The sequence below is a fragment of the Euwallacea similis genome, chromosome 29, assembly GCF_039881205.1.
Source record: "Euwallacea similis isolate ESF13 chromosome 29, ESF131.1, whole genome shotgun sequence".
NCBI classification, from domain to species: domain Eukaryota; kingdom Metazoa; phylum Arthropoda; class Insecta; order Coleoptera; family Curculionidae; genus Euwallacea; species Euwallacea similis.
The window spans coordinates 2,172,104-2,244,192 of record NC_089637.1 but is presented as its reverse complement, the minus strand read 5'-3'; the positions used below and the strand labels follow the sequence as shown (position 1 = coordinate 2,244,192).

The window sequence follows — 72,089 nt, the reverse complement described above, 5'->3', positions numbered from 1 at the left end:
TTTGATTTTCAACACAAACGGACACTTCACTCAGCCTCAAACAGTACACAACTATCCACGAGTTTATAGCACTGATAATAAAGACCCTTTTGTGACGGCTCATTTGACGACACAGTTTTTAGTTTTCACGCTAACGAGCCGCACGACACTGTCCTTCTCTGGATGGACGGTAACGATTCAACCTAATGACCAACACAGCGGCGGTACGTGATCCCCCTTTAATAGTACCAGTGAGCCAACATGTGGGTTAGGGCTAGTGAATTGCCACTTGTTTCTTTGCTGGAAATGATGGAGATACTTCTTTTGTCAACGGGATCCAAAGTTTTCTTTCATAAGTTGCACGTGGTGATAACGCTTTACGAAGTTGATCTTATCGTTGGTCAGATCATACTCGGGAATGGCCGTGAGCTCTTGCGCAATCAGGAAATGTGCCGGTGTGAAAGCGTTAAGGTCATTAAGATCGGAACTCATAGGAATCAACGGTCTTGAGTTCAAAATCTCCTCGATTTGCGTAGCAAAGGTATAGAATTCTTCATAATGAAGATGAGTGCCGTTGAAAACTCACCTTAAATGGTATTTGCACGACTTTACAGCTGCTTCATGAAGCCCTCCACAATGAGGGGATCTGGCCGGCATAAATTGCCATCGTACATTAGAATGTAGTACGTAGGTTTAGAATTGATTGGATTTAATCAAATTTTGTATTGAGATGAGCTCATTGTTAAAGCCCACAATGTTCGTAGCATAGCTACTATAAATGTAAAACTATTAAAAACAAAAACCTCGTCTTGAAACAAATCTCTTCAACGTCCTTAAAAATCCGTCACTGGTTAAGTCCGTGATAACCTCGATATGAACAGCCTTGGTTGCGAGGCAAACGAAGATCCCTTTATTATTTTTCTGAAGCGAGTTTTACAGTCTTTTAATTCGAATGATTCCATGTAATCAACAGCTACGCATAAGAAAGGACGCGAGGAGGTAATGCGGAATTTAGGCAGCTCGCCCCCATCTTCAGGATAATATTTATATTGGGATTGAGTCTGAACCATGTCACCTATTTCCGATGTGTGCCCTCACAATTTGCTTGCCATTAATAGGCCATTATTTTTGTCTTATGTAAGACAAGGTACCCTGGATACCAGAATGAAGCGTATGCTTATGCTCACAGTCCTCGACAAGCCTTGTGAAGGGACGTTTAGCTGGTAGGACAATTGGGTGTTTACTGTCATGCGGACAATTTGAGTGAGTTAGTCTCCCGCCAAGCCTTACGATATCATCCTGGTCAACAAAAAGCGATAAAGGCCTTAATTTGCTTCTCGTTGAAATGCGATTTTTTCATTTTAAGTCGTGAATTTCTGGGAAAAAGGATTGCAACTACACTAACTTTATCATGAGCAGTTCACCCCGCTGAGTCTCGCAAGAACTTAAGCGGCCCGTGTTTCTTTTAGCTTTGACCAATCTTAAATTTTCAACGAATCTCAAACAATACGTTACTACTCATATTAGTTTATTCAAGTTTGAATTTTTTTCAAATACCTCGTAATTTTGATTTTAAACGTTCAGGGACAATTTCGATACCTCCTTTAATTCGAAGATTTTTGTAGTTGTACTCGTGAAATTCGAAATATTTGAATTTCCAAGGCATGCATCAGAGTTGACAAAAAAGTTAAGACCGTGTACCCATAATCGAGAATTAACTAAGTTTTTTATATTCACACCGCGGGATATAATGTCTGCCGAGTTATTTTCTGATTGGATATAATAGCAGTCTTCAATATACGATAGCAGTTGAATGTTTGCGACTCTATTAGCGGTGAACGTCTTCCACATTTTGGGTTCGTTCGCAATCCAACATAGAACGATTGTGGAATCAGTCCGTAAAACCGTTTTGTTTATGTTGAGCTTTAGCGCTTCTTTGAATTTTTCTATTAATCCTGCCAATAATAGTGCTCCCAGGAATTCTAGACGCGTTAATGAGAGAGACTTCAAAGAACTAATTCGATACTTAGCACATAACAAGTGACTTTCGATTTTGTCATTTGCATATATCAAGCGTATGTATACAGGGAGATTCACAACTTTTCTATAAAATTTTAAGAGTAGACATGTCATGAAAAACTAAATCGATTTTGGAAAATCCGTAAAATATTTTTGGAAAAAATGGTTAAAGTTTAACCATTATATAACTAAACGACTGTAATATTTTAGATTAATGTACGCCATGGAATTTTGTTGGATATCCTCTCAATCTTACGTATAATTTATAGTTGGGTCTACCACATGTCAATAGTTGATAGCTGAAGACATGGATGATCCGACTTAAGGGTACTTTTGATTCATCCGAAATAAAAGAAGAGAGCTTACATGTGTAAGCAATTTTGGCATCATAAATTGTTACTTAACTATTGTCATATACTGATCCTGTCTTTTGCAAAGACAATGTGTTTAACATCAAAAACAATATCCTCTTTTGGCTCTTAAATTATTGCACTGGAATCCAAATTTCATGGAAACCTATTTAGGGCGTGTTCCGATTTGTCAAACAGAAGAAAAAAGGTTAATGCAAGAAACATGTAGATTCCCAGCGGAAGTTGTGGAAAACAGTGCTATTTCAGCAGTCATAAAATAAACACCTACAGCTTCCCAACAAACATAAACTCAACCTAGTTGATGTAAATACAGATTTTGTTGTTAAAAGTTTTATTTGTGTTAAAAATGACTTATGTTTATAGTCATTCAGAGTTGGTGGATATTGTGCTAATTTATGGCGAAGCAAAACAAAATTCTTTTGCAGCTTCACTTTTATACAAAAAACGATTTCCCGATAGGCACGTGCCAAGTGCAAATACTTTTATCGCGATAGTACAACGTGGGCGAGATACAGGAAATTTGCAACCGAGTCGTGGAAGAGGTGGAGGGCGAATAAACCCACAACGCGTAGCAACAGCTGAAGAAGAAATCCTAAACATGGTAGAAGAAAATCCCCGAATAAGTACCAGGCAAATCACACAGCAGTTAGAAGTGTCCCAATCAACGGTGTAGCGCATTTTCCCTGAAGCCCAATTGTACCCTTATCATATTCAGCGTGTCCAAGCTTACACGTACTGTAAGGGGTAAAACCAACACCACAGAGCGAGGTAGCGCGTTAACCAAGGCGGAAATAGCCAATGCCGAACTTCGCTTAATAAAGATTGTCCAAGAGCAATCGTTTCATGAAGATATCCCTAATCTCAAGGCAAGCAATGAGCTCAGCCATAAGAGTAGGATTTTGGGACTTAGGCCCTTTTTGGCGGAACACTCAATATTACGAGTAGGTGGTAGACTGGCGGAGTCAAATTATTCCTATGAGAAAAGGCATCCTATATTGTTAGACGCTAAACATAAGCTTATCAAACTCATTTTTCATTACGAACATCATCAGCTATTGCATGCCGGACCTCAGCAGTTGCACTTTTCCATACGGGAAAAATTCTGGGTGATTGGGGGAAGAAATCTGGCGAAATTAACTTACAGAAAATGCGTCCGTTGCTTTAAATATAATCCAAAGAGTGAAATACCACTGATGGGTAATTTACCCAAGGAACGCCTACTGGCAGAATTCCCATTCAAGGTATGTGAAGTGGATTACGCAGGACCGTACTTAGTGAAGGATCGAAAGGGTCGTGGAGCAAAGACGTCCAAATGTTGGATGGCATTATTCATCTGCTTTGCGTCCCGAGCCATACATTTAGAACTTGTGTCAGACTTGAGCAAAGATTCCTTTATTTTGGCATTAAGAAGGTTCATATCCCGCCGTGGCAAACCGACATTAATTTATTCAGACAATGGCACTAACTTCAAGGCAGCTCAGTCTGAGTTGTCAAACTTCGGTACCTTTTTACAAAAAATACAAGGCGATGTAGTAGATGCCATGACAAGTGAGAATATCGAATGGCGTTTTATTCCCCCTAGCTCGCCCCATTTTGGCGGTCTTTGGGAGGCGGGTGTTAAATCTAGCAAGTATCATTTAAAACGGGTCTTGGGTGCTCATGTACTGACTTTTGAGGAATTGTATTCTCTGTTTACCCAGGTAGAGGCAGTATTAAACTCTCGACCAATGAGCCCTCTTTCAACCGATCCCATAGATTTGAATCCTTTAACCCCGGCTCACCTGTTAATTGGACGACCATTAGTCGCCCTTCCAGAACCCGATTTGAGGACGATCACTACTAATCGGCTAAATCGATTCCAACTGATCGAACAAATGCGTCAGCATTTTTGGGATAGATGGCATAAGGAGGTGGTATCTGAGCTGCAACAGCGAGTTCGTTGGAAAAGGAACCAGCATCAATTGAAAATCGGCACCTTGGTTATCATCAAAGAAGACAACACACCAGTGATGAATTGGAGACTTGGACGGATCCTAAGTGTCCACCCCGGTAAGGATAGAGTGGCCACTATAAAGACTGTTCGCGGTGAAGTAAGGCGAAGTTTTGCGAAGATATGTCCGCTCCCATGTAATAATATGACTGATAGTGACTAAGTGTTATTGAAAGTGGACGTTTTCAAGGTGGGGGGCATGTTCAGGACTGAGTTAAGGTTGTACATAGTGGTTAGATAAGCACTTTAGCATAAGTCGAATTAGTACTGCTGGTTGCATCGCAACCTAGTAGCTTTAATTTAGGGTATCATATTTGATCGCGCACCCAGAGGCGACGCCTATGAACGTTAAGAAATTGACACCATTTCAGAAGGCCCAGATGTGGGGAATCTTTTGTCCTAATAATGATGGTTCCTCGAACGGGACAACCTTCTCTCAAGTAGCTTTGTTTTGCCATAGCACCACGTTTCTAACGGCGGCAATTAAGAGAACCCTCTTTGTCTACAAGGGTTCTCCTGGAGTACGCCTATGGGTGCCGATCCCTGAAGGTAGTATTTAAGGTTCCAACGGGAGTTTTTTCGGGTCTCTCTCTCTACGATTTGACCACACGGCAACTATCCCTGAATCACGAATACTTATTGTTCAAAAGTGTACCCAATATATCATCCTGAAGTGCAAAGAGAAACGTTTTTTTTCTACAGTCCTTCGATCCTACATGCAAGGTTTCTCTGAAGTTAAACAATGTCCTAAGATACAAGTAAAGTATATACAATTCTAAAATCCTACTTTCAATGATAACCGGTTATGGAAGACAGTAGATGGAATGTGCCACCCTGTATTTATAATGTAATTAAAATATTTTTTGCTTTTTAGCCGAACCACTATTTATAGTGATTGAGAAAAATTTTCGGACACTTATGTATAAGCATAGCGTATATGTGTCTATATCGTGTTAAGAAACAAGATAATAGATTTTTTTATAGTACTCTTTGTAATGATATGTATATTATTAACAATAACGTAAATGTAGGATATTGTGATGACTATCCTCATATCATCTCGAATCACTCAGTGGTAAATAGGGGTTCGTGAATGACGTACGCGTGAGGAATTAACTGCTTAGTTGTGATGGATTTTAAAGTATTTATTTTAACAAGTAACGAAGATAACAACTAAGACAGTGACAACAAAAATTCCAGAAGGATATCAAGTGCGCCCGTTTCGATCACTTGCCAAGGGTGTTCTGTCGTCTTGTTGTATATCACCATTGCCTGTCTCCCTGGTCCTTGGTCAGCTGCACCCCATGTGCAGCACACATGTTTCCTAGCTGTTGTCCACTTGTAAACGGTACAAGTGGACCCATGTGTCTTCTTTCCAACAAAGGGTATTCTTTCCCTTGGCCGTGATTTACAACGGGAGATGGGCAATGATTTACAACATGCAAGAAGTCCGAACAGTAAAAATATTAATAAATTATGTCAATAGTTCAGAATATTTAAGAAGAATGCAACAAACTATACAGGGTTATTCAAATGTTCCACATAAAATTTACATCTTTTTTCTGAATGATTTTTTCGAAAAACGCTGAAATACGTAACTTCATTGAAATTGCTGTTAAACTTTTGGTGATAACAATCATCCTTTATTTGCAACTCCTTCATCCCCAACTAACCCAGCTTTTTTTTCAAATGGCAACCTAGGTCATATGGGAGCTCTATGAAAAGTTTTCAAAAACTGTATTCGGTGACACTAAAAAAATCTGAATCTGCTCATTCCGTTTTGATAAAACAAGGGCTAATTATTTTTTAAGGACAATACTCTTTTTTTTATAAAATAAGTTATTCTAAATAGATAATTACCATTTACCTAATTTGATTTAATGTAGTTAATGTTGAAAATGACCTCCACCTTTCACCTGACATGCATCAAGTCTAAGATAGATAATACATATCTACTGTACTACGAATATTTTCAGCTGGAACATTACTTATTTCCATCCTTATCCTATGTTTAAGGTCCTCAATGTTTTCGGATCTATTTTAATACACTTTTTCCTTTAAATACCCCCATAGAAATAAATCGAGTGTTGTAAGATCCGGTGACCTTGGTGGCTATTCAATAGGACTACGTCGACCTATCCACTGAATTGGATTGGAAAAATTTAGTTCAAGTATCTCCAAACATTTAAACCGTAATGTAACGGAGCACCATCTTGTTGGAACTATATTCTTTTATGGGGAATATCTGGATCATTTTCATTCGAAAAAATGACTACTAACTCAGATATTAATTCCAACGAGAGGAAATCAAAGTATCGCTAAGCAGTAAGATTTTCGTCGAAGAAATATGGTCCTAAAATTCTGTTATTAATTATGCCAGCCTACACATTGGCTTTTTGGGGATATTGTGTGTATCCTTCATATATTCTGTGTGGATTTTCAGCGGTCCAAAATCGATAATTCTGTCTGTTAACAGTCCCATTTAAATAAAACGTAGTTTCATCAGAGAAGATAATATTATGCGAGAAATTGTTATCATCACATCTCACCATCATTTCTTCATAGAACTGTAATTTTTTATCGTAATTATCTTTAAAAAGTTCTTGAGCAACATACACTTTATAGGGGCGACAACCCTCGTTTTTTTAACAATCTCTGTACGGAACTCTGACTAGTATCGTAATTAAGAACTATGCTATTACTTGACGAATGTGGATTTTACACTGCTAGACACTGCTAGAAGTATATTAAGTTTTTTAGTTTTACTTTAAAAAAAATTATCTAAAACTGTGGTCTGCCAATTTTAGAAAAATCCCATACGGTTCCATGTTCTTCAAATTTATGAAATATTCTAGTGATCGTTCATTGCACAATAGGATTATCAAGATACTTTACATTAAATAAGACACAAACTTCTTTTTGACTCCGTACTTCATCTTCGCAACCCAACAACATTAACATTTCAATTTTCTGTCTTTCTGAGAGCACCATAATTATTGAGAAACACTTTTATTAAGATACACAGACACGTTTCTTGCGTCAAACTTCGAAAAATACTCATATGTTGTGACAATCAATAGTGATAAGAACCAAAAATTGGTACAAAAAGAATTTATTTTTAACTTAATTCATAAAAAACATAATTTTTTACTTATACTGTGGTAAATTATTGTAAATTGCTTAGCTTTCCGATAAATCATAGCAAGTATTTAGGAAAAATGTAACTATGCAAATTTTATCAAAACGGAATGAGCAGATTCATATTTTTTTAGTACCACTGAATATAGTTTTTGAAGAGTTTTTCATAGAGTTCCCATATGATCTAGGTTGCCATTTGAAAAAAAAGTTGGGGTAGCTGGGAATGAAGGGGTTGCAAATAAGAGATGAATGTTATCACTAAAAGTTGAACAATAATTTTAGTGAAGTTACGTGTTTCAGCATTTTTCGAAAAAATCATTCATAAAAAAGATATGAATTTTACGCGGGACATTTGAATAATTCTGTATATGTATTTTGGGCACCACAAAAATATTCGGACATTCAGTCTTAAAATTATTTATTACATCAAAAAAGTAACTAATACTTAATATGACCTGTGTTAAATTGGAATTAGATTAGAAGAATATTTGAGCCTTTATTTAAGCTCATATCTAATCGCTATTTGGCGTGATTTATTTTTTGTTATTCCTCGCTGATTCTGCTTAGAGTCAATTTTCTTAAGCGACAAATAATATTAGAATCAGCATCGCCGATTGCTTTTCTTAATCGTCAGATATATTAGTGTTAGTTAGTTCATTTTTGCCGCTTGTTATAGCCAGAAGTTCAATATACAGGGTGTCCTGAAAATCGATGTCAAAAATGGTATTACGAGATTATTTGGGTCAAAACATTAAGATTTAGGTCAAAAGTTATTTGAAGAAAGTTTCTCGTTTAGATGCTATTGGCGGTCAAAGTTCTTGAAAAAAAACATACTTTTTGATATATCTCGAGAGTGCTTCAATGGATTCTAATGAATCCCATTGTGCATTTATTCATTAGTACAGGGATTATTTTCATGTAACATTCATGTCTTTTCGCAATGTGAAAGTGGTAAATTCTTAGCCATCTTCGTACAAAAATTATCAGAACTTTTCATTGGGTAGCTGCATCGTGTCGTTTTTTTTTCTGATGATAGATTAGCTCTTCCTCTAACTTTTCTATCTCTTGGAAATTTCTCGTATGGTTAATATTTCACGTGGAAAAAAATTATTTTCTTTTCTTATACAGAACAACTTGTCATTCCTTCGATAATTATCGACGTTTGTCGATGTGAACGCTGACGTCACTTATCGAAAATGTCATAAAAATTAATCCAAATTTTTTGACGTTTCTTTTGGGTCACTATGAACATCTGCTATGATTTTTTTAATTATTGAATTTTTCAAATTTATCGTTTTTTATAGTTCATTTAAATTGTTTTTTTATTAAACATTTTTTTTTATGAATTCAGTCTTTTGATTAATTTTTATGACATTTTCCATAAGTGACGTCAGCGTTCACATTGACAAGTGTCGATAATTATCGAAGGAATGGCAAGTTGGTGTTCTGCATCAGAAGAGAAAATAATTTTTTTCGACGTGAAATGTTAACCGTATGAGAAATTTCCAAGAGATAGAAAAGTTGTAGAAAGGGCTAATGTATCATCAGAAAAAAAAACCGATGCGATACAGCTGTCCAACAAAAAGTTCTGATAATTTTTGTACGAAGATGGCTAAGAATTTACCATTTTCACATTGCGAAAAGACATGAATGTTACATGAAAATAATCTCTGTACTAATAAATAAATGCACAATGGGATTCATTAGAATCCATTGAAGTATTCTCGAGATATAGCAAAAAGTATGTTTTTTTCCAAGAACTTTGACCGCCAATAGCATCTAAACGAGAAATTTTCTTCAAATAACTTTTTACTTAAATTTTAATGTTTTGACCCAAATAATCTCGTGATACCATTTTTGACATTGATTTTCAGGACACCCTGTATACAGGGTTATTCACGTCATGCTACACGGAATATTGTGGCTAAAGTATTCAATATTTCGAATTTTTCTTTTTTGCGATGTGTAGAATTCATATAGAGATACACTCTCAAATTATTTTACTTTTATAGAGGGGGTTGTAAATAAGTGAAAAATATCAAAGTTATGTTTTTTTAAATGGAACACTCAATATATTAGTACCGTTTTAGGTTCCTTGAGAAAAATAAATGTAAGTTTGATTAAGGTTTACCTACCCTCAACCTTAAGGATTTTGAAATAATTGAAATTATGTAAAAATGTAATGCAAATTTGAAAACTTTGCTTTAAAGAAAGTTTAAACTGGAGTAAGTCGAAATTCACATCAAGCCTCAGACATGAGGCATATTTCATGCCATAGTCATGAAAATTTAGATATCTTATATAGTGTGTGCAAAAAATAAATTGGAAAATGTATTTACTTTCAAAGGTATTAACTTGCTTAATTTAAATGGAACACCCTATATTTTATTACTCCAAGTTTCAGATTGAAATATTACCGATCGAAAACTATTATACTTTCCTATACCTAAATGTACAAGTTTTCCTTGAAAATTAAGAGTTTTAAAGAAAGTGGAAAATCCTATTACTTTCTGGATCAGTTGCCACGGTGACATCTAAAATGTCAATATAAAGAGTCATATTTGTGCATTCTTTTTTCGGATAATTCTTTATTTATGATATTTTCAATATTATTTGGGTAACTTACAAGACAACTTTCATATTTAATCAAATCTAATAATAAATAAAAAAAATGGCAAAAATTTAATTTTGTGAAGAAAGAACGACTTAAATAAATTTACAGATGTTGTTCGAAATAATGACCATTCATTTCTATACACAATTGGACTCTCTTTTGGAATGAGTTGTCAACTTTCCTTAACATATTTGAAGATATACTTTTAAACGCTTCCCTGATTCTATTTTTCATATCCTTTGGTGTTGTGGGTGGAGTATTGTAAACGATTCCTTTTATGTAACCTCATAAGAAGAAATCTGGCGAAGTTAAGTCCGGTGATCTTGCTGGCCAGTTTTGAGGTCCGCCTCTTCCAATCCATCTATTAGGGAAATTAATGTTGAGAAATTCTTGGACTTCATGATGGAAATGTGAAGGGGCACCGTCCATTTGAAACCACATAGATCTCCTTATATTTAATGGAATGGCTTCTAATAAAATTGGTAAATTATTGGTTAAAAACTGATAAAATGATCTTCCATTTAAATGGTGTTCAAAAAAGTAAGGATCAATAACATTTCTTCCCATAATTCCACCCCAAACATTTACAGACCACCTCTGTTGCTTATTTATTATTCTAATTTGATAAGGATTGTTGTCCGAATAATAATGAAAATTATGTCTATTCACTAAACCACTGTTATGAAATGTGCATTCATCGCTGATTAGTACTGAATCAAAAAAATGTTCATTCTCCGCTACTCGATCGATTACCCACATACAAAATTCAATTCTTTTTTGAAAATCAGTCCCATAAAGTTCTTGGCATAGATGTATTTTATATGGATGGTACTTATGTTTTCGAAGTATTCTTGATGCACTCGACTGGCTTATGTTGGTATTTTTAGAAATCTGGGTTTGGCTAACATGGGGATTTTCGACAACAGCACTAAGCACATTAAATTCATTTTCTTCTGCGTCTGTTACAGGTTTGTTTCTAACAGCTTTCTTATAAGCCACACTTCCAGTTTCTTTGAATTGATTTAACAGTAGCTTGAAAGTCAAACTCTGTGGATGGTTTCGGTCAGGAAATTTTTGAGCATATACTCGTGATGCGAGTAAAGCATTTTGGTGGCATTCCCCAAGTATAAAAATCATGTCGATTCGATCTGCTTTTGAATAACGCTGCATTGTAACAAAATTAGTTAAATTGAAATGAAAGTAATGTTATAAGAAAAACTTTTCTTACACTAATGGATCAATACAATACAATAAAAACGCTTGACGTTTTAAACGTAACTATGGCAACTAAAACAAAAAATAGAAAGATGATGACTTCATTTAATTTCCTAACCGAAAACGTAAGACAGACGAGAGTATTGAGAATACTTTGAAATGATGATCAGATGTCACCGTGGCAACTGATCCAGAAAGTAATAGAATTTTCCACTTTCTTTAAAAATCTTAATTTTCAAGGAAAACTTGTACATTTAGGTATAGGAAAGTATAATAGTTTTCGATCGGTAATATTTCAATCTGAAACTTGGAGTAATAAAATATAGGGTGTTCCATTTAAATTAAGCAAGTTAATACCTTTGAAAGTAAATTCATTTTCCAATTTATTTTTTGCACACACTATATAAGATATCTAAATTTTCATGACTATGGCATGAAATATGCCACATGTCTGAGGCTTGATGTGAATTTCGACTTACTCCAGTTTAAACTTTCTTTAAAGCAAAGTTTTCAAATTTGCATTACATTTTTACAAAATTTCAATTATTTCAAAATCCTTAAGGTTGAGGGTAGGTAAACCTTAATCAAACTTACATTTATTTTTCTCAAGGAACCTAAAACGGTACTAATATATTGAGTGTTCCATTTAAAAAAACATAACTTTGATATTTTTCACTTATTTACAACCCCCTGTATAAAAGTAAAATAATTTGAGAGTGTACCTCTATATGAGTTCTACACATCGCAAAAAAGAAAAATTTGAAATATTGAATACTTTAGTCACAATATTCCGTGTAGCATGACGTGAATAACCCTGTATAATAAACTCTTTTCGTATCGACTGGTGTTTAAATTAACAACCTACTTTTTGATCTATTACACATTGAAAACGTCTAGGCATGGATAATATGAGATTTTTTATCCAATTTATATCAATTTTTTTTCACTCTTCAAATAAAATTCGTTTTAATTTATTTTTGTTTGAAATATGATGTTGTCTTATCTTTTTGTCTAAATAATGCTATACGTTTTCAATGGGATTAAAATCTGGGGATTGGGCAGGATTTTTAATTACTTTTGGACAATGATGCAACATCCATTCTTGCACAATTTTAGCAGTGTACTTTAGATCATTGTCCCGATAAAACTTAGAAGTTCTCTTTTTGCTCATGTCACTTGCATTTTTTAATAAATTAGTTTTTAAAATATTTAAGTACATTGTTTTATCCATGATATCTTCATCAATGAAAACCAATTCACCAACTCCCTGAGACGAAACGCAGCCCTCTATCCCATCATTGAACCGCTGTCGTATTTTACAGTAGCGCGTAAGTTTCCTGATTTTGGCTCCTCGTTTGGCTTTCGCCACAACATTTGACGTCATTCCAAAAGCGATCTTCCTTTAAAATAAATTTAGAAGCAAACGTGAATCTGAAGTTCTTATTTTTGTTGTTGAGCCAGGCTTTTCTCTAACTACCTTTCCATTATATCCATTTCTGCGTATGCAGCATCAAATAGTTTCAGCAGATACTTTTTTACCCGTTTGTTGTTCTAGATTTACTTGTAGTCTAGCGGCCCTAAGTTTGGGATTTTTCTTGACTTAGTTCTTAATAAACTTTTCTTCTCGTTCGTTTAAAGCATGTGGACATCAGGTTTGTTTTAGGGAAGAAATGTAATCTTCAATCTTATAACGTTGAATAGTCATTAACTGAAGTTTTTGATAAATTTAGATTTTTAGTGATTTTGCGATAGAAAAGGTTGTTTTCATAGTTGAATATCACTAATTGTCTTAAATAAAAACTAAGAGTGGTTTATATTTAATTCAACCTATTTTGTTCCTTTAAATTCACGAATAACATTGACTTCAAATTGCCAAATTAAATTATGTGTTAAAGTAAACATTAGCATATTGAAGAATTAACAAATATCCGAATATTGATGTCCGAATTTGATATCCAAAATCGATACAGGATTAAAGTTTTATCCATTTTTTTATATTAATAAGAAGATATTTACATATTTTTGCAATTTTGTTAATAATGAACAATTACAAAATTATATTAAAAAGAAAAACGAACACCCTTTAATTTTTAAGCAAATATTGTTCAAAAGCATAGGTGCCCGAATATTTTTCTGATCTACCGTAGTTAGTAGATAAAATTATGTCGAATATGGCAAAAATAAATAGAGATGTTGCTGTAATTATGGAGAGTCAGCAGGAGTATAGCACTATGATTTATTATTGCTTTGTTGATATATTAAAAGCAGTAGAAAGTTGACACACGCATAATATCCACATACAAAACATCAGAAATGTTATCGACGAAAAGAAAGACTTAAATCTCGGACTAAATTTATTAATTTCACTTAGAAAAAAAGATTGCCAGAGTTAAAGATATAACGTCCCCTTTAACCGCCGGGACCAGATTGCCCTCCATCCCGGGTTCCAACCCTCTCCTTTACCCAACACCGCCCCGCAACCCCAACGTAAGTGGGTACATCTGTTTATTTTCTTCATGGTTTTGCTTGAACCTTACATGTTGATAACAGAAAGGCTCTTCAATTTTGCTTGGTCTGCACAAGAAAAAGGCTTTAAAATGATTATAACTGGTGCTGGGGGAGTAACTCATTTACCTGGTATGGTTACATCGCTAACTTGTATTATTTCCCAGTTATTCATGTTCCTATTTGTAGTGAAGCTATGAATAGGCTATATTAGGGAAAATGTTAGATGTGTAAATGTTAGGAATTGTATAGTCAATTATAAATGTAATGTGCCGGGTTGGAAAAACTATACACGAGTCAAAAATATAACACTTTATTAACTTCTCGATGATACAAGAGCAGAAGCGAGGCGTAAAGACCCTTTTATGTAAATGTCTGTGAAGATGAGTCGTGAAGGTTTCTGCTGGACTTGAGCTTGACTGCTTGACTGACTGACTTCCTGTGTAGACGTACCCTATTTATATATATGATATCTACATGGACTTTACCAAAGTACATTAATAAGGGTAATTTGAACCCTGAACAGTACTGAGACTTCGAGTCTCAGCTAATTACAATTTGATTGGTTAGTTATATCAGACAAAGGAATTTGTGTTTCTACGTAAACATACATTCTAATTAAGTTCTAATATTGTCCATAGGTTTCCATGAGAAAATAATATAAGTGACAATGTAAGAGGTCAATACATATACAGGATGTCCCAGATCAAAGTGCAAATATTTTAACCATAGATTCTACTAATGAAATTAACAAATACGTATTTTTTGTTTTTGTCCAAAAGTCTGTCGTTTCAGCTCGAAGGTTCTTTGAATATGGGGCCTTATTTGGATAAAATAATTTATTTTGGAAATACCCTTTAACGGATTATTATGAAATTTGGTGTACCAACATTTTTTGATCGTGCTAATTCAAAAATAAAAAAATAAAAATTACAGCTTTGGCATAACATAGGTATAAGGGCCGGAGTATGAATATAGGGGCCCCTATTTATTTAACAGTTAAATGTTTTAATCAAGCGGATACATTACTTGGTTTTACCTTTCATTTAGAACCTTTTTTGTCTCTTGGTGATTTTTCGTAGAATGTGTCGCTTTCTCGTAGTAGTTACTTTAATGTATTTATTACATATCTTACTCGAGTTACATTGTGTCTGTCTAAAGTTATTTATTTTCATTATTTAAAACAAAATACCATAGAAACGAAGAATGAAATTGTACACTATAAAAATTGTTCAAAGTGACCACCCTGTTGTTCAATACATTGATGAAGACGTATCTCCAAGTGATTAACAGCTGCACGTAAAACATGGGGTAAAGTTTTTAACTCTTGTGCAGTTATAAATATTCTTTCTCGGAGTTCCTCCGCTGAATTCATTGATGTTGCATACACTTAATAACACTTAACAACTTAACCTACTTAATAACAACAAATTCTTGTAATAAAAAGTCATAAAATTTGGAATCGCTACTACGAGAAAGCGATGCATTCTACGAAAAATCACCAAGAGACAAAAAAGGTTCTAAATGAAAGGTAAAACCAAGTAATGTATCCGCTTGATTAAAACATTTAACTGTTAAATAAATAGGGGCCCCTATATTCATACTCCGGCCCTTATACCTATGTTATGCCAAAGCTGTAATTTTCATTTTTTTATTTTTGAATTAGTACGATCAAAAAATGTTGGTACACCAAATTTCATAATAATCCGTTAAAGGGTATTTCCAAAATAAATTATTTTATCCAAATAAGGCCCCATATTCAAAGAGCCTTCGAGCTGAAACGACAGACTTTTGGACAAAAACAAAAAATACGTATTTGTTAATTTCATTAGTAGAATCTATGGTTAAAATATTTGCACTTTGATCTGGGACACCCTGTACAATACAATAATACATATGCGTAACCTGGGGTGCTTTACATAAAATATTTACATAAATTATTAGGTCGTGTAGTATGAAATGAGTAGAATTGAATTGAAACTTTAGTCATTTTTTTTTCATATGAAATGTTTTTATTGTCAATCGAAATATGCACCACCATTATCAATACACTACTGCCATTTAACGGGAAGTTCATTGATTCCCCTGCTGTAAAAGCCTGCAGGCCGGGAGACGATAAACTCTTGGAAGGCAGCTTTGACAGCCTCGTCGGAGTTGAATGTTTTCCCTACCAAGAAGTTATCCAAATTTTGAAAGAAGTGGTAATCAGTGGGTGCTAAGTCGGGTGAATACGGTGGATGACGAAGAGTTTCCAATTCCAACTCCTGTAGCTTGGCCAAGATGACTTGTGCGGTGTGTGGCCGAGCGTTGTCGTGCAACAATAGCGGTGCGCTTCGATTGACTAATCTTGGCTGCTTAACCGTCAGTTACCTCATCATTTCGGTCAGTTGTCGGCAGTAGACATCAGCCGTAATCGATTCACCAGGTTTCATGAAGCTGTGATGGATGACACCTGCGTTAGACCACCAAACGGACACCATAAGCTTCTTTTGATGAAGATTTTTTTTCGCACAATGTTTTGGTGGTTCATCTTGATCCAACCACTGCGATGAACGTCTGGTATTGTCATATAGGATCCATTTCTCATCACAAGTAACAATCCGATTGAAAAATGGATCGTTATTATACCGGCACAACAAAGAAACACAAGCTTCGAGACGTCGTTCTTTCTGTATGTCGCTCAACTCATGCGGTACCCACTTGTCCAGCTTTTTCACCACATGTCCACCAATTTCAGCCAAATGAGTCAATATTGTTTTTTTGGTTACACTGAATATTAACGATAATTCGCTTGCACTTTGACGTGGATTCGCTTCCACCACGGCTTTCAGATAATCGTTATCCACTTGAGTTTCAGGTCGTCCACGTGGTTCATTTGTTCAGGTTAGTTCAGGTCAAAATTGCCAGAACGAAATTTCATGAACCAACGAGATACTATTTGCTGTGAAGTGACTTCAGTACCAAACACATCATTAATATTGCGAGCCGTCTGAGCTGTTGTGGTTCCACGGTGGAACCCATATTTCATTAACACACGAATTTCACTATTTTGCATGGCTGCACAAAAATTTTTATAAAAATAAAAGTTTTCAATAATTTTTAACACTTTAAACTCTGATCGAAAGAGGAAGAATGTGCCTTTTCCACATAAAAAAGTCAAGTCCAAATATAGATTTAGAGTGAAGTTATTCGCAGTTGAATGTGGCATTTCGAGAATCTACTCATTTCATACTACACGACCTAATATAACTCTCTAAAAGTTCCTGCTATGATTATTGTTTGCATTATAGTGATTTTTTAACTGTGTTTTCGTCTTTTATACGCATGCGAAATAACAATTGTCCCGGAGTTCCACTAAATTCTATTATCGTAAATGCATAAAAAGCTAATTCCAATATGAATGTTATTATTTATGTAGTTATTGCTTTGCCTAAAATTATTTCAATTGCTTTTTGTGTTAAAGAGCGTAACGTAGATCCAATGGTAAATCCAATAAAGAACGTTATTGCCTGTAATAAAATATTATCAAATACAATCGCAAACATGCGTTTTTTAGATTCTATGTAATTTACTTTAATGTATATTTCGTTATTCGCAACCTTGCTTTGTATTTTGTATAAAAATACGTTATTAAGAAACCGTAAATATATCAACTTGTACAGTACTAGCTACTTGTGTCACTTTATTAATTAGATTAACATTAAATTATACAGCTTAAAAAGTATTGCTACACGTTTATGACTTTCAGAAACCCTATATTTTAAAAAATGGCTAAACACGTATAATGTTATTTTAAAAAAGGCATTTAATGCATTATTTTGGATTTTCAAATTTTTCATTCCTATCCAGCTACCCCTATTAAGTTTTTATTTTCAAATGGAAAGGTACCAGTGTAGCATATCAAATAAAAGGTAATTCAATAAGGGATACAATGGTATGGTGAGAACTAAAATAGGATCCACATTTCCTTGAAAAAAGGAACAAAGTCCATATCCTAGAAAGATTAAAAGTTTTAAGTGAAAAAGTGACAATAAAGGTGCAGTGTCAATCAGGCGGCTGAAATGATTAAAGCCGCGCGACTATAAACTCGCGATTACTGCTATGCACTGCCTTCGATTACAATACTTCAACTCATTGTCAATCAGGCGATTAAGACAGTGCGTCTCGTGCGGCTCAAGCGACTATTACAACGCGACAGCAAAAATATCAATGCAAACCACAATCGGTAATTTGTCGCCAATTGGTGTCTCCTTAAAATACGAACAATAAGTAAATTATGGACGGTTCCAAACTTTGTGAACTTGTTAGGCAACATTCGAGCTTATATGATTCAAAAAATAAATTTTAAAAGGAACAAAATTTAAAAGATAATGCGTGGATTGAAATTGCCAACATTTCAAATCAAACAGATAAGCAAAACTAAAAGTAAAATAGAACAATTTTAATTTTAAAAAAAACACATATTTGCTAACACATAGTCATTAGTTTTGGAGTTTCTTAATAATTATAAGTAAATACTTTTAAAACGCTGAAAAGGTCTTTAATTTTGTATATTATAATTCATCAATATCTCGTTGATTCACTTTTTTATTCTGCCACGAAACTACACCTTTTTGACTACTAAAATAGGTCGTAAAGTTCTCCCTAACTCCAAAACCTTCTATATTTCCAAATACACCTGTTGTTCCTATTGGAATGAAATTTTTGGTTAGCACGTCATGTAAATTTGTTTCTTGAGTTGATTGGAATTGATTAGTTTCAAAAAATGAATCTCGAAGCATATTATGTAAACAACAAACTATCATAACTAAAAAATTTGTAACTTCTGATTTAACCGCTATTGGTAGGTAAAAAAATTCGAAAAACCTAACTTAATAGGGCAAAAGCATTTTCCGCTACTCTCCTCGCTCTAGAGAGTCTATACTTAAAAATAAATTTATTAACATCTATTAAAGCAGCACTTCTTGTATATGGTTTCATTACGTATTTGGATAGTCGAAAAGCCCCATCTCCAACAATTACAAAAGGTACAGTAATAACTGAATTAGGAAGATTGGTTGGTTGGTGGAGGGTAAAATGTTTCGTTGGTAATTAATTTCTTATGTTAGATTTATTTATAATGCCACTATCATCTTTCTTTCCATATGAACTCACATCAATCGTTAGAAATTTATAATTTATATCAACGAAAGCAAGCAGAACGATGGAAAAGAAATCTTTATAATTGAAATACAATAATCCGCTCCGTCCGAGACAAAATATTCTAATATGTTTTCCGTCTGCTGTTGCAATACATTTTGGAATATTCCATTTCTTGTAGAACTCATCTTCCATTTTTCTCGAGTCCTCATGCGTTGGTACAGATAAAAAATGGGTGGTAGTACTTTTCTTAACCCTTTAAGCGCTATGGATGCATAATATGCGTCTGGCAAAAGTTATCGGCGTGGACTAAGAACACATACAGTGGCCAGCAAAAGTATTAATACACCTGCAACGCTGTTAAATAAAATGAAATAACAATATGACTAATACATTGTAACATTATTTAATTAATTTTGTATTAAACGGTAACATGTAAACAACTAATCTATAATAATTTTCTTTACTAAATCATATTGTTTATAAGTATTGTAGCAAAATGTTTACAAACATGTCATAAAATTAGACCGCAAAAGTATTCATACATTTGTGTCGGCACACAAAAACAGGTCTAAACCTGCAAGGAAGTCGATCGTATCTACGGATATTCATTTCTAAATTATACCAGCTAGTAATAGCAAGTGAATGTGAGTAGTAAATCAGAAATTAAACTAAAAAACAATTGTTTCAAGACGTAATGGGTCGAAAATTGGGAGAAACGACAATTGCTGAGAGAGAAACAATAATCAGGTTACATAAACAAAATAAACCATATCGAGAAATAGGGAAAATAGTTAATAGGAGTTTTGCAACTATTCAAAGCATTGTCAAAAAGTTTAAAAATGAAAACTCCGTTGTTAATCGAAAACGAACCGGACGACCAAGGAAGATGACTGTTAGAGAAGAGAGGAAAATTGTAAGAGAAGTCCAACAGAATCCAAGAATAAGTGCTACACATTTAGCTGCAAGGGTTGAAGAAATGTTTACAAAAAAAGTAAGCCCCGATACTGTACGAAGGATAATAAAATAAGGTGGATACTGTTCAAGAGTGGCTAGAAAGAAACCTTTTATTAATGAAAAAAATAAACAGAAACGTTTATAGTTGGCAAAACAATATATAAATAGCCCACTAGATTTTTGGAATAGTGTCTTATTTTGTGATAAAAGCAAATTCAATATATTTGGTTCAGATGGTCGACAGTTGGTGTGGCGAAAAAGAGGAGAAGCTTTAAACCCCAAGAATCTGCGAGCATCAGTAAAGCATGGAGGTGGTTCCTGCATGGTATTGGGCTGTATGTCAGCCAATGGAGTAGGAAACTTAGTGATCATTCCACGGATTATGGATAAAATGATTTATTTGAATGTTTAAAAAAACAATCTGAAACAAAGTGCTGAAAAACTAAACATGCCTCGAATTTATTCATTCTACCAAGACAATGATCCTAAACACTCGGCGAAAATTGTTCAGGAATGGTTAGTATACAACATACCAAAAATTATTAAGCTTCCACCCCAATCGCCAGATATCAATCCCATAGAAAATTTATGGTATGTATTAGAGAAACGAATTAGAAAACGTGAAATAAGCAACAAAAGTGCCTTAGAAAAAAGTTTGCGAAAAGAATGGTTAAAGATTGATCCTTCTGTAACACGAAACTTGGTCGAATCGATTCCCCGACGCTTAGCAGCTATTATTGAATCTAAAGGCCATGTTACAAAATATTAATATTATATATCCTAATATTATTTCTAATTAATTACATTATGTATGAATACTTTTGCGGTCTAATTTTATGACATGTTTGTAAACATTTTGCTGCAGTACTTATAAACAATATGATTTAGTAAAGAAAATTATTATAGATTAGTTGTTTACATGTTACCGTTTAATACAAAATTAATTAAATAATGTTACAATGTATTAGTTATATTGTTATTTCATTTTGTTTAACAGCGTTACAGGTGTATGAATACTTTTGCTGGCCACTGTATATGAGTTTAATCTAAGTTGACGGTATGGACGGAAGGCGCATGCATGAGTTTGTTGATTGTTTCGATCACCTAGGCTACCATAGAATTATTATAATTACTTTTGTATGAGATGAGTACAAGTGTATTTTTTAGTAATGGTAGTAAATAAATAAAATAATCTCTCGTTATAACAGTTGTCTACCTGTTTCGCGGAGAGTCGCAAATCTTGTTACTCGTAAAAGTTGTGGTCGTAATAGTAGTACAACATATTAGAATAGTACTGTATATAATTTATTTGAGTATCTTTTATTTGTGACACTCTACAAAATGGCAAATAACATTGAAGAATATTTTACAAGGGACGACAGTGAAAGAGAAGATTATGATTCAAGCGATACAATGAATGACGTATACCAGTTTGATCTATCATCATCAGATAGTGAAGAATCAATCGATCAAAAAAGAATAAATAAAAAACGGCCCAGAACATTAAGTACATCTTCAAAAGAGGAAAATTCAGAAGTAGCTGAAAATATCGAGACTTCTCACCAAACGGGAATATTGTGGTCAGAAAAGAATTTAACGCCTGCATTACATACCTTTGACGAACAAAATTCAGGAGTAAAAAGAAGTCTGAATTCAGAATCAAGACCTGTAAACGCCTTTGAAATAATCTTTTCGGAGGAATTAGTCTTTCAAATTACCGAGCAGACAAACGATTATTTCAAATGCGTACAACAGTGTACAGCATATAATAAGAATTCCCGTTTGAAGAATTGGAAAGATGTTTCGGTCTCTGAAATGTACGGGTATTTATGCATTTCCATGCTAATGCCGCATTCGAAGAAATTGTCTTTGAAAGAATATTGGTCTACGGACGAACTCTTGGAAACCAACATATTCCGCAAAATAATGGCACGAGATCGATACATGATATTATTACAACTGTTGCACTTTAACAATAATAATATAGCAAGTGACGATTCTTTAGTAAAAATACGACCAGTAATCGATAATATGAAAATTTCCTTTTCGCAGTCATTTGCGCCGTACGAAAAGGCCGTGTAAGGTTAAGGGGTCAATTCGGCCCCCACGGGCGATTGATCTGAAATTTTTACCAATTGTCCCTATCACTCAAAGGACTTACCACATAAAATTTCAACTTCCTAAGTCTCACCATTCAAGGGTAGGACGGGGTTGAGGGTGAAAATTTTAAAACGCCATATCTCGGGAACTATTCATCGTACAGCGTGGGGCAAAATGGTGCGTCCTTCAGTAACCACCTTCTTATTTTCATATACTTATAGATTTATCGGTTGATGCCAAAGGGCCGAAATCTCAAAAAAAAAAAAAAACTTAGGTGATTTTAGAGGAGTTCGCACTTTGGTACACTAACCATTTTTGCACACTGTGTAGAGGGCCTCTCGAAGTATCTACCCACGTTGAATCAGATTTGTACAAAATTCAGTATTTGAGATATAGCGATTCAAAGTATAGGTATACAGGGTTATTCGACCAACCCGTTCATTAGAAATTTACTAGGATGTAAAAGTGATACGAATTTGAAAATTTGGAGTTAAGTTAAGTTCGACATATATATATTTTTTTAATATTTTCAACTTGCTGTCACTTCCGGTTTAACCGGAAATAGCTGTAACTTGCTTATTTCAAGTGGAACCCCAAGTATATTATTTTATTTTTAGATTCTACATAATATTTTAGGTACATTTTCTGTATAATGTTCTATACTTAGTTCTTACCGTTTTTGAGATATTTGACCTTGAATTAAAAACATGCCTCTGTAATGACCAATTTTAAAATTGCATATCTCTGTAGCTATTAAAGACATAATATCCATATTTTTCAGAATGCCAATACATAGTCTTAGGTTCACTCTTTCACTATTTACATGGCTTAGTATTTTACAGGGTGTCCAAAATTCAGCTCCTGTCATTTACATTTTTGAAGTTGCAAAAGTCAGTTTTTTTAAAAATGGGACACCCTATAACTTTAAGCAGTACCAAGTAGAAAATGTAATTCTCCATTGAACTGTATTAGGGTTACCTATACCTATTCCAAACCTTTTTCGAAATAATTAAGTGTATGTGAAATTAATAGTAGATATTCATTCTGGTAAATTTTTATTATTTGCGTAGTTGGCCGTGGAAAAGAAATAATGACAGTTATTTGTTAATAATGACAGTTATTGTACGTTTTTGTTTTTCGGTGGCTGTTAGTAGCAAAATTAAAGTGAAACTTTGAATCATCACATGACATGACACACAACATGAATTGAGAATATCAGCGTTTGTGTATTCTTGCATCAAAATTGAAAATATCAGCATTGATGTATTCTTCCATTTTGATTTGAATTTTGGACACCCTGTAAAATACTAAGCCATGTAAATAGTGAAAGAGTGAACCTAAGACTATGTATTGGCATTCTGAAAAATATGGATATTATGTCTTTAATAGCTACATAGATATGCAATTTTAAAATTGGTCATTACAGAGGCATGTTTTTAATTCAAGGTCAAATATCTCAAAAACGGTAAGAACTAAGTATAGAACATTATACAGAAAATGTACCTAAAATATTAAGTAGAATCTAAAAATAAAATAATATACTTGGGGTTCCACTTGAAATAAGCAAGTTACAGCTATTTCCGGTTAAACCGGAAGTGACAGCAAGTTGAAAATATTAAAAAAAAATATATATGTCGAACTTAACTTAACTCCAAATTTTCAAATTCGTATCACTTTTACATCCTAGTAAATTTCTAATGAACGGGTTGGGTGAATAACCCTGTATACCTATACTTTGAATCGCTATATCTCAAATACTGAATTTTGTACAAATCTGATTCAACGTGGGTAGATACTTCGAGAGGCCCTCTACACAGTGTGCAAAAATGGTTAGTGTACCAAAGTGCGAACTCCTCTAAAATCACCTAAGTTTTTTCTTTTTTTTGAGATTTCGGCCCTTTGGCATCAACCGATAAATCTATAAGTATATGAAAATAAGAAGGTGGTTACTGAAGGACGCACCATTTTGCCCCACGCTGTACGATGAATAGTTCCCGAGATATGGCGTTTTAAAATTTTCACCCTCAACCCCGTCCTACCCTTGAATGGTGAGACTTAGGAAGTTGAAATTTTATGTGGTAAGTCCTTTGAGTGATAGGGACAATTGGTAAAAATTTCAGATCAATCGCCCGTGGGGGCCGAATTGACCCCTTAACCTTACACGGACTTTATGTATCGACGAAAGTCTTTTACTGTACAAGGGCAGATGTTATTTCAAACAGTTTATACCATCCAAGAGAAGTAGGTTTGGCATTAAATCATTTCATCTTTGTGACTGTAAAACTAATTATATATTGGACTTCATAATTTATACCGGACAAAAAACAAACATTAATAAAAGCAACAAAGCCATTGGAATCTTTGGAGATGTTGTGATGACGTTGCTTCAACCATATCTCGGAAAAGGCCATACACTAATTACGGATAATTGGTACACGAGTCCACGTTTATATACCTTATTACACGAAAACAAAACCAATGTATTTGGAACAGTTCGTAAAAATAGAAGAGAAATGCCCCGCACGGAAGAAAATTTGAAGAGAGGAGATATTTGCTACCGATCAACTGATATTTTATTGGCAATGAAATAGCATGATAAAAAAGAGGTTTGGATGTTGTCTTCTGCACACGCAGCTACATTGATTGAAACTAAGAAGAGTAATTATCGTACAGGGATAAATAAGAAGAAACCATCGTGTATTGTAGATTATAATTCTAACATGGGTGTTGTAGATAGAATTGATATGATTTTGAGTACACTTAATTCCGTAAGGAAAACGGTAAAATGGTATAAAAAGTTATTTTTCCACTTGTTATATAATATATATACATATACAGGGTGTCCCAGATAAGGATGAACAGCATGGGGATCTCGGAAACGGTAATAGATACAAAATGGTTTAAATTGGGAAAAAGTTAGGCAATTTAAAGCAAATTAATAATCTGTTTTTATATCGACGAAATTCCGAATGGTTACGAAGATATCCGGAAAAAAACGAATTTGGCGGTTTTCGTTTTTTGCAAATAACTCTTATACGGTTATAGTTAGAGGAATAAAAGTTTTACATTATTAAAGCACTTTTTTGAGAACTGTTTAGCAGTGTTGCCAGTTTTCTTGTTACATCCTTACTTTCAGAGAAAAATGAGTAAACTTTTGATTTTCATATGGGCGTGATATCAATTATTTATATTTTCAAAATCATCATAAAATTCCGTTTTCAGCCATGCATTACATTTAATGTGTAAGAGAAGCATTCAATACAATTACCCCAGAAATGTTAAACAGAGTTTTAGATTCGACTGTGAAAAGAGCATACCTATGCCTGGAAAATAATGGTGGTTTATTTGAACATTTGTTATAATTTGAGATTTTGATTCGATCCAAGTTTAGCCGCATTGTTGTTATTAAATACATAATTTGAAACAATTATTTTTTTAATTTTAGGGTGATACCAGTAATATATTTATACTTTTAAATAATGTTGACGTTTCCACAGCATTCATTTATTTAATGTGCACCATTACTATAAGTCAAAATCATGGCCTACTTATCAAAAAATGCTTTAATGGCTATAACTCATAGAGTTTCTGAGAAAAATATTAAATGTAATGCATGGCTGAAAAGGGAATTTTATGACGATTTTGAAAATATAAATAATTGATATCACGCCCATATGAAAATCAAAAGTTTACTCATTTTTCTCCGAAAGTAAGGATGTAACAAGAAAACTGGCAACACTGCTAAACAGTTCTCAAAAAAGTGCTTTAATAATGTAAAACTTTTATTCCTCTAACTATAACCGTATAAGAGTTATTTGCAAAAAACGAAAACCGCCAAATTCGTTTTTTTCCGGATATCTTCGTAACCATTCGGAATTTCGTCGATATAAAAACAGATTATTAATTTGCTTTAAATTGCCCAACTTTTTCCCAATTTAAACCATTTTGTATCTATTACCGTTTCCAAGATCCCCATGCTGTTCATCCTTATCTGGGACACCCTGTATATATACAGGGTGATTCACGTAACTGTTTCATTAGAAACTTTTGTACTTGTAACTAATCTAAATTTTTCATATTTGGGAGTTAAACTAATATAGATAGACTCTACTTTTTAAAAATATTTTGAAGGTCATATCACTTCCGGTTATACCGGAAGTCAAGGTCAACTTCCTTATTTCAAATGGAACACCCAGTATATTTTTGCATTTTTGGAATCTAGGGATTAAGCTGATTAAATTCTTATTAGGTACTCCTATACCTAAACCTAACCGTTTCAAAGATATTTTGGTTTAAAAGAAAAATCTGTCTAAAACACCATTTCTATAAAATTTAAAATTCTCAGCTATTATTGAAGCTGGCTTTACGAAAATTTGCTGACATGTTAGCTAGATATGGTAGATTAGGTTAATGTGAAAAGTTTTTATAAATATCATACAGGGTGTCCAAAAAACATGTCATATTTAAAGAACTTTGATAGCAAAAATGTCGTTTATTTCAAATGGAACACCCCATATATTTTTATATGTTTGGAATCTAAATTTAATTCTGAATCGATTACTATTAAGCATCCCTATACCTAAAATGAACGCTATTGCTCTAATTTGCGATTTTTTAATATTGTACACTAATAATTCTAAGTATCTTAGTTGGCTTTGAAAAGAACATGGCTGCTTCCTGTAAAATGCGTTAATGTAATTGTCAATTTAATAAGTTCGCTCAGCAGTTTAGAACCATGAACTTTAATAATACTTATTCAAATAGTGATATTTTAAATTTATTCTTTATTCATGGAGAGTGTAACAAAGTTTTGAAGAGAACTTGCCGTACATTCAACGAAAGATATCCGCATCTTCCGAAAATCACAAAGAACAAATTTAGGATTTTGAAATCAAATTTTTTAAGACATGGAAAAGTCGAAACTAAAAAGTTTTATTCTAGTCCCATCGTAAATAAAAAAATAATAAATCAAAACAAAGAAAATTAAATTAAAATAAATGTTCAATATGACCTCCATTAACTTCTAAACATTTCAAAATTCTTTTTTTAACTTCATGTTGTGTCACTTTATTAATTGTAATGGGGCGAAGGTCTTCAAAAGCTTCTCGAATTCTATCACAAAGATGTTGTTTGCTTTCTATGGAAACTTCATAAACCCGAGATTTTATATGACTCCATAAAAAGAAATCTAGGGGCGTCAAGTCGGGTGACCTTGGTGGCCATTTCCATGGCCCGTTACATCCGATCCACCGGTCTTCAAATGTCCGATTCATCTCTTCATAAACTTCATGGGAAGAGTGAGCTGGTGCACCGTCCATTTAGTACCAAACAGTCTGTAGCATATTAAGAGGTAAAGTGTCTAAAAAATCGGAGACAATACCTCTCAATATATCTAAATATTTTGAAGTGTTTAAATTTTCATTGTAAATAAAATATCTTGCTTCATTATTCATAATCATGGCAAACACGTTAACACTAAAACTATCTTGATGACGGGCCTCTTTGAATATTGATAATTTTTTTTCTGCCTAATAATGAAAATTTCTTCTATTTATAAGCCTCCCTTTTGTGAATTTTGCTTCATCTGTCCATATAATATTTGACAAAAATGATAGATCTTCCTGAATATGAACAAGCATAAATTCACAAAATTTACTTCTTCTAACTTCGTCTCCCTGTTTAAATGACTGTACAATTTTATAAGAATAAAGATGCATTCTATGTTTCTTTAGAATCCTCTGAATTGATGAATATGATAAATCTGTAAAAATCATTAGTTGAAGATAAACAATTGCCATCATTAATAACAATAAAAATACAAACTTAAATCATTAGAAGCAGTTCGAATAGAAAAATTCGGATTTGCATTAAAATATCCTAAAACGGTGATTTCATTGTCTTCGTTATTTATTATGGATCAAGAATAAGACTTTTTAGTTTCGACTTTTCCATGTCTAAAAAAATTTGATTCCAATATCCTAAATTTGTTCTTTGTGATTTTCGGAAGATGCGGATATCTTTAGTTGATTGTACGGCAAGTTCTCTTCAAAACTTTATTACACTCTCCATGAATAAAGAATAAATTTAAAATATCACTGCTTGAATAAGTATTATTAAAGTTCATGGTTCTAAACTGCTAAACGAACTTATTAAATTGACAATTACATTAACGCATTTTATAGGAAGCAGCCATGTTCTTTTCAAAGCCAACTAAGATACTTAGAATTATTAGTGTACAATATTAAAAAATCGCAAATTAGAGCAATAGCGTTCATTTTAGGTATAGGGATGCTTAATAGTAATCGATTCAGAATTAAATTTAGATTCCAAACATATAAAAATATATGGGGTGTTCCATTTGAAATAAGCGACTTTTTTGCTATCAAAGTTCTTTAAATATGACATATTTTTTTGGACACCCTGTATGATATTTATAAAAACTTTTCATATTAACCTAATCTACCATATCTAGTTAAAATGTCAGCAAATTTTCATAAAGCCAGCTTCAATAATAGCTGAGAATTTTAAATTTTATAGAAATGGTGTTTTAGACAGATTTTTCTTTTAAACCAAAATATCTTTGAAACGGTTAGGTTTAGGTATAGGAGTGCCTAATAAGAATTTAATCAGCTTAATTCCTAGATTCCAAAAATGCAAAAATATACTGGGTGTTCCATTTGAAATAAGGAAGTTGACCTTGACTTCCGGTATAACCGGAAGTGATATGACCTTCAAAATATTTTAAAAAAGTAGAGTCTATCTATATTAGTTTAACTCCCAAATATGAAAAATTTAGATTAGTTACAAGTACAAAAGTTTCTAATGAAACAGTTACATGAATATATATATATACAGGGTGGTCATTTAGTGCGGTCTCCGAAGATTACGGCTAAACAATTTAATATTTTGAATTGCTTTTTTTTGCGTTGTATAGAACTCGATTATGGGTACATTCTAAAATTGTTTTCGTTTTATACAGAGTGCTCTAAATAAGTGAAAAATATCAAAGTTATGTTTTTTTAAATAGAACACCCCATATATTAATATCGTTTTAGATTTCTTGAGAAAAATAAATGTAAGTTTCATTAAGGTTTACTTGTCCTAAATCTTAAGGATTTCAAAATAATTTAGTTTTTTTAAAAAAATCATGCAATTTTAAAAACTTTGTTTTGAAGCATGTTTAAACTGGAGTAAAACGAAATTCATACCAAACCTTAGATATGAGACGTATTTTATACCAGAATTATTAAAGATTTGATTTGATTAAATATGAAAATTATCTTGTAAGTTACGCAAATAATATTGAAAATATCATAAATAAAGAATTATCCGAAAAAAGAATGCATAAATATGACTCTTTATATTGGCATTTTAGATGTCATCGTGGCAACTCATACACAAAATAATAGCATTTTCTACTTTGTTTAAAAATCTTAATTTTCAAGGGAAACTTGTACATTTAGGTATAGGAAAGTATAATAGTTCTCGATCGATAATGTTTCAATTTGATAGTTGTAGTAATAAAATATAGGGTGTTCCATTTAAATTAAGCAAGTTAACACCCTTCAAAATAAGTACATTTTTCAATTTATTTTTTGGACACACTGTATAAGATATTTAAATTTTCATGACTATGGCATGAAATATGCCTCATGCCTGAGGCTTGATGTGAATTTCGGCTTATTCCAGTTTAAACTTCCTATAAAGCAAAGTTTTTAAATTTGCACTACATTTTTACAAAATCTCAATTATTTCAAAATCTTTAAGGTTTAGGGTAGGTAAACCTTAGTCAAATTTACATTTATTTTTCTCAAGGAATCTAAAACGGTACTAATATATTGAGTGTTCCATTTAAAAAATCATAACTTTGATATTTTTCACTTATTTACAACCCTCTGTATATAAGTTCTACACATTGCAAAAAAGAAAAATTCGAAATATTAAATACTTTAGCCGCAATATTCCGTGTAGCATGACGTGAATAAGCCTGTATATATATATTGTATAATGCATATATTCTATATCAAAATTCTACTGGTTTGAAACAAAAGTTTAGCGAATTTCATTTAACATTGATAAGAGATATTTTAAGAAAATAAACTTAAAGTAAAAGCATGACAGGAGGAGGAAAAAGAAAATCCAAGTATTTACCGTTTCGTTTAATTGATAAACATATTCCATCAAAATGTCATAATCGTGCGGGCACAACACAATTATCAAGAAGAAAATGTGTTGTTTGCGCGAAAAATAAGAGAAGGAGTGACACGCGTTACGAATGCAGAAAATGCGATGTCGGTTTATGTATCGATAATTGTTTTGAAAATTTTCACACACAACTGAATTATTAACTCATCAAGGACTTGCGTTGCCATTTGGCAACGCAGAAATTGTACCGGGTAATTCCCCTGTATCACTAATAGGTAATCTTTACGTTTGAAACAGTTGTTCTGGAATACGCAGTAAAGGTCGTTCTTCTAGTTCTCAGTTTTTTCAGTGATATTTTCCCAATATTTTCTAGAACATTTATTACGCTTTTTGTGTCATCAAAATGGATGAGAGTTTTGTGTAAGTATTCACAAATACAATAATAAAAATGCAATTTTTTCCTTCCCCTATATTATTTTATTGAGTCAGATAAAGTATTGTATTACTTTAGACGGAAATTATTATAATAAAAAAAACTTGTACTTAGTTTTTGTGATTCTAAATTGAGTGTTGCCATATGACAACGTCAGTCCTCCAAGGCTCCAGTATTTTTTTTTTGTTATAGTGGTGGTTTTACCCTTAAAGAAGCGCTTGAAGTAGCTTTGAAGATTATTTAAATGTTGCTGCCATTTATTTAGAACCTCCGGATGCAGGCGAGAATACAGATGAAGATGGTGGGGGTCAAGTGGATAATTTATCGAGAAACCAACTTCTGGCACCCGCTTCACTTGCAGTTTTGCAAGAACCTTGCGTTGACAACGAAGAAAATGAATCCAGTAAGGAATATTTTGAAACTCAGCAACACCAACAAGAAAGTCAACAATTCACTTTAGCAAAAAAGATCGATTACTCGAATATTGATTGGATAAATGGAGATCTCCAAGCAAGAGTTTTTGACTATCCTCAGACTAATTATGATATGTATCGAGCAATAACGCCTATTGAAATGTTTGAGTTGTTCTTTGACAATGATATTATTTCCTACATTCAGTCAGAAACCACAAAGTATGCACTCTTTAAAAATTCGCCAGACCCGCAAATAACAACCGATGAGATTCGTTGTTTTTTGGGCACCCTTATACTAACAGGGTACCATTGCCTACCTGGGAAAAAGTTTTATTGGGATTCAAGCGAAGACATGCGTTGCAAAATGGTGTCAGATGCAATGCGACGCGATCGGTTTTTGAAAATTTGGAAATTCTTTCACTTAGCTGACAATACAAAGGTAGATGCAACAGATAAATATTATAAATTACGACCACTAATTGAAAAGTTACAAAGCAAATTTGCTCAATTCTATGTACCTGAGAAAAATCTAAATTTCGATGAATCGATGGTGAAATATTTCGGCAGGCACTCATGCAAGCAGTTTATCAAGGGAAAACCAATTCGATTTGGTTATAAAGTCTGGTGTTTAAACGGAAAAAGTGGATATTTAATAAATTTCAATATGTACCAAGGGAAAGATCCAAAATTCAACGAAAATTACTCCTCAGTATTTGGCGCATGTGCTGCTCCTTTTGTAACAATGATGGACGAATTACCAAACGATAAGAAACATTTGCCTTATTGCCTGTTTTGTGACAATTTGTTCACCAGCTTTCATTTACTCAGCCATTTCAAAGAGAGAGGTTACGATGTGACAGGAACCATACGAGACAATCGGATTCCTAAAAATTGTCTGATGGTCTCGAAAGCTATGATGAAGAGAAAACAACGAGCCGAAGCGACATCAATCCTCGATAGAACAAATGGAATCATTCTTGTTCGCTGGTTAGATAATAATGTTGTGACAATAGTATCAACTAGTAGCGGTGTGAATACACAGTCCATAGTTAAACGATATTCAAGAGCTAGCAAAAAAGTAATTAAAGTGCCCCAATCTCACCTAATCACGAATTATAACAATTTCATGGGCGGAACTGATTTGATGAATGAAAATATCAATCGTTTTCGCATAGGACTTCGTTAAAAAAAATGGAATTGGGTCTTATTTACATGGCTGTTAGACGCTACCATTCAAAATGCCTGGATTCTGAGTAAAAAGTCTGGAAACAATCTCACCCAACTTCAATTTAGAAGAGAAATTGTGAAAGTGTATTTAACAAAGTATAAAACTACACCTAAACAAGGGGGTAGGCCAGGAAGTTCTGCTTCCAGCAGATCATTTTGCAGAGTGTCTGATAATGTCAGATTCGATGGCCAAGGTCACTTATTAGTACCTGTCGCTCAGAACAAAAAAATTCGGTGTGCCGGTGAAAACTGTAGCTCCATAATGCATACGAAATGTGTAAAATGTGATGTTGGACTTTGTAAAAACTGTAATTTAGTTTTTCACACAAATATATAATGATTTTATACAGGATATGTTTATTACACTATAACATTATATATTGATGCATAAAAAAATCTGTTCAATTTTCTCATATCCTGGTTTAAATTTTCGACCCTGCCACTAAATACTGGCGTTGCCATATGGCAACAGGCAATTACTAAGAAAATATTGAATTTAAAATATTTATTCACTTATTTACTTGTAATTTATTCATAATGCTACCATTTGATGCCCCAAAAATTTTATTATTTTGATTAATCAAAAACTCCGTCCTTGCTGGGTTAATTTCAATTATATTCATTAAATTCAGTTTTTAGTTTATTGTAAATTTTAATGTTTATAATGAATAATTACTATTAAAAAATAACGCGCTTTAATTATTTAATCTCGTGTAAAAAAATTTCTATAACTTATTATTATTTGCCCCTTCAATCAACAGAGTTCAGTCTAGCGAAAAAGTATTCCGTCCACAGCGATCGTCAGCGCTAGCTGTGCGCCGTCCTTACGGACGGCTAGATGATATATAATACAAAAAGTAAAAGATAGAGATGCAAATGACTCCCCTGCTGCCATAAATCTAAAATTGAATAGCATAATTATTTCTCTGATTACAACATAGTTCTTAAATATTGTTTATTGTTATAGTCGATGATCGTAAGAAACAATGGAAAAACATTCGTGGCACATTTAATAAGCGAAAACGAATTGAATAGCTTGGTACGAGATCAGCCAGAAACATGAAAAGATCAAAGTGATATCTGAGCGAGATTTTATTTTTTTCTTAATAATGTAGAAAATGAAAGGCAGTGAGTACCTATACTGAATTTAATTTAACGTGCCTCTTTTAATAACAACTCCTAAAAGATGTCACAAATGTTGCCATTGCAGAAGATTTTGACACGGATGGCACCAAAAATGAATCAGAAAACATTCATAAAATATTTGAATCTGAAGAGTTGGAATCTTTAGAATCAGAACTAAATAATACGGTTCAAAATAGTTTTGCTAGTGATACATTGATATAAATTGAAACAACAGCTAACCCATTGAATTCAAGAAAATGGCAAAAACGAAAATGTTGATATTTTAAAATCAAACATTCTTTTTTTTTGTTTGCGGGAAGGAGAAAATCTTCTAAAGACATTCGGCTTAGTCGTCAGCCGGGTAGTGTGAGATTTGACCGCAACACCTACCCACTAAAACCACCTCCCCTCTTCCGCCCCCCCAACCACCTCTCGGCATTGCATCAAGGACTCCTGCTTACCCGGACTAGGTGCGGTCACGGTTTCGCACCCCACTCTTTCTGTTTTCATTCTTCCTGGTAGTGTTCGCTCTCAGAATTTTTTCAATTAATTTCTCAAATAACCCCACTGCTCCCTACTCTCCACCAATTCGTTTCCTATCGTGCTTCGGTTCAGGTCAAGTCCCTCCTCCCTCGCCTTTGCACGATAGTTTTCCCATTCCAGACATCCCCAGAGTGTGTGCTCCATTTCTTCACAAAACCAGCACTCTGCACTCCTCTCCACTCTGATCCGCCTCAGATATTTCCCGAACACGCCCCAATACCTGAGTAAACACCTGAGACAGCATGTACTCGCTCTTTATCCATTCACATTCGTATCACACCCCAATCCTCGGTACGAAGGTCTTCACCCATCCTTCGTATCCCTCCCACTCTCTTTCTCATTCCTCCACTACCCATCTTTGCACCTCCCCATTTCGCACATCATACACCTCTCTTTCACTAGTTTTCGTACCGGCGATATCTTGGCTAGGGCCAGTACCGTCACGACCAAAGCCGTTCGGCAACCGGAACGCGAGTGAACGTTTGCCCTCTCTAGGATGGCGTCGTACTTTTTATCATCTCCGCTAGCCAGACGGGACCCGCGTACAACAGGGCCGACGCTGTCGCCATCACCATCAACCGTTTCCTTTTGTACCACAATCTGTTCACCCGCGACAGTATACCATTGAGTTTATACCCGCACCATCTTGTTGGCCGTTCTTCGGACGTGCTTACCGAACCAGACCCCTAAGTACGTCACACACTCCTTCGTTTCATACCTCACACCGCCTACTCTTATACTTATGCTTCGAAATTTCTTCCGTCTGGCCAGGAGTATCATCTCCGTCTTGTCCGTCACCATGCTGAAGGCTTTAGCATGGAATGTATCGATAACCAGTTTCGTGGCCTCTATGGTTTTCCCATCCAAGATTTCCTGGTTCCCGCCCGTCATCACCAACGTCAGGTCGTCTGTACACGCCAACAGAGTGACACCCTTTGGATAACCCACCGTTAGCAACTTGTCGTAGTATCGGTTCTACAAAACGGGGTCCAGTATGGATCCCTGAGGTACCCCACATGACAACTCTCAAACCTTCCCGTTAGGCAACATTTCAAATCTATCCTGCAGGTACGACTGCACTACGTCAGTCAGGTACCTGCTCACGGGGGGACCTCCTCAACACTTAGAGTATGAGGTCCCATGGCCCCGAATTGAAAGCATTCTTAACATCAACGGTTACCATAACGCAAAAGCTCGCGTGCTTGGAATTCGTCTTCCTGACACTTTCCACGATCCGCATCACGGCCAGCATGCGTTCATGGTGCCCTTGCCCTTGCTTTTTTATGTTATAATAATGAGAGGAATTGATTTTTTGCTAAAAAATGTGATACAAGCGTGCACGAAAATGATTCTTCAAAACAGAAAAAGATATGTAAGTAGCGTCCTCTACATGTAAAAATGAAACTAAGATAAAATTTAAAATTTTTATGTTACAAAATCCCTAAATATCAAGTTTCGTCAAAATTTGATACTATTTGAAAAATTACTTAGAAAAAACAAAAATAAAAATTAATTTTTAACATTCTATAGCTCGATCAATAAGGCCTTGTGGACTCATGCTTAAATGGACTTTTTATCTTAAAAATGCCCGTTTTGTGAAATATCAGACACTTATTAAAAAACACCCTGTATATTTTTACAGATTCGGGTTTGGGCACTTGTACCGTGAGTGTTTTGTTTCTTATCCCATCGCTTGCAGTTATCTTGCTTCCCGGACTTCAACGAAATTTGAAACTAAATGAACTAGTTTGTTGTACTATTTGGTAATAACGATTTTATCTTTACTAATAGCGGCATCGTACGAGTCACGACCTTTTTCTTTAGCTCCTTATCTACCAAAAAGGGAGGATTTTGAAATCTGTTGAGTCTAATAGTCCCAACTAAAAAAAAAGATTCTATTGAAATTTTATTGACCAACGTATAGGTAAACTAACTTCAACTTACCTAAAAAAATTTATTTTGAATTCAAATATTGTAGAAATTGGTAATTTGTAAAGTAGTTGCCAAAATACATTCCGTGATTCTTTTCAGTGATACGGTTGCACCAATATATTACCGTTCCAGCTCCACTACCTAACTTCATAAATTCTGCATATCTTCCCGTCGTGGAACCTTGATACATCAGAAAGTCATGTTATGTCACTGCGTCCAGCTAATACATAAATCTTTATTCCTCATTTATTTGATTTGTTTTTATTGTATTGTTTGATGTTGAGGCGACCTTTAAAAGGGACTATTTGCTTATCTATGCATAAGTTGGTTTCAAGAAGAAGCTCCAATCATCTTTTTCTCATGGAGTCATATAGCCGACGAATATTCCATATTCTGTCAGTGTTTTCCCTTCTTCGAGTAAAATCCACTAAATGTATAACATTTCTGAGCTTGAAGAATCTATTTACTGGCATGTTTTGTCGAATAATATTAATTTTGGAAGAATTTCAGTACACACGATATCTCAGGTACCTCATGTTACCCATGAGGATGTGAATTTCTATGAATTTCTTCTTCTTTCTATGAAATATTTGTAGGAGGGAGTTTGCTACATTTTTTTTAACAATGTAAAGGGTTACCATAGAAACTCTTGTTGCCAACAGGTTGTCAGGAATATACTTTGAAAAAAATTCAAGAGGTTAGCTCCTCATCAATTTGTTCTTCGTGCCATGTAATCGGCCTCGTTTCATAAATTGAACCTTTCATCCATTTTATATCTTTCTTTCTTGTTAGCGCAAATTCTTTATACAAATCTCTTTCCTCTAGTTCCTCAAGTACTATGTTATTTTAAGCATAAATATGATAATTATTTGTATTCTCCTCTTTCAAATCTAATTCAAATGGTGTGGTAGCACTGGCGATTGCAGATTAACCTTCTATTTCTACTATTGGAATCGCATCTAATTCATCCCAACCATCATCTTCATCTGACAACAAGTCAATATCAGACTGGTCGTCATTTTCCAATGCCTTGAGGAGTTCTTCTTCCGTTAAACCGTGAGGCATGTTTTACCTAAAAATAATAAACTACATTTACTTCTAGTCACGATGTCCTCCTGGCGGGACAGTGATCTTGGGGTTCAAATATTTACATACTCAGTAAAGTTAACTATTGTATTTGATAATACACCGGATAAATACACTCATACTTACAGTCTCTATGCAGAACGTATCACTAATTATTTAAAAAATTGAAATTATTTGCCAAGCTATAAAACTGTATACCACGTGTATATCAATTGATGTTGCAAGCGAGAAACAACTGGCGAACATTTATTACTTTTATCGATTCTTAGATCGTGTCACCTATAAGAATACCTATTTAGATGTCCCTTAAGAAGTAGGTATCGACTTGACGGTGAAAAAGATTGCCGGTTTGAATTTATCGTCACGGAAAAAAGATGTCCTTCATGAGGGACTGAAAGGGTTAATATGGGGACTTTCTTGAAGACATTAAACTTTTTTTCATTAGTAATTGTTGGACAACTGCTTCTTAGGGCATTTCGAACATCACCGAGCAAAACAAATGTATTCTCAATTTTAGTTACCGTTGAATGTGAAATTAGCTAGTGATTAGGATATTTTTCATGAAATAAATGATACTTTTTTTTTTGAGTTCTTGCCCTATCGCTATATCCTCTCATAATAAGACTTTTATTCTTTGTGCCTCAGTGACATTCATTTTGAAAATAAAACTCAAAATAACTTATATTTGTTAAATTTTTACACTGAACTTTAAATAAAATGACGATGAACAAAATAGAACGAAGAAAGAAGAGTACAGATATTACAATAAAAATATTTAACAACATAAAAAGATTTATTGAGTAAGTTACCTAGGTAACCTCCATGACAACCAAGATTATCTAAAGCAACTTAACTTACAATTAGATGAATTTATTTCGTGAGTGCGTTTTATGATATTCAGTTGTAAATTTTTCTATAACTGTTGAGTTTATGTATAAGACATGCTGCATGAAATATGCTTAGAATTTGAAGCGGAATTCAAAAATGAGATAAAAAATATAAGTAGGTTTTTATGTCGTTGTCTAGGACTTTGATATAATGATGGGTATACTATTTTGATTTCTGCTCCACAGATAATAGGTACAGATGAGCCACTCGAAAGAAAGAGGACATGTTAGGTTCGGGGCACTCTTAAATATTAAATGTAAGGGTAATAAAACGGTGTTCTACCTTGGCTAGAGAGCAATTATCGATTTGTGACACCACCTGCGACATTACAGCAGTATTGATAGCACTTAGTTGATATTTCCTCACGAATGCCGATAAAGCGCGGCTGCACTTTCTCATCAATGCCGACGAAGGGTGATTAGACATCAATCACCAAATATCAATATCACATGAAGATAACGATTGCAAAACCCTCTTAATTGACGAGAATATTTCTAACCAGGTTGCGACATACATGGGCGTCCTATAGGGATACAGTAATACCCTCACAGCTCTTTTCACCTTAGATCTTACAGAGTTAACTTAACTAGTTCCACTAAACCTTTAACTAATAATACTAACACTATCACTATGTACAACTTAGCAATTTTTCGATCGTGTCTCGACCTTGTTGGAAAAAGACAAATTATTTACATATACATATACAGAAAGGTTTAAGCGATTTGACTAATGGATCCCACATTTGTTTCCTTTTGAAAAGATGAAGTTTGTTATCGTAATTTGGTTTTTGGTTACCTTCTATACATAAATTTACCGTCAGAAAAACCGCAGCCAAAAATAAAAATTGACGGGCCCCAGCGTTTTTTCTGAAAATTAACCTAGGAATTTTGAATCAGTTTGTTCCAGACTTTTTGTCCTCACTATATACTATATACACGAGTTTCATTACCAGGAATGATTTTTAACAAAACAATTATTGTATCACCTTGTTGTATTTTAAATTTATGATGACACTTCTATTAACAAATTTTGAAATTCATGCTATTGGTTCACCTTCAGATCAATAATATTTTCCCCTTAATAAATCTGCCACATTTTTTGCTTCATGAAACTGAGTAGAATTGGTTAATTGAATAATAATTGATAAGTAAAAAAAATATAAATGAAAAATAATTGATTAAATAACCATTATCTTGTCCAACTTCTACTATTTTCGACAAAAACCTTTCGAGTAGAATTTTTTTTTTATGCAGCACCTTTGCGGCTTGGCTTATCGTTTCTATCCGTGCCACATTTAAAGGAAATAAAGAAACAAGTAAGTAATTTTTTAGGCCGCTTTATTATTGTTAAGGTTCCTTCGATAAACGAAATCACGAAAACAACAATTTAGTTTATGAAAGTGGACTGTATTAATTTTCAATTATTTTAATAATGGCAAAAAGTATGAAGTGGGAGTTTGTTTAGCTGGGCAGATTACGAACTATGTTTATATTAGGTTGTTCGGAAAGTAATTTCGTTTTTTCCCGACAGAGGATTTAATGGTATTTTTTTGCACTTAACCTCACACTTAAGCCATATAATTTTTATATGCTTTGAGAGCTCATATAACAAGGCTTGTGTGTGAAACATTTCAATTAATTCTACGCAGTAGTTTTTGGTTGGTGCCCTTTTAAATATGGAGAGCGATAAGCAGCATTTTCGACATATCCTACTGTTTTACTACAGAAAGGGTAAAAATGCTGTTCAAGCCAGAAAGAAATTGACCGATGTGTATGGAGAAGGTGTGTTGACAGTACGCCAGTGTCAGAACTGGTTCTCTAAATTTCGATCTGGCAATTTTGATGTCGAAGATGCACCACGTTCGGGAAGGCCGGTTGAAGCTGATAAAGACGCCATAAAGGCATTAGTTGATGCGAACCGTCGAATAACAACACGTGAGATCGGATTGAAGTTAAATTTATCGAATTCAACAGTTTATGACCACTTGAAAGGTCTGGGATTATCCTCGAAGCTCGATATATGGGTTCCCCATGTTCTCACAGAGAGAAATCTGTGTCGCCGCATTGACGTCTGCGATTCGCTTCTCAAACGTGACAAAAATGATCCGTTTTTGAAGCGCATCATTACTGGGGACGAAAAATGGGTTGTATACAACAACGTCAAACGCAAGAGGTCATGGAGCAAAAAAGATGAATCGACTCAAACCATTTCCAAAGCCGATATTCACCAAAAAAAGGTGATGCTGTCTGTTTGGTGGGATTTTAAAGGAATCGTTTTTTTTGAGCTTTTACCGGATAACACAACGATTAATTCGGAAGTCTACTGCCAGCAGCTGGACAAACTGAAGGATGCACTTCAACAGAAAAGACCCGAACTAATCAACAGAAAAGGTGTAGTGTTTCACCAAGACAACGCGAGACCTCACACAAGTTTGGTCACTCGCCAAAAGCTTTTACAGCTTGAATGGGACACAATGCCACACCCACCATATTCTCCAGACCTGGCACCATCGGATTATTATTTGTTCCGGTCACTCCAAAATTTTTTAGACGGTAAAACTTTCATCTCAAATGATGAGGTCAAAAACCACCTCGATCAGTTTTTTGCCAGCAAAGACAAAAAATTTTATGAGCGTGGAATTATGCTACTACCAGAAAGATGGCAAAAGGTGTTGGACCAGAACGGCCAATATATAATTTAATAAAGCATTTGTTTATTATACGAAAACTGTCATTCATTTTCACATAAAAAAACGAAATTACTTTCCGAACAACCTGATAATTACATGTCTGGAGCGAGCACTAGTCAAAGACAGCAAAACTACTACGCTCATCCCTTAAGTATTAAACCTGAGGAACTCCAACTAGGGGTGCACCACTACTAGAAGCCCTTATAGGCTACGGCCGTGTCTGATGCCATAACTCGCAGTCATCAGGTGAATATCTATACAAGTTGCTTCTATTGGAGTATTGCAAACCATCCGAATTGCAGATTGCGGCAATAGTCCAATTTAGGAAGTTTCTTTTGACAAGTAGCGTATTTCCCAGCCATAAAGGACCCTTCGATATCGCCTGATGAGTACGGTTGTCTGGTACTCAGATGGAATCCTCTAAATACGTATCGATATACATAGACGTAACTTAAAGGATGAAAGTACGAATAAATTAACTAAGAAAACTACACCAAAAACAATAACCTAAAGTCCTTAACAATTATATTATAAATATTGTTATAAATTTCACCCTCTGATTTAGAGTTATATTTGCTCAACATGTTCGTTGAATCGTAAATTGCGGCAAGTAGATCACCTTTAACAGATTAAGTTGAAATATGGAAGATAGCTAGATACTACTAAGCCTCAAAGGGTCAAAGAATTTTAGCTCCGTCTAGTACTGAATTTAAGAGAATTTTCTAAGTAGGTCATCCAGTTCGCTGCTTAGCAACGAGGAAATACCATATTTTATTTCAATAATAAGTATTTCCCTTTCGGCATGATAACCTACTGCAATAATACGGATTTCCACTTCCGTGTAATGGCCTACACTTCTCTTGTATTTTTCTAAGTTTAGCAAAGAATAGCGAATTTCAGAAGTCTTTCAACAGGCAGATTTTTCTCCCTTTTTTATGACCGACAGCAAAACATATTCACAACAATGGTAAAATAGACATTATCACCTAAAGCAACCGAATTAAATGTGGAGTTAGTATTAAAGTGTGATGTTGCAGATAAAAAAAACTATAGGTGTCGTTTTTAAAGTAATGGGGAAAAAATAGGGCACCCTCAATTTTTTGGTACATGTGGTCACATTCTCCAATCAGAATTAATTGAATGGAAAATATGTCAATATCTTGCTGAATAATTTCCAAAATGCTATGAATCCTTCATGCTCTTCTTTTACTGCTTTAACACAAAGAGTTGAAAAAATTATGCCTAATGACGATAGTTTGCTTACTTTATGTTATTATGGTACTGAAAAAGTTATACCAAATTACAATATCATGAGTTTAAGCAAAGTAACACTTGAAGCGGATGTATAGCATCTAGCATGTGACCTAGGGCCACAAAATATTAAAGTAAATGTAATTTCCGTTTACCCAGTCAGAACTCTAGTGTCTTCTAGAATAAGAAATTTTCATTTCATATCAAAATGAAACAAATAACTTTCCGAATTGAAGATGTTGGAAAAACAGCGTTGTATTTATTAAGTGCCTTAAGTACTAGAACTACTAGAGAAATTTTACACGTTGAGTCAGGGAATAATGTAGTACGGTATCGTAGTCCAGCGGGTTGATTTGTGTCTTATTTGTGGCTTCTACTTACTCGTCTACATCACTCTGGCTTTTATCATCCTCGTCGTCATGAATTTCAGCAAAAATTTGCTTAATACTTAGTCGATCTCCACTTTCTATCGTGATAGAGTAAAAAGCATAGGTAAACGGGTCAATGAATGTATTCGAGAGAGAAACAATATAGCTTTTGATAAACTATTACTAACCAACGGATACCACCTAAGTTTTCTGAAAGTCCCTTTATGGTGACTCTAAAGATTATGTAATGTACCCTTAGGCTACGCCTATGTACTCCACTATTTCGGTAATATGCTCGGGATGGCCATATGATGGGAACCCATTATCTTCCAATAAGGGTTGTCCTGCATAAAGAAACTTTTACTCTTTTTTCCTTATCAGGACAAAAGTCTAAATACATCCACGTTTAGCCAAAATCTGCACAGCTGCAAATGCCCGTAAATCGTCATTCTTTCTATTTTCTTTAAACGTTTTTGTTTAAGGACTTAGACTAATTACCAACTGTTGATTGCTCTGTTAATTATCTTAAACCGGGATACGCCTATGGGTACTAACCCCCAGATTTAGTACTTAAAATACCAAAAAGTTTATAAGACTCTCATAACTCGACACTCTTGAAATTCATCGCTCCCTTATAACTCTTGTTCATTCAAATTCAACTCTCCCTATTAAATTGCTCCTTTAATGCCAAGATCATTTTATCAGGTTGTTCGGAAAGTAATTTCGTTTTTTTATGTGAAAATGAATGACAGTTTTCGTATAATAAACAAATGCTTTATTAAATTATATATTGGCCGTTCTGGTCCAACACCTTTTGCCATCTTTCTGGTAGTAGCATAATTCCACGCTCATAAAATTTTTTGTCTTTGCTGGCAAAAAACTGATCGAGGTGGTTTTTGACCTCATCATTTGAGATGAAAGTTTTACCGTCTAAAAAATTTTGGAGTGACCGGAACAAATAATAATCCGATGGTGCCAGGTCTGGAGAATATGGTGGGTGTGGCATTGTGTCCCATTCAAGCTGTAAAAGCTTTTGGCGAGTGACCAAACTTGTGTGAGGTCTCGCGTTGTCTTGGTGAAACACTACACCTTTTCTGTTGATTAGTTCGGGTCTTTTCTGTTGAAGTGCATCCTTCAGTTTGTCCAGCTGCTGGCAGTAGACTTCCGAATTAATCGTTGTGTTATCCGGTAAAAGCTCAAAAAAAACGATTCCTTTAAAATCCCACCAAACAGACAGCATCACCTTTTTTTGGTGAATATCGGCTTTGGAAATGGTTTGAGTCGATTCATCTTTTTTGCTCCATGACCTCTTGCGTTTGACGTTGTTGTATACAACCCATTTTTCGTCCCCAGTAATGATGCGCTTCAAAAACGGATCATTTTTGTCACGTTTGAGAAGCGAATCGCAGACGTCAATGCGGCGACACAGATTTCTCTCTGTGAGAACATGGGGAACCCATATATCGAGCTTCGAGGATAATCCCAGGCCTTTCAAGTGGTCATAAACTGTTGAATTCGATAAATTTAACTTCAATCCGATCTCACGTGTTGTTATTCGACGGTTCGCATCAACTAATGCCTTTATGGCGTCTTTATCAGCTTCAACCGGCCTTCCCGAACGTGGTGCATCTTCGACATCAAAATTGCCAGATCGAAATTTAGAGAACCAGTTCTGACACTGGCGTACTGTCAACACACCTTCTCCATACACATCGGTCAATTTCTTTCTGGCTTGAACAGCATTTTTACCCTTTCTGTAGTAAAACAGTAGGATATGTCGAAAATGCTGCTTATCGCTCTCCATATTTAAAAGGGCACCAACCAAAAACTACTGCGTAGAATTAATTGAAATGTTTCACACACAAGCCTTGTTATATGAGCTCTCAAAGCATATAAAAATTATATGGCTTAAGTGTGAGGTTAAGTGCAAAAAAATACCATTAAATCCTCTGTCGGGAAAAAACGAAATTACTTTCCGAACAACCTAATACATATGAATTGTTAATTATGTAAGATTTTTTACAAACTTATCCAAAGTACTTTGAACCAACTTGTTGGTGTTTAGGTCAATAACATTCTATCGCATTCTCCTCATGAACATCATTTCATTTATTGGAAGAGCATTTTCTTCAACCCAGCGCAGGCAAGTATCAAAAGAAGCAATCGCTACTTTAGGGGGCATTTTTGGTGAAGTTTCTCTTTCATCTTTATCGTCAGAGTTCTCATTTCTGCCTGTAATGTTGTTAGGTCCAAATTTGGCGCGTGTACGTGGTTGGGTCGATTCACCCCTTTCGATACGATAACCGTGAACTATGTGGATCGTGGATTGGATTGATCGATTATGAAGGACCACCCTGAATTCGCAGTCTCAGAGACACTGTTTTCGCGTATAAAAGAAACTAAACCTTAACTTAACAAAGGTTTATTGGTAACATTAACAACTATACAATATCGAGAAATACGTTATTTAAAAAATGTTGACGAGAGTTTAACGCGTACGAGTCCGTGATGAAGTAGCGAGAAAAAAGAGCTTCTTCAGTTTCGCACCCTCCTTAAGTATTGATACGGAGGTGTAACGACCATAGACGTACCCCCGATAGGGCCCCATTAGCGGCTTCTAGGCTACCTTGTCGCGTTAAAGCGTAGCACTTAGAGACACGATCGCTGGGCTTTTATTGGAGCCCAGCCATTGTATTCGTTTGGCGGTACCTTTAATTTAAATTCGCAATGTTAGTCCGACAAAGAATAATGCTGGAAATCCCAATCATAAAATAACTTCCCTCAGCCGAAGATGGGTGTTAAGCGCTGGGAATTCCAACAGTATTACCCAATGGCTGGGGTTGTCCATGGGCGTAATATCAGTTTCTTACTCACTTTGAACATTTAAACTAATAAATAACCCAACCATAATCCGTGATAAAACAATACGTCGCAAGTCCTAACAAATGTTGCAATAATTCCTTCATCATGCAAAATATCAGTTTCTAGATTATGTTCTTCATCACTTCTCGCCCATTTTTCAATTTCAGTTTCATCGATTGTTTCATCGGCACGATTTATTTGATTGACTAATTCCACTAGCGTAAATTCTACCTCTCTAAAATTGCTCAGTCTGTTCAAATCCTCTTCACCCCAAACATCATTATCATCAGTTTCAATGATAGGCATTAATTGGTGCCATGACTTTTTAATTAACTTTTTGGCCACTTTTGCCCTACATTCGATTAACGAAAATACTGCACCCTTCAACGAAAAGTTTTTCAAAAATTGTCAAAAATGTCGTCATCTTTTACAAAATAATTTCTTGCAACATTTTTTTTCTCTACGCAATTTTTACATTTTGGATAACATTCCGATCCATAAGCTGAATTAGGACAGTACAATTGGGTGGCAAAAACATTACAGTAATTTGAGTATCATTAGTGACCAATTCTGTATTAAGCTTGTAAGCTGAGGTATTATCCAAAATTAAAAGTGCTTTTTTGGGCAAATTTCTTTTTTCCAGATGTTTTTTACACTAGGCAAAAATTCCATTCGTTGAAAATATCGTGATTGACCCAACCGCTCTTTTGATGGCGATAATATAGAGGAAGACTTATATTTTTAAACGGTCTAGGATTTTTTTATTTTCCTATGACTAGTAACTGCAAAATTATGACTGCCACTTGCATTTGAACAAAGCATAAATGTGATTCAATCCTTACTTGTTTTACGGCCTGGTGTTCATTTTTCATCTGCGTGATCCATTGCTTTGTCCGGAAGACACCGCCAGTATAGACCAGACTCATCCGCATTGTACAGGGTTTCCCAGGGAAAAGTGTCCACCCTGAATATCTTCCTTGTTGTTTGTTAAAAAAAAACGTTAGAACACGTCAACTTTGAAAGGGAGGGGGACATCATTTGGTGAAAAAGTCGTTTTCGAAATGTCATCCCTCTATCCCTGGAAACTACCACTTTGAAATTTTCAAATTGGAAGAGGGATTGTGTTATAACTCATTTGAAAGATAATTTTATTCTCTACATGGTCAAGCTTCTATTTTTTATTTTTGTACTTCGGTCTTGTAGAAATTAAACAAAAACCAAATAACTTGATTTTAACCATTTTACTTATATTTTATTAATTTTATCGTAATAAATGATGAAAGTGACTTCCATTAACTTCCACGCACATGTACAGCTGATCCTCAAAACGTCGTCGCAAATTACCTAACATTTCTGGTGTTATTCATCTGCACTCTTTAACGATTCGTAACGTAACTCCTCGACGGAATCGACGGAAATATTAAAAAAAGAAACAAAAAGACCGCAACTGGACGTGGTGTTCCCAGGCGGTCACCCATCCAGGTACTAAAACCACGCCCGACGTCGCTTGACTTCGGTGATCGGACGGGAACCGGTAGACCAGCGTGGTATGGCAGTTGCGTGTAGAATTTTGTTGTATTCGGGAATGAAAAGGAGAAATTAACAAAAGTGTATTAAAAAAAAGGAAGAAAAAAGAACACAACTGCACGTGGTGTTCCCAGGCGGTCACCCATCCAGGTACTAACCACGCCCGACGTCGCTTGACTTCGGTGATCGGACGGGAACCGGTAGACCAGCGTGGTATGGCAGTTGCTTGTAGAATTTTGTTGTATTCGGGAATGAAAAGGAGAAATTAACAAAAGTGTATTAAAAAAAGGAAGAAAAAAGAACACAACTGCACGTGGTGTTCCCAGGCGGTCACCCATCCAGGTACTAACCACGCCCGACGTCGCTTGACTTCGGTGATCGGACGGGAACCGGTAGACCAACGTGGTATGGCAGTTGCGTGTTAAATTTTGTGGTATTCGGAATGAAAAGGAGAAATGAACAAAAGTGCATTAAAAAAAAGGAAGAAAAAAGAACACAACTGCACGTGGTGTTCCCAGGCGGTCACCCATCCAGGTACTAACCACGCCCGACGTCGCTTGACTTCGGTGATCGGACGGGAACCGGTAGACCAGCGTGGTATGGCAGTTGCGTGTAGAATTTTGTTGTATTCGGGAATGAAAAGGAGAAATTAACAAAAGTGTATTAAAAAAAGGAAGAAAAAAGAACACAACTGCACGTGGTGTTCCCAGGCGGTCACCCATCCAGGTACTAACCACGCCCGACGTTGCTTGACTTCGGTGATCGGACGGGAACCTCAAACTCAAAACAATTTTATTTACAAATTTTCAATGCATACATTACACCTTAATAGCTAAGTATATATAAAGTATATACACGAATTGGGAGTGTTCGCACCCAACATGTCGGACATGCAAAGTGGCGCGTGACAGACCGTGCGCAGAGCACGGTGGACGGTGTTATGTCCAGTCGCCATCAGAGAGTGTCTTAAGGGAGTACACTGGGTAGTTCACCACCTGGGCTCTCAGCTCTTATGTGAACATTTGCGAAACTAAGACGTACACTTGTGTGTGAAAGAGTTTTGCGGTAGGCTGTTTGATGCGTGACGTAATGTTGTTGGATTAGGTGATATACTGGAAAAACAGTTGAAAAAACCAGTTTAAAGGGTGGCTTCATTTACTATGTGGCATTCGAGAAATTTCGGAAGTCTTTCGAGATCTCTGAAGCAGACTTACAGAGTTCTTATCAAGCTTTTCCGGTGGATCCTTTAGCGTAGGATCAGCGCGTTCGAGAGGGGGGAGGGGGCCTTTGCGGCAGTTTGAGGAAGAGTTCCCGAGATGGGGTAAGATAGGATGGTGTTGATGCCAGTCAAGGAGGCCTCCATGGCTCGAAGAATATGGGAAGGCGCTTGTACGCCGGTCCGTGCTTAACGCGGTTATCTGGATCGAATCGGAGTCGGGTTAGATCCCTCGTCAGGGGGGAACCAGAGGCTTGGTATCTGTAAAATTTGTCGGAGGTCCTGTCGATGTATTCGGAAACGTGCTCGATCCCGGTCATCTCGTGCAAGTCACGTATGCGGGTGTATCTGCCGGCTGACAAAACTCCTCTCAGAATTCGGTTTTGGAATATCTGTAGTCTCTTCCTTTGTTTGTCAGATATTGCACACCACACGGGTGCGCCATAGAGCATCGTCGGTCTTATGATCGCTTTGTAGATGAGAAGTTTGTTGGCCGGGCTCATTACCGATTTCGGACTAATGAGCGGGTACAGCTTCTGCTGGCCTGCGAAGGTCTTCTGTATGGCATGCGTGACGTGGTCCCTGAAGGACAGCCGTTCGTCGAGCACAATTCCGAGATATTTCGCGGTTCTTTGTTGTTGGATCGGGGTTCCGTTCACCAGCAAAGGATTCATGATCCGATGATTGGTGATTTTCTGGGTGAAAACCACCAATTCGGTCTTTGTCGGGTTGACTTTCAGTTTCCATTTGTGGAAGTACGGAAGGAGGAGGCTGAGGTGATGTGCCAGTCGCTGCTTCGCCCCTTGGGCATAAAAGCTGTGATTATACATGACGGTGTCGTCTGCGTAGAGGGCTAGTTTGGTGGTGGGGAATTTGGGTACGTCCGAGATATACAGGGAGTACAGTAATGGGGACATCACTGTCCCCTGCGGGACACCCGCTGCTAGTGGGTAAGAGCGGGAGAGAGATTGTTCGATTTTGACGTTGAAGGAACGTCCGGTTATGTAGGAGGAAATGAGGGAAACGAAATGAGGGGGGAAGTTGAGAACTGTGGCGAGTTTGTGGATGAGGCCTGAGTGCCACACGGTGTCGAAAGCTCTTTCCATGTCCAGAAAGAGCATCGCCGTGTTCATTTGGTGGTTGTATGCGGTAAAGATGTCGTTGACCACTTTCGCCGCAAGGAGGGTCGTGTTGTGGCCTGGTCTAAAACCAAATTGTTCGGCGGGGAGGACGTCTCTGTGGGTCACGATCTTGTTTAGCCTTGTCAAAATTACCTTTTCGGTTAGTTTTGCCAAGGTATTCAGGAGAGATATGGGACGGTAAGACGAGGGTAGGGATAGGTCTTTTCCAGGTTTTGGAATGAGGATTATTACGGCCCGTTTCCAGGCTTGTGGAAAGTATTGCAGTTTGATGACGGCATTGACTATGTAGGTGATTTGGACGATGGCTTTCCTTGGTAAATTCTTGAGGAGAGGATATGTTATGCCGTCCGGTCCCGGAGCCTTATTGTTCGGGAGCCGACGCAAGCATTTCCGGATTTCCAAAGGGGTACATAGGATTTGTCGGTGAACCTGTGGGGAGATGGGATAGGTCCTCTCAATGAATCTACGGGCGGCCTCGTCAATTGCAATCTGTTCCTGATTGACGTTCGGGGTTTCTGTGTGTACCGTACTGAGAAAACTGGCAAATATCTCGGCCTTCTCCGCATCTGAAACGGATTCCTCCCCGTTGTGCCGGATGGTGGGGAGTTTTCCGTAGTTTCTACGTAGGTTTCTCGCAATTTTCCACAGGGAATTGTCCTGAGTACTCAGATCCTGAAGAGTCCTCGACCAGCATTCATTTTTGTGGATGCTTATTTTTCGTTTGATGGTTACCGTAAGGGCATTGAACCGCAATCGGTCCGCTTCCCGTCTAAAAGTTTGCCACCTTTTCCGGACTTTGTTTTTAAATTTTATCAAATCGATGATCTGGGGGGGTAAGTTATCTGGCGGAGGCCTATCCGGTACTTTTTTGGCCAATGACCTTTGCTGACTCTGGATCATCTCCGTCAGATTCCGAATTTCTTGCTCCAAAGCTTCGGGGGTCTCTATTTGATTTGAAATTATACATTTGTTAGAAATATTGGCCCTATAAAGGTTCCAATCGAAATCTTTATAGGAATATTTTGTACCACCCGGTTTTACCCTGAGCTCGTTCCAAGAAACGTGTACTGGGAGATGATCTGAGTTGAGAGCGTTGTCAGTGGTGAGATCGGGCAAATCGTTTAGGCCTCTGCTGATTCCCAGATCTATTGTGGTGGGTGACATTCCGTTGGGCGGGAAGTGCGTGGGTGTGCTGGGGTACATCAGATGCAAGTCCGCGTTGTCCGAGATAAAATCCGCGAGCACTGTGCCTCTGGTATTTAGGCGGTTGTTATTCCACAAGCGGTGACGTGCATTAAAGTCTCCCAGCACTAACACCCTTCGGTTAGGTGGGAAAAAGCCATTGAGATCGGCTGGTGTGAAATTTAGGTTGGGAGGGACGTATATTCCGGTCAAGAGTCCGCCGTTTTCCAACTGGACGGATACGTGCTCTATATTTGTGGGGGATTGAGGGAGTCGTTTGTAATTTATGTGGTTACTTATGACGATAGCAACACCCCCCCCTCTTGCGTTGGGTCTGTCGCTTCGCTCTATGCGAAAATGCTTAATTCGAATTTTATCGACGTCCCGCAATCCCGTTTCCACGATCACGGCGACGTCGATTTTTCTAGTACTCAAATAGTGAATGAATTCGCCCAATTTGGATTTTAGACCATTGCAGTTCCACTCGATAATATTGAACGTGACTGAAATTAAATTTTGAAATTTTGAATGTCGACGGTGAAAAATTGCCGACTGGCAATAAATTTTTGTTCGGATGTTTTGCAGGGTTTTAAGATGGATATGTAATGGTCTAATGCCGACAACATTTCGTCCATATTTATCAAAGTGCTTAGTTCCTCAAATTTGTCTTTTAGAGCAGTGAACTTACCCTGCGTGCTTGCACTTTGCGCCTCTGATGGTCTCGGTGTCTGCCTACTTTTCTGGCCGAGCGTGTTGGGAAAATTTACATCGTAATCCTCGGTTGGAGGGTCGGATGGTCCTGGGACGGCAGCTCGTTTTCGGGGGGGTTCCGTTCCTTTTGGGTGGACGTGGCTGGTCAGGCATCGTCCAGATGGTGGGCGTCCGGTCCACGCAGGGTTGGTTGGCAGAGGGGCCTCTTTGTAGGTGGGTTTCGTCTTTGACAAGGCTTTGATCCTGTGCTGATAGACTGGGCAGCTCTTGTCGAAGGATCTGTGCGGTTCACCGCAGTTTGCACATTTGAGGGCAGTTTCCTCGGTGCACTCCGTGATCTGATGTTCCTGAGAGCATTTGGAACATCGGAATTTGCGGTGGCAGTTTCTGGCAACGTGCCCCCACATTTGACATCTGCGGCACTGGGTGATGTCCCGCTGGTTTCTCCTATTCTCCCAGCTAACGCGGACATTGAAGATTGTCTTCACCTGATTCTGGAGCTTTTTCAGGGTGTACGAGCTATTCACCACTACCAGGTATAGGGGGCGAAAGGCGGTTTTCATTAGATGGACTTCTTTCACGGGGACACCATTTTCCTCCGTCAGCTCGCTTTTCACCTCCTCCGGCGAGATTTCCCCTTGCAGTCCTCTGAGGACAAAAGCGTGCGTTCTGTCCTCGGATGCGGCGTACGTGTGGAATTCCAGATCTGCCAGCTCGAAATTCCGTTTGAGGTGGGTCCAGTCGTTAATGTCCTCCACGTAGACTATGACTGAGTGCTTGGCGTATTTGAGCGTGAATTTATTTTTCACTATTAATTTTATATTGGTGGTAAGGTCCTTGTGATGGACGAGCTTACCAGGCACAACTAATGGGGGGGGCTTGTCGGTGCCCCGTTTTCTTTGGTTGGTGGCGGGTGTTCTTCGGTTCTGCGAGTCTGGGGGGGTTTGATTGGCTGAAGTAGGCGGGTGGTCCTCGGCCTCCTCAGTCTGCATTTCCTCCGCCGTTTTTTCCTCCAGTGGCTTAAACTTGTTGCCCGTTTCCACTTGTGTGGGATTGCGGATTAGGCTTCCCCATTTGATTGTTTTTGATGGGGTTATGAACTCCTGCTCGTCTTGATTCTTCGGCGCCCTTAAGGTTGCCATGTTGCGGGGGAGCTCGGGATCCTGTGACGGGTTGCTGGGGGGGCACGTTTTTGAGATATTCTTTGATATCCCCCTTTTGTTGTGCTTCGTACGGATGTGGTTTACTACTGTGAGAAGCTTTGTACAATTATTGTCGTCCACGGCCGTCTTCACGCCATTCAGGAGGGCTTTACATCTCAGACAAGTTTTGTTTGCTTTCAGCTGAGAGCAAAGTTTGCTGTGGCGATTTCTTTTAGCTCTGCAAAACACCTCTGTGTGTTGGTCGCTCGATGATGTTGATGAAGTTAGAACGCGTGGTTCATCTGAGTGGTTTGTTTCTGTGCCCACAACACAATTTTCTAAGTTTGGGTTGTCGCTGTTCATGCGATTTGTTGGAAGAAGGGCGAAGGGTCCCCCTGACGGGGCACCCTACAAATGCACTGGTGTAAACTTACTCACAACACACAGTAGTGCCGCTCTTTGTCGGCCTCTTTGATGCCGCCGCTTTGTTTTACCGCCGTGAGTTTTTATCTGGATTTGCGGTGTTTTGATTTCGTCGAGTTTTGGGACACGCCCGTTCTCTAGGAAAGCAAACTGAAGACTGGACGGGAACCGGTAGACCAACGTGGTATGGCAGTTGCGTGTTAAATTTTGTGGTATTCGGGAATGAAAAGGAGAAATGAACAAAAGTGCATTAAAAAAAAGGAAGAAAAAAGAACACAACTGCACGTGGTGTTCCCAGGCGGTCACCCATCCAGGTACTAACCACGCCCGACGTCGCTTGACTTCGGTGATCGGACGGGAACCGGTAGACCAGCGTGGTATGGCAGTTGCGTGTAGAATTTTGTTGTATTCGGGAATGAAAAGGAGAAATTAACAAAAGTGTATTAAAAAAAAGGAAGAAAAAAGAACACAACTGCACGTGGTGTTCCCAGGCGGTCACCCATCCAGGTACTAACCACGCCCGACGTTGCTTGACTTCGGTGATCGGACGGGAACCGGTAGACCAGCGTGGTATGGCAGTTGCTTGTAGAATTTTGTTGTATTCGGGAATGAAAAGGAGAAATTAACAAAAGTGTATTAAAAAAAGGAAGAAAAAAGAACACAACTGCACGTGGTGTTCCCAGGCGGTCACCCATCCAGGTACTAACCACGCCCGACGTCGCTTGACTTCGGTGATCGGACGGGAACCTCAACTCAACTCAAAACAATTTTATTTACAAATTTTCAATACATACATTACACCTTAATAGCTAAGTATATATAAAGTATATACACGAATTGGGAGTGTTCGCACCCAACATGTCGGACATGCAAAGTGGCGCGTGACAGACCGTGCGCAGAGCACGGTGGACGGTGTTATGTCCAGTCGCCATCAGAGAGTGTCTTAAGGGAGTACACTGGGTAGTTCACCACCTGGGCTCTCAGCTCTTATGTGAACATTTGCGAAACTAAGACGTACACTTGTGTGTGAAAGAGTTTTGCGGTAGGCTGTTTGATGCGTGACGTAATGTTGTTGGATTAGGTGATATACTGGAAAAACAGTTGAAAAAACCAGTTTAAAGGGTGGCTTCATTTACTATGTGGCATTCGAGAAATTTCGGAAGTCTTTCGAGATCTCTGAAGCAGACTTACAGAGTTCTTATCAAGCTTTTCCGGTGGATCCTTTAGCGTAGGATCAGCGCGTTCGAGAGGGGGGAGGGGGCCTTTGCGGCAGTTTGAGGAAGAGTTCCCGAGATGGGGTAAGATAGGATGGTGTTGATGCCAGTCAAGGAGGCCTCCATGGCTCGAAGAATATGGGAAGGCGCTTGTACGCCGGTCCGTGCTTAACGCGGTTATCTGGATCGAATCGGAGTCGGGTTAGATCCCTCGTCAGGGGGGAACCAGAGGCTTGGTATCTGTAAAATTTGTCGGAGGTCCTGTCGATGTATTCGGAAACGTGCTCGATCCCGGTCATCTCGTGCAAGTCACGTATGCGGGTGTATCTGCCGGCTGACAAAACTCCTCTCAGAATTCGGTTTTGGAATATCTGTAGTCTCTTCCTTTGTTTGTCAGATATTGCACACCACACGGGTGCGCCATAGAGCATCGTCGGTCTTATGATCGCTTTGTAGATGAGAAGTTTGTTGGCCGGGCTCATTACCGATTTCGGACTAATGAGCGGGTACAGCTTCTGCTGGCCTGCGAAGGTCTTCTGTATGGCATGCGTGACGTGGTCCCTGAAGGACAGCCGTTCGTCGAGCACAATTCCGAGATATTTCGCGGTTCTTTGTTGTTGGATCGGGGTTCCGTTCACCAGCAAAGGATTCATGATCCGATGATTGGTGATTTTCTGGGTGAAAACCACCAATTCGGTCTTTGTCGGGTTGACTTTCAGTTTCCATTTGTGGAAGTACGGAAGGAGGAGGCTGAGGTGATGTGCCAGTCGCTGCTTCGCCCCTTGGGCATAAAAGCTGTGATTATACATGACGGTGTCGTCTGCGTAGAGGGCTAGTTTGGTGGTGGGGAATTTGGGTACGTCCGAGATATACAGGGAGTACAGTAATGGGGACATCACTGTCCCCTGCGGGACACCCGCTGCTAGTGGGTAAGAGCGGGAGAGAGATTGTTCGATTTTGACGTTGAAGGAACGTCCGGTTATGTAGGAGGAAATGAGGGAAACGAAATGAGGGGGGAAGTTGAGAACTGTGGCGAGTTTGTGGATGAGGCCTGAGTGCCACACGGTGTCGAAAGCTCTTTCCATGTCCAGAAAGAGCATCGCCGTGTTCATTTGGTGGTTGTATGCGGTAAAGATGTCGTTGACCACTTTCGCCGCAAGGAGGGTCGTGTTGTGGCCTGGTCTAAAACCAAATTGTTCGGCGGGGAGGACGTCTCTGTGGGTCACGATCTTGTTTAGCCTTGTCAAAATTACCTTTTCGGTTAGTTTTGCCAAGGTATTCAGGAGAGATATGGGACGGTAAGACGAGGGTAGGGATAGGTCTTTTCCAGGTTTTGGAATGAGGATTATTACGGCCCGTTTCCAGGCTTGTGGAAAGTATTGCAGTTTGATGACGGCATTGACTATGTAGGTGATTTGGACGATGGCTTTCCTTGGTAAATTCTTGAGGAGAGGATATGTTATGCCGTCCGGTCCCGGAGCCTTATTGTTCGGGAGCCGACGCAAGCATTTCCGGATTTCCAAAGGGGTACATAGGATTTGTCGGTGAACCTGTGGGGAGATGGGATAGGTCCTCTCAATGAATCTACGGGCGGCCTCGTCAATTGCAATCTGTTCCTGATTGACGTTCGGGGTTTCTGTGTGTACCGTACTGAGAAAACTGGCAAATATCTCGGCCTTCTCCGCATCTGAAACGGATTCCTCCCCGTTGTGCCGGATGGTGGGGAGTTTTCCGTAGTTTCTACGTAGGTTTCTCGCAATTTTCCACAGGGAATTGTCCTGAGTACTCAGATCCTGAAGAGTCCTCGACCAGCATTCATTTTTGTGGATGCTTATTTTTCGTTTGATGGTTACCGTAAGGGCATTGAACCGCAATCGGTCCGCTTCCCGTCTAAAAGTTTGCCACCTTTTCCGGACTTTGTTTTTAAATTTTATCAAATCGATGATCTGGGGGGGTAAGTTATCTGGCGGAGGCCTATCCGGTACTTTTTTGGCCAATGACCTTTGCTGACTCTGGATCATCTCCGTCAGATTCCGAATTTCTTGCTCCAAAGCTTCGGGGGTCTCTATTTGATTTGAAATTATACATTTGTTAGAAATATTGGCCCTATAAAGGTTCCAATCGAAATCTTTATAGGAATATTTTGTACCACCCGGTTTTACCCTGAGCTCGTTCCAAGAAACGTGTACTGGGAGATGATCTGAGTTGAGAGCGTTGTCAGTGGTGAGATCGGGCAAATCGTTTAGGCCTCTGCTGATTCCCAGATCTATTGTGGTGGGTGACATTCCGTTGGGCGGGAAGTGCGTGGGTGTGCTGGGGTACATCAGATGCAAGTCCGCGTTGTCCGAGATAAAATCCGCGAGCACTGTGCCTCTGGTATTTAGGCGGTTGTTATTCCACAAGCGGTGACGTGCATTAAAGTCTCCCAGCACTAACACCCTTCGGTTAGGTGGGAAAAAGCCATTGAGATCGGCTGGTGTGAAATTTAGGTTGGGAGGGACGTATATTCCGGTCAAGAGTCCGCCGTTTTCCAACTGGACGGATACGTGCTCTATATTTGTGGGGGATTGAGGGAGTCGTTTGTAATTTATGTGGTTACTTATGACGATAGCAACACCCCCCCCTCTTGCGTTGGGTCTGTCGCTTCGCTCTATGCGAAAATGCTTAATTCGAATTTTATCGACGTCCCGCAATCCCGTTTCCACGATCACGGCGACGTCGATTTTTCTAGTACTCAAATAGTGAATGAATTCGCCCAATTTGGATTTTAGACCATTGCAGTTCCACTCGATAATATTGAACGTGACTGAAATTAAATTTTGAAATTTTGAATGTCGACGGTGAAAAATTGCCGACTGGCAATAAATTTTTGTTCGGATGTTTTGCAGGGTTTTAAGATGGATATGTAATGGTCTAATGCCGACAACATTTCGTCCATATTTATCAAAGTGCTTAGTTCCTCAAATTTGTCTTTTAGAGCAGTGAACTTACCCTGCGTGCTTGCACTTTGCGCCTCTGATGGTCTCGGTGTCTGCCTACTTTTCTGGCCGAGCGTGTTGGGAAAATTTACATCGTAATCCTCGGTTGGAGGGTCGGATGGTCCTGGGACGGCAGCTCGTTTTCGGGGGGGTTCCGTTCCTTTTGGGTGGACGTGGCTGGTCAGGCATCGTCCAGATGGTGGGCGTCCGGTCCACGCAGGGTTGGTTGGCAGAGGGGCCTCTTTGTAGGTGGGTTTCGTCTTTGACAAGGCTTTGATCCTGTGCTGATAGACTGGGCAGCTCTTGTCGAAGGATCTGTGCGGTTCACCGCAGTTTGCACATTTGAGGGCAGTTTCCTCGGTGCACTCCGTGATTTGATGTTCCTGAGAGCATTTGGAACATCGGAATTTGCGGTGGCAGTTTCTGGCAACGTGCCCCCACATTTGACATCTGCGGCACTGGGTGATGTCCCGCTGGTTTCTCCTATTCTCCCAGCTAACGCGGACATTGAAGATTGTCTTCACCTGATTCTGGAGCTTTTTCAGGGTGTACGAGCTATTCACCACTACCAGGTATAGGGGGCGGAAGGCGGTTTTCATTAGATGGACTTCTTTCACTGGGACACCATTTTCCTCCGTCAGCTCGCTTTTCACCTCCTCCGGCGAGATTTCCCCTTGCAGTCCTCTGAGGACAAAAGCGTGCGTTCTGTCCTCGGATGCGGCGTACGTGTGGAATTCCAGATCTGCCAGCTCGAAATTCCGTTTGAGGTGGGTCCAGTCGTTAATGTCCTCCACGTAGACTATGACTGAGTGCTTGGCGTATTTGAGCGTGAATTTATTTTTCACTATTAATTTTATATTGGTGGTAAGGTCCTTGTGATGGACGAGCTTACCAGGCACAACTAATGGGGGGGGCTTGTCGGTGCCCCGTTTTCTTTGGTTGGTGGCGGGTGTTCTTCGGTTCTGCGAGTCTGGGGGGGTTTGATTGGCTGAAGTAGGCGGGTGGTCCTCGGCCTCCTCAGTCTGCATTTCCTCCGCCGTTTTTTCCTCCAGTGGCTTAAACTTGTTGCCCGTTTCCACTTGTGTGGGATTGCGGATTAGGCTTCCCCATTTGATTGTTTTTGATGGGGTTATGAACTCCTGCTCGTCTTGATTCTTCGGCGCCCTTAAGGTTGCCATGTTGCGGGAGAGCTCGGGATCCTGTGACGGGTTGCTGGGGGGGCACGTTTTTGAGATATTCTTTGATATCCCCCTTTTGTTGTGCTTCGTACGGATGTGGTTTACTACTGTGAGAAGCTTTGTACAATTATTGTCGTCCACGGCCGTCTTCACGCCATTCAGGAGGGCTTTACATCTCAGACAAGTTTTGTTTGCTTTCAGCTGAGAGCAAAGTTTGCTGTGGCGATTTCTTTTAGCTCTGCAAAACACCTCTGTGTGTTGGTCGCTCGATGATGTTGATGAAGTTAGAACGCGTGGTTCATCTGAGTGGTTTGTTTCTGTGCCCACAACACAATTTTCTAAGTTTGGGTTGTCGCTGTTCATGCGATTTGTTGGAAGAAGGGCGAGGGGTCCCCCTGACGGGGCACCCTACAAATGCACTGGTGTAAACTTACTCACAACACACAGTAGTGCCGCTCTTTGTCGGCCTCTTTGATGCCGCCGCTTTGTTTTACCGCCGTGAGTTTTTATCTGGATTTGCGGTGTTTTGATTTCGTCGAGTTTTGGGACACGCCCGTTCTCTAGGAAAGCAAACTGAAGACTGGACGGGAACCGGTAGACCAGCGTGGTATGGCAGTTGCGTGTAGAATTTTGTTGTATTCGGGAATGAAAAGGAGAAATTAACAAAAGTGTATTAAAAAAAGGAAGAAAAAAGAACACAACTGCACGTGGTGTTCCCAGGCGGTCACCCATCCAGGTACTAACCACGCCCGACGTCGCTTGACTTCGGTGATCGGACGGGAACCGGTAGACCAGCGTGGTATGGCAGTTGCGTGTAGAATTTTGTTGTATTCGGGAATGAAAAGGAGAAATTAACAAAAGTGTATTAAAAAAAAGGAAGAAAAAAGAACACAACTGCACGTGGTGTTCCCAGGCGGTCACCCATCCAGGTACTAACCACGCCCGACGTTGCTTGACTTCGGTGATCGGACGGGAACCGGTAGACCAGCGTGGTATGGCAGTTGCTTGTAGAATTTTGTTGTATTCGGGAATGAAAAGGAGAAATTAACAAAAGTGTATTAAAAAAAGGAAGAAAAAAGAACACAACTGCACGTGGTGTTCCCAGGCGGTCACCCATCCAGGTACTAACCACGCCCGACGTCGCTTGACTTCGGTGATCGGACGGGAACCTCAACTCAACTCAAAACAATTTTATTTACAAATTTTCAATACATACATTACACCTTAATAGCTAAGTATATATAAAGTATATACACGAATTGGGAGTGTTCGCACCCAACATGTCGGACATGCAAAGTGGCGCGTGACAGACCGTGCGCAGAGCACGGTGGACGGTGTTATGTCCAGTCGCCATCAGAGAGTGTCTTAAGGGAGTACACTGGGTAGTTCACCACCTGGGCTCTCAGCTCTTATGTGAACATTTGCGAAACTAAGACGTACACTTGTGTGTGAAAGAGTTTTGCGGTAGGCTGTTTGATGCGTGACGTAATGTTGTTGGATTAGGTGATATACTGGAAAAACAGTTGAAAAAACCAGTTTAAAGGGTGGCTTCATTTACTATGTGGCATTCGAGAAATTTCGGAAGTCTTTCGAGATCTCTGAAGCAGACTTACAGAGTTCTTATCAAGCTTTTCCGGTGGATCCTTTAGCGTAGGATCAGCGCGTTCGAGAGGGGGGAGGGGGCCTTTGCGGCAGTTTGAGGAAGAGTTCCCGAGATGGGGTAAGATAGGATGGTGTTGATGCCAGTCAAGGAGGCCTCCATGGCTCGAAGAATATGGGAAGGCGCTTGTACGCCGGTCCGTGCTTAACGCGGTTATCTGGATCGAATCGGAGTCGGGTTAGATCCCTCGTCAGGGGGGAACCAGAGGCTTGGTATCTGTAAAATTTGTCGGAGGTCCTGTCGATGTATTCGGAAACGTGCTCGATCCCGGTCATCTCGTGCAAGTCACGTATGCGGGTGTATCTGCCGGCTGACAAAACTCCTCTCAGAATTCGGTTTTGGAATATCTGTAGTCTCTTCCTTTGTTTGTCAGATATTGCACACCACACGGGTGCGCCATAGAGCATCGTCGGTCTTATGATCGCTTTGTAGATGAGAAGTTTGTTGGCCGGGCTCATTACCGATTTCGGACTAATGAGCGGGTACAGCTTCTGCTGGCCTGCGAAGGTCTTCTGTATGGCATGCGTGACGTGGTCCCTGAAGGACAGCCGTTCGTCGAGCACAATTCCGAGATATTTCGCGGTTCTTTGTTGTTGGATCGGGGTTCCGTTCACCAGCAAAGGATTCATGATCCGATGATTGGTGATTTTCTGGGTGAAAACCACCAATTCGGTCTTTGTCGGGTTGACTTTCAGTTTCCATTTGTGGAAGTACGGAAGGAGGAGGCTGAGGTGATGTGCCAGTCGCTGCTTCGCCCCTTGGGCATAAAAGCTGTGATTATACATGACGGTGTCGTCTGCGTAGAGGGCTAGTTTGGTGGTGGGGAATTTGGGTACGTCCGAGATATACAGGGAGTACAGTAATGGGGACATCACTGTCCCCTGCGGGACACCCGCTGCTAGTGGGTAAGAGCGGGAGAGAGATTGTTCGATTTTGACGTTGAAGGAACGTCCGGTTATGTAGGAGGAAATGAGGGAAACGAAATGAGGGGGGAAGTTGAGAACTGTGGCGAGTTTGTGGATGAGGCCTGAGTGCCACACGGTGTCGAAAGCTCTTTCCATGTCCAGAAAGAGCATCGCCGTGTTCATTTGGTGGTTGTATGCGGTAAAGATGTCGTTGACCACTTTCGCCGCAAGGAGGGTCGTGTTGTGGCCTGGTCTAAAACCAAATTGTTCGGCGGGGAGGACGTCTCTGTGGGTCACGATCTTGTTTAGCCTTGTCAAAATTACCTTTTCGGTTAGTTTTGCCAAGGTATTCAGGAGAGATATGGGACGGTAAGACGAGGGTAGGGATAGGTCTTTTCCAGGTTTTGGAATGAGGATTATTACGGCCCGTTTCCAGGCTTGTGGAAAGTATTGCAGTTTGATGACGGCATTGACTATGTAGGTGATTTGGACGATGGCTTTCCTTGGTAAATTCTTGAGGAGAGGATATGTTATGCCGTCCGGTCCCGGAGCCTTATTGTTCGGGAGCCGACGCAAGCATTTCCGGATTTCCAAAGGGGTACATAGGATTTGTCGGTGAACCTGTGGGGAGATGGGATAGGTCCTCTCAATGAATCTACGGGCGGCCTCGTCAATTGCAATCTGTTCCTGATTGACGTTCGGGGTTTCTGTGTGTACCGTACTGAGAAAACTGGCAAATATCTCGGCCTTCTCCGCATCTGAAACGGATTCCTCCCCGTTGTGCCGGATGGTGGGGAGTTTTCCGTAGTTTCTACGTAGGTTTCTCGCAATTTTCCACAGGGAATTGTCCTGAGTACTCAGATCCTGAAGAGTCCTCGACCAGCATTCATTTTTGTGGATGCTTATTTTTCGTTTGATGGTTACCGTAAGGGCATTGAACCGCAATCGGTCCGCTTCCCGTCTAAAAGTTTGCCACCTTTTCCGGACTTTGTTTTTAAATTTTATCAAATCGATGATCTGGGGGGGTAAGTTATCTGGCGGAGGCCTATCCGGTACTTTTTTGGCCAATGACCTTTGCTGACTCTGGATCATCTCCGTCAGATTCCGAATTTCTTGCTCCAAAGCTTCGGGGGTCTCTATTTGATTTGAAATTATACATTTGTTAGAAATATTGGCCCTATAAAGGTTCCAATCGAAATCTTTATAGGAATATTTTGTACCACCCGGTTTTACCCTGAGCTCGTTCCAAGAAACGTGTACTGGGAGATGATCTGAGTTGAGAGCGTTGTCAGTGGTGAGATCGGGCAAATCGTTTAGGCCTCTGCTGATTCCCAGATCTATTGTGGTGGGTGACATTCCGTTGGGCGGGAAGTGCGTGGGTGTGCTGGGGTACATCAGATGCAAGTCCGCGTTGTCCGAGATAAAATCCGCGAGCACTGTGCCTCTGGTATTTAGGCGGTTGTTATTCCACAAGCGGTGACGTGCATTAAAGTCTCCCAGCACTAACACCCTTCGGTTAGGTGGGAAAAAGCCATTGAGATCGGCTGGTGTGAAATTTAGGTTGGGAGGGACGTATATTCCGGTCAAGAGTCCGCCGTTTTCCAACTGGACGGATACGTGCTCTATATTTGTGGGGGATTGAGGGAGTCGTTTGTAATTTATGTGGTTACTTATGACGATAGCAACACCCCCCCCTCTTGCGTTGGGTCTGTCGCTTCGCTCTATGCGAAAATGCTTAATTCGAATTTTATCGACGTCCCGCAATCCCGTTTCCACGATCACGGCGACGTCGATTTTTCTAGTACTCAAATAGTGAATGAATTCGCCCAATTTGGATTTTAGACCATTGCAGTTCCACTCGATAATATTGAACGTGACTGAAATTAAATTTTGAAATTTTGAATGTCGACGGTGAAAAATTGCCGACTGGCAATAAATTTTTGTTCGGATGTTTTGCAGGGTTTTAAGATGGATATGTAATGGTCTAATGCCGACAACATTTCGTCCATATTTATCAAAGTGCTTAGTTCCTCAAATTTGTCTTTTAGAGCAGTGAACTTACCCTGCGTGCTTGCACTTTGCGCCTCTGATGGTCTCGGTGTCTGCCTACTTTTCTGGCCGAGCGTGTTGGGAAAATTTACATCGTAATCCTCGGTTGGAGGGTCGGATGGTCCTGGGACGGCAGCTCGTTTTCGGGGGGGTTCCGTTCCTTTTGGGTGGACGTGGCTGGTCAGGCATCGTCCAGATGGTGGGCGTCCGGTCCACGCAGGGTTGGTTGGCAGAGGGGCCTCTTTGTAGGTGGGTTTCGTCTTTGACAAGGCTTTGATCCTGTGCTGATAGACTGGGCAGCTCTTGTCGAAGGATCTGTGCGGTTCACCGCAGTTTGCACATTTGAGGGCAGTTTCCTCGGTGCACTCCGTGATCTGATGTTCCTGAGAGCATTTGGAACATCGGAATTTGCGGTGGCAGTTTCTGGCAACGTGCCCCCACATTTGACATCTGCGGCACTGGGTGATGTCCCGCTGGTTTCTCCTATTCTCCCAGCTAACGCGGACATTGAAGATTGTCTTCACCTGATTCTGGAGCTTTTTCAGGGTGTACGAGCTATTCACCACTACCAGGTATAGGGGGCGAAAGGCGGTTTTCATTAGATGGACTTCTTTCACGGGGACACCATTTTCCTCCGTCAGCTCGCTTTTCACCTCCTCCGGCGAGATTTCCCCTTGCAGTCCTCTGAGGACAAAAGCGTGCGTTCTGTCCTCGGATGCGGCGTACGTGTGGAATTCCAGATCTGCCAGCTCGAAATTCCGTTTGAGGTGGGTCCAGTCGTTAATGTCCTCCACGTAGACTATGACTGAGTGCTTGGCGTATTTGAGCGTGAATTTATTTTTCACTATTAATTTTATATTGGTGGTAAGGTCCTTGTGATGGACGAGCTTACCAGGCACAACTAATGGGGGGGGCTTGTCGGTGCCCCGTTTTCTTTGGTTGGTGGCGGGTGTTCTTCGGTTCTGCGAGTCTGGGGGGGTTTGATTGGCTGAAGTAGGCGGGTGGTCCTCGGCCTCCTCAGTCTGCATTTCCTCCGCCGTTTTTTCCTCCAGTGGCTTAAACTTGTTGCCCGTTTCCACTTGTGTGGGATTGCGGATTAGGCTTCCCCATTTGATTGTTTTTGATGGGGTTATGAACTCCTGCTCGTCTTGATTCTTCGGCGCCCTTAAGGTTGCCATGTTGCGGGGGAGCTCGGGATCCTGTGACGGGTTGCTGGGGGGGCACGTTTTTGAGATATTCTTTGATATCCCCCTTTTGTTGTGCTTCGTACGGATGTGGTTTACTACTGTGAGAAGCTTTGTACAATTATTGTCGTCCACGGCCGTCTTCACGCCATTCAGGAGGGCTTTACATCTCAGACAAGTTTTGTTTGCTTTCAGCTGAGAGCAAAGTTTGCTGTGGCGATTTCTTTTAGCTCTGCAAAACACCTCTGTGTGTTGGTCGCTCGATGATGTTGATGAAGTTAGAACGCGTGGTTCATCTGAGTGGTTTGTTTCTGTGCCCACAACACAATTTTCTAAGTTTGGGTTGTCGCTGTTCATGCGATTTGTTGGAAGAAGGGCGAAGGGTCCCCCTGACGGGGCACCCTACAAATGCACTGGTGTAAACTTACTCACAACACACAGTAGTGCCGCTCTTTGTCGGCCTCTTTGATGCCGCCGCTTTGTTTTACCGCCGTGAGTTTTTATCTGGATTTGCGGTGTTTTGATTTCGTCGAGTTTTGGGACACGCCCGTTCTCTAGGAAAGCAAACTGAAGACTGGACGGGAACCGGTAGACCAACGTGGTATGGCAGTTGCGTGTTAAATTTTGTGGTATTCGGGAATGAAAAGGAGAAATGAACAAAAGTGCATTAAAAAAAAGGAAGAAAAAAGAACACAACTGCACGTGGTGTTCCCAGGCGGTCACCCATCCAGGTACTAACCACGCCCGACGTCGCTTGACTTCGGTGATCGGACGGGAACCGGTAGACCAACGTGGTATGGCAGTTGCGTGTTAAATTTTGTGGTATTCGGAATGAAAAGGAGAAATGAACAAAAGTGCATTAAAAAAAAGGAAGAAAAAAGAACACAACTGCACGTGGTGTTCCCAGGCGGTCACCCATCCAGGTACTAACCACGCCCGACGTCGCTTGACTTCGGTGATCGGACGGGAACCGGTAGACCAGCGTGGTATGGCAGTTGCGTGTAGAATTTTGTTGTATTCGGGAATGAAAAGGAGAAATTAACAAAAGTGTATTAAAAAAAGGAAGAAAAAAGAACACAACTGCACGTGGTGTTCCCAGGCGGTCACCCATCCAGGTACTAACCACGCCCGACGTCGCTTGACTTCGGTGATCGGACGGGAACCTCAAACTCAAAATAACTTTATTTACATATTAGGGATTATTACATTACACCTTAAAAGCTAGGTATATACGGGGTATATACGAAAAGTACGAGTGATTGCACCCTACATGTTGGACATGTATGGTGGTGCATCATAGTCCGTGCCTAAGACACGGTGGACGATGTTATGTCCAATTGCCATCAGAGGGTGCATTAACGGGAGTAAGCCAAACAGTTCACCACCTGGGCTCTTGGCTCTTATGTGAACATTTGCGGAACTATTACGTACGTGTATGTAAAACGACTTTTTGAGATGAGTGGTTTGATTCATGACTTAATGTTGCTGGATTAGATATTATACTGGAAAAATAGGTGAAAAAACCAGTTCAAAGGGCGGCTTCAGGTACTTCGTAGCATTCAAAATTTTGGATCCTAAATCTTTGGAGCAGACTTGGAAAGTTTCCACCAAAACTTGTGAAGTAGGCCATCCGGCGTAGTGTCCGCGTTGTCAGGGGGTCGGGGGGGTTTTATCCACTCCGTCCTGCAGCCACTACGCAGCAATCTGGGAATTCATGGGATAGGATGGGATAGTTCATTTGCTGGTCAAGGAGGCCTCCACGGCTCGAAGAAGATTGGAAGACGTTTGTAGGCCGGTCCATGTTTGACGCGATTTTCTGGATCGTATCGCAGACGGGTGAGATCCCTGGTCAGGGCAGAGCCGGAAATTTGATATTTGTAAAATATGTTGGACGTTCGGTCGATGTATTCGGAAACATACTCGATCCCGGCCATCTCATGGAGGTCACGTATGCGGGTGTATCTGCCAGCTGAGAGAACTCCTCTCAATATTCGGTTTTGGAATACCTGCAGTCTCTTCCTTTGCGAGTCAGATATTATGCACCGAACAGGTGCACCGTAAAGCATTGTTGGTCTGATGAGTGCTTTGTATATTAGAAGCTTATTTGCCGGGCTCATGACCGATTTCGGACTGATGAGCGGGTACAGCTTCTGTTGGCCCGCAAAGGTTTTCTGGATGACATGCGTGATGTGGTCCCCGAACGATAGTCGTTCGTCGAGCATGATTCCGAGGTACCTCGCAGTCCTACGTTGCTGGATCGGCACCGCACCCATCATCAGAGGATTTATGATTCTGTGATTGGTAATTTTCTTCGTGAAAACCACCAATTCGGTCTTGGCTGGATTGACTTTCAGCTTCCATTTCCGGAAGTATGGTAGAAGGAGGCTGAGATGATGCGCCAGTCGTTGTTTCGCCCCTTGGGCGTAGAAACTGTGGTTGTAGATGACGGTGTCGTCCGCATAAAGGGCCAGTTTGGTGTTGGGGAATTTGGGGACGTCCGAAATATACAAGGAGTATAGCAGAGGGGACATTACTGTGCCTTGCGGCACTCCCGATACTAGCGGGTGGGAATGTGAGAGGGATTGTTCGATTTTAACTTTGAACGAACGTTCTGTAAGGTAAGAAAAAATGAGGGAAATGAAATGGAGGGGGAGATTGAGCTTTACGGCGAGTTTGTACATGAGGCCTGAGTGCCAGACGGTGTCGAATGCCCTTTCCATGTCTAGAAAGAGCATCACCGTGTTCATTTGGCGGTTATAGGCGGTAAAGATGTCGTTGACAACCTTTGCTGCAAGTAAGGTGGTGTTGTGGCCTGGCCTAAAGCCGAATTGTTCGGGAGGGAGGATGTCTCTATCGGTCACGATCCCGCTCAGCCTTGCCAAAATCAACTTTTCAGTCAACTTTGCCAAGGTGTTCAAGAGCGATATGGGACGATACGACGAGGGTAGGGAGAGGTCCTTGCCGGGTTTAGGAATGAGGATTATTACGGCCTTCTTCCAGTCTCCTGGGAAGTGCTGCAGTCTGAGGATGGAATTTACTATATGGGTGATTTGGACGGACTTTTTTGGGTAAATTTTTGAGGAGGGGGTAGGTTATGCCGTCCGGTCCCGGTGCCTTATTGTTCGGGAACCGGCGCAGACATTTGCGGATTTCGGAGGGGGTGCATAGGATGGATTGGTAGATGTGCGGGGGGATGGGGTAAGTTCTTTCGGTGAACTTGCGGACGACCTCGTCAATCACAACTTGCTCTCTGTCGGTGTTCGGGGTTCCTGCGTGGATCGTGCTTAGGAAACTGGCAAATATCTCGGCCTTCCCCGCATCCGAATCGAATTCCTCTCCGTTTTGCCGGATGATGGGCAGTTTCTCGTAATTCCTGCGGAGGTTTCCAGCCATTTTCTGTAAGGAGATGTCTCGAACATTTAAGCCATGCAGAGTCCTCGACCAGCACTCGTTTCTGTGGATGCTTATTTTTTGTTTGATAGTAACCGTAAGGGCATTGAACCGCAAGCGGTCTACTTCCCGCCTAAAAGTCTGCCACCTTTTTCGGACATTGTTTTTTAGTTTAATTAGGTCAATGATCTGGGGGGGGGGGGGGGGGGTAAGTTATCCAAATCTATGCCACCCAATCTGATTCCGTCGAGGAGTTACATACGTGTCCGAATCGTTGAAGAGTGCAGATTAATAACACCAGAAATGTTAGGTAATGTGCGACGACGTTTTGAGGATCAGCTGTACATGTGCATGGAAGTCAATGGAGGTCACTTTCAACATTTATTATGATAAAATAAATAAAAAACAAATAAAATGGTTAAAATCAAGTTATTTGGTTTTTGTTTAATTTCTACAAGACCGACGTACAAAAATAAAAAATAGAAGCTTGACCATGTAGAAAATAAAATTATCTTTCAAATGAGTTATAACACAATCCCTCTTCCAATTTGAAAATTTCAAAGTGGTAGTTTCCAGGGATAGAGGGATGACATTTCGAAAACGACTTTTTCACCAAATGATGTCCCCCTCCCTATCAAAGTTGACGTGTTTTCCTTCTTTTTTTTTTTAACGAACAACAAAGAAGATATTCAGGGTGGACACTTTTCCCTGGGACACCCTGTATATACAGGGTGGCGCATCGAAAATGAAACAGAGACATTTTCGCGTATTTGGAAATTTAAATTTAAAAAATGCTCGGACACGTAAATTTTATATCCGAGGGGGATACATTATGAACGTATACTCGCTCCTTTCACATCAACCCCTAGCCGGGGTGAGTTAAACCCCTAAAATCTTAAATGGATAGTAAAGTCGAGTAGTACCTTATTTGAAAGAGTTTTCGATCCTCGTTACAATGATATCCAAATTGGCCAACTTTGATTTATTAGCAATTTTCGAGAAATTCCGAAAAATTAGTTCAAAAGATGTATCATCTGGTATGAATTAATGATGTGATGAAATTGCTAAGGACTGTGGTAAAAATAACATTAAGGCGTTTAGCAATTTTTATTTATCTACGTATTAGTTAATTAAGTGTTCGAAGTGACGACCACCAGTTTCTATACAGTAATACAAGTTTTGCTGAAATCGCTGTCGCACATTTTGGAGCATTTGAGGTGTTATTTGACGGAATTTATTTATTATCCTTTGGTGGAGGTCTTCTAAAGAGTCCGGTTGGGTTTTATAAATTTTGCTTTTTAAGTGACGCCAAAGGAAAAAATCCAAAAGTGACAAATCTGGTGATCGTGAAGGCCATTCAATAGTGTTTCTCCTTCCAATCCAACGATCTGGAAACTGTTCAGTTAAATACTCTCTGACACGTAATGCGTAATAGAGAGGGGCACCATTCTACTGGAACATTAATTGGTCCTCAATGTAATTTTCATCATTTTCTAATAATTTTGTTAATGCGGGATCAATTGCATCTTGTAACAATTATAAGTACATGTCACTAATGAGATTTCCAGGTAAGTAAAAAGGACCAACAAAATGATCGCCAAAGATGCCAGCACAAACATTTAATTTTTGTGGATATTGGGTATGCACCTCATGAAAAATCCTGGGATTTTCATCTAACCAATATTGACAGTTATGACGATTCACTGTACCGTTTACAAAAAACAGATATTGAATAGATAATTGATATTTCCAATTGCTCGTTCACTTATAGTTTCGCAAAATTGTAAACGGCGGTCAAAATCATCTTAATTCAATTCTTGTAATAAGTGGATTTTATACGGATGAAAATAATGGGCTTTTAATATTCTTTGAATAGTGCGTCGACTGACTCCAGTTAAAGTATTCAATTGACGAGTACTTGGTGCAGGATTCAGATGAATCTGTTAGAAAATCGCAACATTGATTGCTTCATTTCTGGGAGGGTTTCCATCATTTCTTTTTTTATTAGCTACAGAGCCGGTCTGACAAAATTTATGAACTAATTCCAAAATGTACTTGCTTTGCACTTGATTGTCTTCATGATTCTGGTTGAATAGTTGGGCAGTCCGGTTAGAACACTGATGACTTTCATAAAATAGTTTAATGATTTCTACTCTCTCTGCAATCGAATGAACGATTTTTGATTTGCAAAACATAAACGGAATTAAAATAAATTTATCCTAAAATAAATTTTCTGCACGAGAATATTCAAAACTGATCACGAATTACTGGTTACTGCTAACAATCAGAGCCAAATAAGTTTTTATTTTTATTTTCTGTAAAAATATTCCAAACATGATAACAATGCATTATCTCTATTGTGTATGTTATATGCTTTTAATTTATTTACAATCCAGTGATCTCCGTTTCGGCAAAGTTTATTAGTGGGGGTTGGTGTTCCCACGATATCGTAAGATGTTCAGGACCATGAATATCTCGTCCAGTTATCGTACCGTCATATAGCTTTTTGAAGATACCGATTGTGTCCTATTCACGCGATTATTGCGAAGGTGACTTGAGGACAGATGTGCGTCTAATTACAAGAGGTCCACCTTTTTGATTTATGACCAAAATTTCCAGTATCGATTCCAATAAACCTTTCTTCCGATCTTCTCATCGACGGGGTTGAAAAGATGAGAAAAAGTCGCTCTTTTCTCCACGAACTTTCGGACGGTACACATCGCGATCGGTCACTCACATTTTATTTACATTCACTAATACTATAAGTACATTACATTATAGTGATTCGAACATATCATATTTTAGATCTACTGTTATTATAAGTACTAATTAATTAATAGTGTTAACCAACATTGTGAATTAATTGAACTACTAATATCATCTGGTTAGCAAAACATACGGGAAAAATAGTGTACCTTTACAACCAAGTCAAAAAAGATGGGCCGCTGCGCTTCCCGCAAATTATCAGAATTCATGTACCTTCAAAAAAACACCTTAATGTTATTTTTACCACAGTCCTTAGCAATTTCATCACATCATTAATTCATACCAGATGATACATCTTTTGAACTAATTTTTCGGAATTTCTCGAAAATTGCTAATAAATCAAAGTTGGCCAATTTGGATATCATTGTAACGAGGATCGAAAACTCTTTCAAATAAGGTACTACTCGACTTTACTATCCATTTAAGATTTTAGGGGTTTAACTCACCCCGGCTAGGGGTTGATGTGAAAGGAGCGAGTATACGTTCATAATGTATCCCCCTCGGATATAAAATTTACGTGTCCGAGCATTTTTTAAATTTAAATTTCCAAATACGCGAAAATGTCTCTGTTTCATTTTCGATGCGCCACCCTGTATATACAGGGTGTCCCAGGGAAAAGTGTCCACCCTGAATATCTTCTTTGTTGTTCGTTAAAAAAAAAAAGAAGGAAAACACGTCAACTTTGATAGGGAGGGGGACATCATTTGGTGAAAAAGTCGTTTTCGAAATGTCATCCCTCTATCCCTGGAAACTACCACTTTGAAATTTTCAAATTGGAAGAGGGATTGTGTTATAACTCATTTGAAAGATAATTTTATTTTCTACATGGTCAAGCTTCTATTTTTTATTTTTGTACGTCGGTCTTGTAGAAATTAAACAAAAACCAAATAACTTGATTTTAACCATTTTATTTGTTTTTTATTTATTTTATCATAATAAATGTTGAAAGTGACCTCCATTGACTTCCATGCACATGTACAGCTGATCCTCAAAACGTCGTCGCACATTACCTAACATTTCTGGTGTTATTAATCTGCACTCTTCAACGATTCGGACACGTATGTAACTCCTCGACGGAATCAGATTGGGTGGCATAGATTTGGATAACTTACCCCCCCCCCCCCCCCCCCCCCCAGATCATTGACCTAATTAAACTAAAAAACAATGTCCGAAAAAGGTGGCAGACTTTTAGGCGGGAAGTAGACCGCTTGCGGTTCAATGCCCTTACGGTTACTATCAAACAAAAATAAGCATCCACAGAAACGAGTGCTGGTCGAGGACTCTGCATGGCTTAAATGTTCGAGACATCTCCTTACAGAAAATGGCTGGAAACCTCCGCAGGAATTACGAGAAACTGCCCATCATCCGGCAAAACGGAGAGGAATTCGATTCGGATGCGGGGAAGGCCGAGATATTTGCCAGTTTCCTAAGCACGATCCACGCAGGAACCCCGAACACCGACAGAGAGCAAGTTGTGATTGACGAGGTCGTCCGCAAGTTCACCGAAAGAACTTACCCCATCCCCCCGCACATCTACCAATCCATCCTATGCACCCCCTCCGAAATCCGCAAATGTCTGCGCCGGTTCCCGAACAATAAGGCACCGGGACCGGACGGCATAACCTACCCCCTCCTCAAAAATTTACCCAAAAAAGTCCGTCCAAATCACCCATATAGTAAATTCCATCCTCAGACTGCAGCACTTCCCAGGAGACTGGAAGAAGGCCGTAATAATCCTCATTCCTAAACCCGGCAAGGACCTCTCCCTACCCTCGTCGTATCGTCCCATATCGCTCTTGAACACCTTGGCAAAGTTGACTGAAAAGTTGATTTTGGCAAGGCTGAGCGGGATCGTGACCGATAGAGACATCCTCCCTCCCGAACAATTCGGCTTTAGGCCAGGCCACAACACCACCTTACTTGCAGCAAAGGTTGTCAACGACATCTTTACCGCCTATAACCGCCAAATGAACACGGTGATGCTCTTTCTAGACATGGAAAGGGCATTCGACACCGTCTGGCACTCAGGCCTCATGTACAAACTCGCCGTAAAGCTCAATCTCCCCCTCCATTTCATTTCCCTCATTTTTTCTTACCTTACAGAACGTTCGTTCAAAGTTAAAATCGAACAATCCCTCTCACATTCCCACCCGCTAGTATCGGGAGTGCCGCAAGGCACAGTAATGTCCCCTCTGCTATACTCCTTGTATATTTCGGACGTCCCCAAATTCCCCAACACCAAACTGGCCCTTTATGCGGACGACACCGTCATCTACAACCACAGTTTCTACGCCCAAGGGGCGAAACAACGACTGGCGCATCATCTCAGCCTCCTTCTACCATACTTCCGGAAATGGAAGCTGAAAGTCAATCCAGCCAAGACCGAATTGGTGGTTTTCACGAAGAAAATTACCAATCACAGAATCATAAATC

At 38.8% G+C, this 72,089-nt stretch overlaps 1 protein-coding gene, 6 non-coding genes and 4 pseudogenes across 7 annotated transcripts; all 11 read right to left on the bottom strand.

Moving 5' to 3' along the window:
• Positions 1 to 18,697: 18,697 nt before the first annotated feature.
• On the bottom strand, positions 18,698 to 19,165 carry LOC136417695 (uncharacterized). Its single transcript, XM_066403515.1, has 2 exons — positions 18,958 to 19,165; positions 18,698 to 18,870 (listed from the first exon to the last, which is right to left on the bottom strand). The coding sequence occupies exons 1-2, from the start codon at positions 19,163 to 19,165 to the stop codon at positions 18,698 to 18,700; spliced, it is 381 nt and encodes a 126-aa protein (XP_066259612.1).
• A 27,265-nt stretch (positions 19,166 to 46,430) lies between these two features.
• LOC136417728 (5S ribosomal RNA) lies at positions 46,431 to 46,550 on the bottom strand (annotated as a pseudogene).
• Positions 46,551 to 46,625: 75 nt separating this feature from the next.
• Positions 46,626 to 46,743, bottom strand: LOC136417727 (5S ribosomal RNA; annotated as a pseudogene).
• Positions 46,744 to 46,817: 74 nt separating this feature from the next.
• On the bottom strand, positions 46,818 to 46,935 carry LOC136417715 (5S ribosomal RNA). Its single transcript, XR_010752839.1, has one exon. It is a non-coding gene; the product is annotated as a 5S ribosomal RNA (ribosomal RNA).
• Positions 46,936 to 47,009: 74 nt separating this feature from the next.
• LOC136417721 (5S ribosomal RNA) lies at positions 47,010 to 47,127 on the bottom strand. Its single transcript, XR_010752845.1, has one exon. It is a non-coding gene; the product is annotated as a 5S ribosomal RNA (ribosomal RNA).
• A 5,478-nt stretch (positions 47,128 to 52,605) lies between these two features.
• LOC136417720 (5S ribosomal RNA) lies at positions 52,606 to 52,723 on the bottom strand. The gene has a single exon (XR_010752844.1). It is a non-coding gene; the product is annotated as a 5S ribosomal RNA (ribosomal RNA).
• Positions 52,724 to 52,798: 75 nt separating this feature from the next.
• On the bottom strand, positions 52,799 to 52,916 carry LOC136417726 (5S ribosomal RNA; annotated as a pseudogene).
• A 5,481-nt stretch (positions 52,917 to 58,397) lies between these two features.
• On the bottom strand, positions 58,398 to 58,515 carry LOC136417719 (5S ribosomal RNA). The gene has a single exon (XR_010752843.1). It is a non-coding gene; the product is annotated as a 5S ribosomal RNA (ribosomal RNA).
• A 75-nt stretch (positions 58,516 to 58,590) lies between these two features.
• On the bottom strand, positions 58,591 to 58,708 carry LOC136417724 (5S ribosomal RNA; annotated as a pseudogene).
• Positions 58,709 to 64,190: 5,482 nt separating this feature from the next.
• LOC136417735 (5S ribosomal RNA) lies at positions 64,191 to 64,308 on the bottom strand. The gene has a single exon (XR_010752851.1). It is a non-coding gene; the product is annotated as a 5S ribosomal RNA (ribosomal RNA).
• Positions 64,309 to 64,382: 74 nt separating this feature from the next.
• Positions 64,383 to 64,500, bottom strand: LOC136417718 (5S ribosomal RNA). Its single transcript, XR_010752842.1, has one exon. It is a non-coding gene; the product is annotated as a 5S ribosomal RNA (ribosomal RNA).
• Positions 64,501 to 72,089: the final 7,589 nt, after the last annotated feature.

Excerpts from the sequence above, each read along its gene's own strand:
- LOC136417695 (XM_066403515.1), bottom strand. The coding sequence starts at position 19,165 with ATGGAAGATGAGTTCTACAAGAAATGGAATATTCCAAAATGTATTGCA. Across the intron at positions 18,871-18,957 it reads ATATGGAAAGAAAGATGATA|TTATTACTGTACCTTTTGTA; the intron begins GTGGCATTATAA and ends TTCCTAATTCAG.